At 44.0% G+C, this 70,584-nt stretch overlaps 4 protein-coding genes across 5 annotated transcripts; 2 read left to right on the forward strand and 2 right to left on the reverse strand.

The window, feature by feature from the left end:
• Window positions 1-509: 509 nt before the first annotated feature.
• CDC20B (cell division cycle 20B) lies at window positions 510-12,531 on the forward strand. Of its 2 annotated transcripts, none has more exons than XM_028748958.2 (4): window positions 510-785; window positions 1,661-1,732; window positions 6,007-6,078; window positions 12,159-12,531. In XM_028748958.2, exons 1-4 carry the CDS (start codon window positions 723-725, stop codon window positions 12,402-12,404), a joined length of 453 nt encoding a protein of 150 aa, XP_028604791.2. In that variant the 5' UTR covers window positions 510-722; the 3' UTR covers window positions 12,405-12,531. The 2 variants fall into 2 exon arrangements, with proteins under 2 accessions (XP_028604791.2, XP_028604792.2); XM_028748959.2 differs by having other exon boundaries at window positions 685-774.
• GPX8 (glutathione peroxidase 8 (putative)) lies at window positions 5,820-10,297 on the reverse strand. Its single transcript, XM_028749060.2, has 3 exons — window positions 10,041-10,297; window positions 8,703-8,964; window positions 5,820-7,724 (listed from the first exon to the last, which is right to left on the reverse strand). Exons 1-3 carry the CDS (start codon window positions 10,251-10,253, stop codon window positions 7,561-7,563), a joined length of 639 nt encoding a protein of 212 aa, XP_028604893.1. The 5' UTR covers window positions 10,254-10,297; the 3' UTR covers window positions 5,820-7,560.
• A 7,191-nt stretch (window positions 12,532-19,722) lies between the features above and the next one.
• LOC114606894 (granzyme A-like) lies at window positions 19,723-37,191 on the reverse strand. The gene is made up of 9 exons (XM_028749543.2): window positions 37,045-37,191; window positions 35,616-35,751; window positions 35,021-35,162; window positions 32,722-32,985; window positions 29,670-29,829; window positions 23,210-23,354; window positions 21,601-21,742; window positions 20,896-21,162; window positions 19,723-19,882 (listed from the first exon to the last, which is right to left on the reverse strand). Exons 1-9 carry the CDS (start codon window positions 37,103-37,105, stop codon window positions 19,724-19,726), a joined length of 1,476 nt encoding a protein of 491 aa, XP_028605376.2. The 5' UTR covers window positions 37,106-37,191; the 3' UTR covers window position 19,723.
• Window positions 37,192-48,975: 11,784 nt separating this feature from the next.
• Window positions 48,976-57,600, forward strand: ESM1 (endothelial cell specific molecule 1). The gene is made up of 3 exons (XM_028749152.2): window positions 48,976-49,561; window positions 54,451-54,606; window positions 55,986-57,600. The coding sequence occupies exons 1-3, from the start codon at window positions 49,261-49,263 to the stop codon at window positions 56,084-56,086; spliced, it is 558 nt and encodes a 185-aa protein (XP_028604985.2). The 5' UTR covers window positions 48,976-49,260; the 3' UTR covers window positions 56,087-57,600.
• Window positions 57,601-70,584: the final 12,984 nt, after the last annotated feature.

Genomic DNA, 70,584 nt, shown 5'->3' on the forward strand with positions numbered 1-70,584 from the left:
GCGGTGGGGGCTTGTTAGGATCGCGTCTCAAGTTACACCAGCCACCTCCCGGGGACTACAGCCTGGAAAGGATCTTCTCCCAGGAGATCGGTTGGGGAAGGGGGCGAGCCAGGCCCTTCCGCGCTTCTTTGCCCGCCGCCGCGCTCTTTGGCGCTGCTGTTACCTGCTCTACCCGCGCTGCCCCGCGGCAAACAATGGAGGAGTTTCCGCTTCGTGCAGCAGAAGCGGGGCTTTGCCCGGGATCGGAAGAAAAGACTGAAGGGAAAGTGGAGGAGGCGGGGGCCGCGCCGTTTGTGCGAACGTTGCGCGCCGCCGCGTTCCAACGAAGGGAACCTCCTTGCGTCAGAACACCGGTTCAGCCAATCAGGAGTCGGGGCAAGGGATTCCCGCTCTACTTGCCGCTTGTTCTGTCTCTTTAAATGGTTCCAACCGAGGAGAGACCTCAGTGGAGACTGGGAATAGGGTAACGCAGAAAGGGGGTTCTCTGCGGAGACAAGCAGCAGGTGGGCATAGACTGGAGGAGGGGGAGAATAAGGCAACCTCAGGAGAGCCTCTTGAGAAGCAGCAGGCAAGATCAGAATCTCCTCTAGTTGTTTGGAAACATTCATTCCTCTAGCCTGGGGGGGGGGGGGGAGAGGATTCCATCTAGTGGGGGCGGATCAGGAAAGAGAAGCGATTGTTCAGCTCCAGCAAGTAAGAAGCCAGCAAGCCCCTCTTCAGAGATGGAGTGGAAGTTAGAAAGATTCGCAGCCCGGAAGGTCAAGACGGATGAAAGTGTGTTGTGGGTAAATCTACGTCCTTCAGTCTCTCTCCGCCCCCCCATCACTTTTTTTGTTGCTATCTTTTCTTTACTTTTTTTTTTTACATTTATATCCTGCAAAATTTTAATTTCAACACTCAGTAGAGTGATCTGAGTGCTCAGTGCATTAAGCACTGGCCAGCTTTGCAATCCTACCCGTGTCTTCTCAGAAGTAAGTCTTATTTGAATTCAGTGGAGCTCCACCCCCACCCCCCCAATGAAGTTAGGATTTCAGCCTTAATTAAAACTTCAACTATTAAGGGTGCAATCTTATGCACATAAGACCTGGGAGAAATCTCTTGTTTAATATGGTGGGACTCATTTCCGAATACACCCACATTGGCTCATGATGTTAGGGAAAAACTATAGTGGGACTGACTTCTGAGCAATCACACATTAGATCACTGTGTTAGAAAACCTCTGGAGGCCAAGACTGGGGAAAATAAAGGTCGGTGCCTCTAATTATGATGATGATGATGATGATGATGATGATGGGTCTGTTAGGGTGTATCGGGCGTTCCTTAAAAATAAGGACCATCTAATTCTAATACAATAAATTGCAAGTTACAGAAGGCTACACAGCCACACAGTTCATTCTCTTTCCCAATCAAGACGTGCTTCCAGATTAGTTAGGATGGGTAGTTTTTTTTTTTTTTTTTACAAAACCCTATACAGAAATGCTGTCCTCTGCACCATGAGATGGAAGGGAGGGTGTATGTGAAAGGTCACTAGGCCTGGGCAAACACAGCATATGGTTTGTTACAAGTCACTAAGAATGTGAACTGACGTCTTCATGGTTCAGACCTGATACCTAAAGGTTGAACTGCGTTATTGTAACATCTCTGTACGTTTGCTTTCTAGGAGAAAATAATGAGAACTCTGGGGACAAACCTCCAACAGACCAGAAACCTAAGTTTGCAGATTCTGGCTAAGGTGAGTGTTTATAAAACTGCAGAACTGACTCTGCAAGCTTTTGATTGTCTGCAACACTTTTGTGTCCTCCGGAAGAGAGTATGGGAAGTGATAGGCATTGTGTAGTAGTTCTTTCCTCCAGTATAAGCTTACATGGATGTTCTAGGAGCCAAAACAGATGAATGTGTTAACAGTGTATAAATGTTGGTTGTGGCTATTTACTGTTGGGAATGTTTGCTGGTAGAAGCAGTGTTTTTTTCTGGGGGGACGCAGGGGTACGCACACCCCTAAACATTTTGTGAATCTTGGTACTTTTGTCCATTTACTGTATTTATTTTCCCCGATTTGAACTATAAAGTGGTGATTTTCTTGAGTCAAAATGAGAGAACCCCTACACATTCTTTTAGGGGGAAAAAGCACTGGTAGAAGCAATTCTGCGTTGTAAGTGAGAAGGAGCAGACGCTTAACGTGAACACAGGAATGTACCGCTTTGGCAGTGCAGTACTAGCTGGCTGTTTTGGATACCTGTTGTTTTACAGCTGCTGGTTGCACTCCATACTGTTGCATTCCCAAACACCGCAAATGTAATGGGAGTGCGCCCCCTTGCGAACACTACTGGGATGCCCAGCTTTAAAATAGGTGCTTTAAAATTCCAGATTTATTGCCTTGGCTCTGCAGTCAGAATCACTAAACCATTCTTTAACCACCTTGACAACAGGGTGGCTTTTTATTTTTATATTTTGGATGTCTTGCCCACTCTTTATCATAGGGTCCTAAGGCTGGTAGCAACGATATAAAGGTAGTAAAATCAGTTAAAAGGATTCAGAAGAAAATGGGGGGTTCTAATCCATCTATATACATACACAGACGTATATAGTTGAAAGGCTGGGGCAAAGAGGTGTGTCGCCTGCATATGAAGAAAGCTATACAACGAGGGTGCCCGTTGCACCTCTGCCCAGCTTCCCTGTTGTCGGAGTGACCCTGCTGTGAAGCTGTCTCTGTGTGTGTGTGGTGGAATGGCAGTGTATTGTTAGCTGGATGAATATCTGAAAGGCACCAGCTGACATTCAGCTGCCAGCCTACGGCACATATTGTGATCATCGGACAACTGCAGGGGTTTGTATAGTAAGATCTTCGAAAATGTTCTGGCATTATTTGAGCACGCTTGTTAGCTGCTTTGCAGAGTTCTGAACGTCACAACAATCTTCTTCAGGCGTGGTTGTTCAGAGTGACAGTAAAATAAAGGAATAAAGTGATTTTTATGGATGGGTCTGGTCACCTTGAAGTGCTTGGGAGGTTCTGGGAACTAGGATATATCTAATCTTAATGAACTTACCCAATATCAATGGCTGCATTAAAAGTAAATCAATTTCCATATAAGCAGGGCACTGGACACCTAATATTGATGCCCCCTACAATATTCCTTTCATTATCCCATTTTGTTTTACATCTGCACTGGGCAGCCATAAAAAGGATCTTGGAAGCAGCCATTGCCAACCTGGTGCCCTCTAAGCTGTTTCAAACTACAACTTCCATCAGCTCCAGCCTCTGTGCTGGCTAGGGGTGATGGGAGTTGCAGCCCGAAACAGCTGGAAGTCACCAGGTTTACAAAGTCTGGTCTAAAAGCGTGCACTGTTTCTGAACAGCTGTTTATTTTAACAAGAGATGTCGTTTCGTGTAGCATCTCTCACCCTGGCATATCCATTTGATTCCGTTTGACCTCTCTCTGTGTGTTTGTGTGTGATGGCTTGGCAGTGTACTATTAGTTAGCTGTTGTACCTATTCCAGCAACTAAATACACTTCCATATCATTGCATGACCATGCGTCATAGGCTAAATGCTTTCCATTTGTCTCTGATGGAAGAGTATCGTTAACAGCCACTGCTGCGGAAACCCACCAGTGCCTGCGGCGTTATGAAAACTTGCAATAAGATAGCCTGTTTCTGATCAAACTGTTGGCTTTTATGAATTTGTTCTCTGCTCTTTCCAACTCTGGCCAGTTGTTTAACTCATCTCTTCCAGACTAGCTTGTCTGCTGAAGTGAATATATTACCATATGGTGAAAGGGAAGAAAGGAGTAACAGTAGAAATAACAGCGATGGTTGGGGTGGGGAACTTCAAGCTTGGGGGCCAAATGTCGCTCTCCAGGTCTCTCAGCTCCTCTAAGGCAGTGCCCCCTCCCCAGGCCCCACCCTTTACTGGTCCTGCTCTGTGACGTCCTTGAGTGTTTTGGACCAGCTGGAATGTGTCCTTGAATTGCAATTATGCCTCTTGCTTGCATGGGTGAATTGTATGCAGAAACCTCTGGCTTTTGCATGGCTGGAATATAGCCTACTGTACAAAGATTAAGAGGGTCGCAGGTGGCGCTGTGGGTTAAACCACAGAGCCTAGGACCTGCCGATCAGAAGGTTGGCGGTTCGAATCCCCGCGACGGGGTGAGCTCCCGTTGCTCGGTCCCCGCTCCTGCCCACCTAGCAGTTCAAAAGCACGTCAAAGTGCAAGTAGATAAATAGGTACCACTCTGGCGGGAAGGTAAACGGCGTTTCCGTGCAGTGCTCTGGTTCGCCAGAAGTGGCTTAGTCATGCTGGCCACATGATCCGGAAGCTGTACGCCGGCTCCCTCGGCCAATAAAGCAAGATGAGTCGGTCACGACTGGACCTAATGGTCAGGGGTCCCTTTACCTTTACCTTTACAAAGATTAAGAGGCACACCGGCTGCTCCACCTACTGGCATGCATCCCCCAAAAGGCAATGTGGTCTTCAAATTGGGAAAAAAGTTTTCCATCTATGCGCTGTGGCTTTGGGAGTCCCAACGCAGGAGATGGGGATCTAGCCCCTGAGATCCTCTGGCACAAAGATAAGTCACATCTTTGGTAGATTAGGCAGACTTAAGACTGTCTCTCCTCAATGCCAAGGATGTTTATAAGGATCAAGGGATTTCAGAAAAGTGGCCTTCAGAAGCATCTGAATGGCGAGATGTCCGATTCTACAATGTAATATCCAAAGGGGAAACTTTTAGTCAGACTGTATGCTGAAGACTTCTGGAGGACCCATATCACTGGGGTGTTCAAGTGTCTATTACATAAGAAGTCACTGCCGTTCTGAAATTCTGCTTCTTCTGCACGTGCAAATTGTTCTCAGTCTGTAATGGGAGTATTTACAACCAGCAATGGTTACATTCATTCTTTGTTCCGCAATCTAGTCTGCATTACCCTTCACACATGTACAAAATATGCAAGAGAGATTCAGTGCACATTTGAGCCTCATGTTTAAACACCAAAGTTCACACAATCTTCTCCACACAGTCTTTCAATGTGTGAGCCAACCCCACTATACAACTCTGCACAGTGAGGTGTTGTGTAGTGTTCTTGTCTCCATCGTTATTAACTTTCAGGGGGAATCCCTGTTTACCCAGGTATCTGGTGGCTGAGGAACACTACTGTTCTTGGCAACCCCAAGATCATTGGATGGAGGAATATTTTTAAATGCTTTTAGAATGTTCTAAACTGTAGCTGCTTTTAGATTTTATTATTATTATTAATAATGCGTTAACTGTTTTAGAACATTTCTGCTTTGCTTTTAAATTGTGCCTCTGTTTGCCACTCTGGGCTCCTTCTGGGAGGAAGGTGGGATATCAATTCAATAAATAAATAAAAACATTCCCACTTGATATCTGCAAGCTCAAGCTACTTCAGAAGGAGTTCTGCTCACGTACCAATGTATGAATACCATACAAGGAGGACCTCCTCCCCTATTGCCAGTCAGGATTCTTCCTCAACTTGGGAAGAGCTTTAGACATGTACATCGGTACATCAACATAACCCCTTCTGATCTAGCTTGAACATGGGGACATCAGGGGAGTGTGGCAATTCCATAGCCACCTCCACACCTTCTTTCATCATGCTGAGGTTTGTGAGGGGGTTTGTCATATGTGTCCCCCTCTGAATAGACTATTTCAGCAAGCAGGGTACAGTGGTACCTCAGGTTAAGAACTTAATTCGTTCTGGAGGTCTGTTCTTAACCTGAGGTAACATTTTAGCTAATGGGGCCTCCCGTTGCCGCTGCGCGATTTCTGTTCTCATCCTGAGGTAAAGTTCTTAACCTGAGATACTATTTCTGGGTTAGTGGAGTCTGTAACCTGAAGCGTCTGTAACCTGAAGCATCTGTAACCTGAGGTACCACTGTATTAGGATGTGATATTGAGCAATTGCTAACTTCATCTGTTCTAACAACATGAGGTGAAATGTTTGAACTGCTGAGTTTACCAAAAGCCCAAATAATCCTTATCTATACAGGACATCACTGACACCAAGCAGCACAGGAGACAAACTTCACAGGCGGATGATCAATATTTCCCAATAACTGAGGTACGGATTCTTTTGTATGGGACTCCCAATATGAACTGTATTGGTAACCTACCATTCTCCATGCAAAATAAAGTAGAGAAACAATTATTACACATTTTAGGGTGTGTGTTTTTTGGTAGTATGAAGAGGAGAACTTACTAATGGTTAAACTTGCTATGCTCTTGCACTGGTATTTATGAATGGCCTGCCATGACCATGGGATGTGGAGGAGAGCGCATGCAGGGTATCTGTCAGCAAGGGACTGTGTTAAGGAAGCTTTTGACATCATGGCAACACTGGACCTGTAAAGGGTATCCATTCATTTGTATAGGATCTAGTAAAGGTTCCCTTTTGGAGTGACTACTGCAGTAGAATCTGAACCTGCTCTCGTCACTTGGGGCCCCCAAATATTGACCACCAAACTAGTTCCTGTCCATGTGGCCCCCAGAAGAATATAAGATGGAATTTTTGCAAAGCTAAACACTGACGGGTGCCCCACCCCTCTTTTCACCGGAAGCCCCCCCCCCTTCTTTTAGGATCACATTCCATAATTCTGTTTCTTGGTCGTACTACAGCAGTGATGGGGAACCTGGGTCAAATCTGGTCCTTCAGGCCTATCAGTCTGGTTCTCAGGAGTCTCCCCAGCTAGAAACCTCCCCCCCCCCCGCAAAAACTATTTGGGCAATCATTTCTGTAAACTCTGGAGTTCTTCCAAGCCTGCTGATACCTCCCTCTTGTATGTGGATAGTGGTGCTTTGGTTTCCCAAGTGTCCACACTCACAAGACTGAATTTGCTATTAGTATGTAGGAAAATTATAATTTCCCTCTTCCCCCCCTTAATGCTCCAGTTTACTCAATCGTGCAATAGAAAATTATTTTGCAAACCAGTGAATAGAAGAGAACACCCCAGCAGAGACTTGGCTTATTCTATCTCTTTTTTAAAAATAAAACTTCTTCATAAAAACTATTTACATTTTGTTATTCCCCCCGCTCCACCTCACCCCACCCTCAATGGAGCATGCATTTCCTGCCGTTGTTGATAAAATGCTATATTTTATCAGCTTTAAACAGAATGATTCAATGGCGGGACAATTTCTCACGCTGTACTTTCATTATTGGGTTAAATAGTGTTACTTCAGTTATTTGGCAAACGGTGTTTTCAGTAACCTGCTGGGAAAGAAAGAATACCTTATTTTGATTCATCTAGGACAGGGGTAGAGAACCTGTGGTCCTCCAGATGGGACTACAATTCCCATTATCCATGACCATGGGCCAGATCCAGTGCTCAGCTGGGTGAAGTGCACAGCATACCGATCCTTCTCTTTGCTCATGTGGTTTAAGAGCTGCTCCTTAAACAGAAGAGTTTTCTGTCGAAAGGCTACCAAAATTTTATCCAGTAAGAAAAACCACTGCTTGTCCAGCTTTTACCATTAATAAGCAGGAATGTACTAAGGGCCGAGGAGAGATGTTGCCCTGTGGAATCCAAAAGGCACACCAGCTTTGTCAGAGGTCTTCTCTTCTTTTCAAAATGATCTGCCTAACCAGAGCAGCTATATCTGGCTTGATGCTTTCTATGGGCTCTTCGGGTCCCCAGAACTTCACGACTTTCCCATCTGGGTTGATGAGATACTTCCAGAAATTCCACCGAGGCATAGCTTTGGAGGAATCTGCAAGAACAAGACAAGATTAGTTTGTATTGCAAGCAGAAAGGGGCACCATTCAGATTTTTTAAAAAAACAAAACAAAAGCAAAACCCCCTTATAAGAACAGAAGAATGTTAGAATCCTAGAACTGTAGGGTTGGGCTCCAAGGGTCATCTAGCACAACCCCTTGCAATGCAGGAATCACAGCTAAAGAATCCCTGACAGATGACAGAAGACCCAGCTGCTGGCTCAGGCCAGTGGTCCATCTTAGTCCAGCATCCTGTTCTCACAGCGGCCCACCACTGCCGTTTTCAGAAACTGGTATTCTGAAGCGTACTGCCTCCAAAAGATGCATCAAAGTGCCACTGAGATCGATAGGAATGATGTGCTTAGCTCCCACTGATTCTCTGGACCGCCAGATTCTTCCTCCTAATGAATTACAGTAATATGAAACTAGGCTCCTGGAGTTAATCATTATTGCTGATCAACACACAGTCCATAGCTGCCTTTCCACCCCCATCATTCTGCCCGGATGCTGAGGTCCAGCGCCGAGGGCCTTCTGGCGGTTCCCTCATTGCGAGAAGCAAAGCTACAGGGAACCAGGCAGAGGGCCTTCTCGGTAGTGGCGCCCGCCCTGTGGAACGCCCTCCCATCAGATGTCAAAGTTTTTAACGTGTGATATTTTACTGTATTTGTGGTTTTTATGGAAGCCGCCCAGAGTGGCTGGGGAGGCCCAGCCAGATGGGCGGGGTATAAATAATAAATTATTATTATTATTATTATTATTATTATTATTATTATTATTATTATTATTTCCACATCTCTGCTCATCTCTCCCCTTTGCTCAATTCAGTGGGGTTAGGATTTCATCTTAAGGCCTAGAATCTTGGTGGTGGTTTTAAAAAAACAAGATTCTTGGGAAGCTGGGTTCTGTGTCCAGTACCACATTTTGTATGTTTTCCTGTCCACTTTCCCCCTAGAGGTAACGCTGTACATGCTTACCTATTAGAAATTGAAATGCTGGCGATGCTTCACTTCCTAGAATCTTTATTTTCTTGAAAATGGGGAAAGTTACTCTGTAATTTGATTTTGCAAGATATTCAATCCGCCGGCTTGTGTCTGGCTCCATTTCTCCATACTGATTACAGGGGAAGGCTAGTACTGTGAAGTGGTATGGTCCAAACTCCCTGTGCAGTTCCTGCAGCATGATGTAATTTTTTTCTGTGTGCTGGCAGTAACTAGCCACGTTAACAACCAGAGACGCCTTCAGGGAGACAGAAAACAGGGCAGTGAGAAAGAGAGAGACTGCTTATGCCGAGGTTAACAAAATGGCTTCACATTCTGACCATCTCAGTTATTTAAATGTAGGAAAAGTATACATGTTCAGCTTAGCTTCAATTGCAGAAAAACAGCCATCCATTTATTCAGCATTGTTTTAGCTACTGGCTGCCACAAAGTAAACTTCTTCAATTGCAGGAAGGAAAATATTAGTACCAGTGATTACTGCTTAGGACTGTTCTCCCCCACTCTGGAGAAACTGCAGGGATTATGTAAACCATCAGCAAGACTTCAATTCACCGAAATGCATTGGCTAGATTATTCCTAATGTTTACAAAATCCAATTGTTAACAGTAACAGATGCATTTTTTTAAAGAAAGAAATGGGACTATTAAAAAGTCCAAGAATCAAACTCATCAATTGTTTGCATTTCACAATAGTTAGCCATTGGATTCTGCAGACGTTTGCAGCTTCTGTAATAAAACAAGAGAATCATTTTGATGACTTACAAAAGAACAGGCCTGTTAGAGCAGACCAAGAGGCCAGCTGGATCAGACCCTCTGTTGACAACAACCAGATGACTCTGGAAGGCTCACAAGCAGCACAGGAAGACACCAGCCCCCCCCCCCCCCCCCGTAGATGCTAGATCAGGAACGGGGAACCTGTAGTTCAACAGGTGTTGAACTACAGCTTCCATTTGCCCTGAACGTTGGCCGTGCGGGCTGGGGCTAATGGGAATTCAAGTCTAACAGATCCCGTTCTGTGTGCTAGATGTTCATTGCATCTGATATTAGGAGAAACCCTGCCGTTGCTGAAACTACTTTGTTGGAAGTTAGAACGTCTCCATTTACACCAGCAAATATTATGAACTGTTTCTTGTACTCAGGAGACTTGGATTCCCACTTGCAGTATTCTTCTAACTGCTAAAATAAATCTACATTCACAGTGTTGTTGTTTTTTACAACCAGCCTGCATCTCAAAGGACGTAAAATGTCATTATTATGCACGGAGAAGACAATCGCTCCATGCAAAAATTTCAGAAACAAAATACGTGTCACTTACTTTGCCTCTGTATTTCTCCAACGAAACGGTCCTGCCTTTCGGATCCATCACTTCAAAGGAATAAAAGTCTTTGGGCTTTAAGTACTTAAGTTGCAGCAGGCCAAGTATGGCTGTGAACAAAACCATAGAGAAGAAAATGATTAAAACCCTGGTTTTCAGCCTCGAGCTTTTCAAAGAACACGCTGTCAGAGGCAGAGGCAGAGGCGGCTCCATTTTGGAGGATTTTGGGGGAAGTCTCAGCAGGCCTGGAATGTGAAGGAGGAGCTGAAACACAAAACTCACAGCAGCTTGGAAAGGGAGGTGGAAGAGGGAGCCAGAAGGCAGGCTGTGCCCCCCCCCCCCCGCAGCCCAGACTTTGCCTAAAGTTCTAGGCTGCGGGGTCTAGAAACTGGTCTATTCTTTATATTTAGAAGAAATTTATTGACAGCAAGTCAGCATTTTAGATCCCTTTTTCCATTTAAATGCAATGCCTTCTGTTTTACAATTTGGCAACAAACCATATTTTCTTCTCGCTTTCCTTCTCCCCCACAAATGAACTAGTGGGCATAATCTGATTCTCAGACATCGCTTTGTTAATGTTAACGAGAATGTATGTAAAGGACCATGAACAGTTAGAAAGAGTAGGTTGGATCCAGGGTAAACAAACAAGCACAGAACAAGTTAAAGAACAGGTATATGATTGGCTGCACTATCTTCAAGTAAATGAAATGTTTAAAAAAGATTTGAAGGAAAAGGGATATGTAGAAAAAGAATCAAATTTTCAAAGGGATATAATAAATAATGAATATAAAACACTGTCAAAAATGTATAAGGTATTGTTGGAATGGCATACGAAAGATGAAGAGGTTAAAACGGTAATGATACAATGGGCAAAAGATTTTGGGTATAACATTCAATTTGAGGAATGGGAAAAATTGTGGAAAGAGAATATAAAATTCACTGCATGCACGTTATTGAAAGAAAATGTTATGAAAATGTTCTATAGATGGTATATTACACCAGTAAAGTTAGCAAAGATGTATAAGATGTGTAACAAATGTTGGAAATGCAAAGATAAAGAAGGGACATTTTTTCATATGTGGTGGGAATGCAAGAAAGTGAAAAGCTTTTGGGAAATGATATATAACGAAATGAAAAAGATGTTAAGATATACTTTTGTAAAAAGACCGGAGGCTTTTCTCTTAGGGATTGTAGGAAAGGATATAAGAAGAAAAGACTGTAAACTCTTTCAATATGCGGTAACGGCGGCCAGAATCTTGATTGCCCAGAAATGGAAACAAGAGGAAATACCGACGATAGAGGAATGGAGACTGAAATTGACAGACTATGCGGAATTGGATAAATTAACTGGGAAAATTAGATATACCAAAGACCAAAAGTTCATCGAAGACTGGGGAAAGTTTGTAGACTATCTGAAAAACATATGTGGTGTGAACACAACGCTAGCGGGATTTCAAGAGGCACTGTAAAAACGGAGAAGTATTGTCAGTAGTAAATAGTGGGAGAAGGGAAGTGTAATGGCAACACGAAAGGAGGATTGTGTAATTACAGTTATGAATATGGATGATTGTCAGAGACGCTGAGGGAAGTTCAAAAACAAATAAGAAGTAATTTGTTGTATTTTGGAAAACTGTATAAATATTTGAAAATTAATAAAAAATTTATGGGAAAAAAACACCAAACAAACAAGCACAGGCATGTCTACTCAGAAGTAAGTCCCATCAAGTTCAAAGAGGCTTATCCCCAGGTTAGTAGATACAGGATTGCAACCAATGTTAGTTGCACTTAATTCCCACTGGGACAAATAGGGCTTTTATCCTGTCAGGCTTTACACATTTATTTCACTGATACCTAAATGCCGCTAACTCACAGCACAATTTCTATACCAGGCTAGTAAATCCCTCTGAGTTAAATTGGTCTTATTTCCAGGTAAGTGCAGACTTACTCTGGAAGCAATCTATAAATAATAATAATAGCAACAACAATAAGTGTTGAAACAATATTTGACTGCACAAAACCTAATCCATTAATTTATAGTGTGTTTAATAAATATAAGCAACTTTATAAACTATTATGTATCACCATTGTTATCACTTTACTGCTTTTTGTTTTAAACAGACTCCAGGCAAGACTTCCTATTCACATTTTAAAAGTTCCCTTGTGAAGAAACTGGCATCTTCTCCAGTTGCTAGTAGCCCAATTTCCACAAGGTGGCAGCAGTCACGCAGCAGAAACCAAGTGGAGCAAAGTTTTGCAGAGAGTCCTGCTACCTCAGATGATGGGCCTGATCTGATGAAAATCATGATAGTTCCAAGTCAGTGTACAGAGATGGGTGATTCCCTCAAAGTAAAGGGGTTATTCTAGTCATTACTCCATAACTCCAGATTAATAAATGCAAAAAACTTGAACATGATATACAGGTGGTATTTTAACACCTAATAAACTAGCCAAGATGTAGAAGACTATATCAAGTAAATGCTGGAAAGGCAAACAGTCTGAAGGATCATTTTTTCATATGTGGTGGACTTGTAGAAAAGCAACAGGCTTTTGGGAAATGATACATAATGAATAGAAGAATATGTTTAAAATTATGATCCCCAAAAGTCTGGCACATTTCTTTTGGGAATAATACAGGGCGGAGGTCCCAAAAAGTTGTTTATGTATGCTACCACAGCAGGCAGAATTCCGTAAGTGTAGAAATGGAAAGAAGAAGAGGTTCCAACAAAAGAGGAATGGACTTTAAAACTATTGGACTGTATGGTGATGGCGAAACTGACGGCAAAAATAAGAGACCCAAAAAGGTGAAATGTTTGTGAAAGAGTGGAGATCCTTTTCAGACTCTGAGAAAATGCTATAGTCAAATGAAATTGCAGGCAGGACTGCAAATATAAGCAAAGGAATGAGAATGATAAAGGAATGTAATGTAGGATATATGTTATAGAAATAAGTATTACATTTAAGGCGGTAGATAAAGGATTTGAACAGAAATGTCATGGAAGTAAGGATGGGAAGTCAAAATGTTAAGGGAATGTTGCATTGAAACTAAATTGAATTTGCTAAATTGTAGGAAAATAAATAACAATTTATGGATCAAACAATGCACAAAAAAGGACAGATCTCTGCTTTCTGTCTCTGTAAGCTGAGTCTGGTAACATGGGGAAACTGTTCAACAATGTAACTACAGCTGACAGTGAACAAAACAGGTGATTAAAGCCTAACATTGTTTTGGTGTAACTGAACAAATAGAGCTCAACCAGCTTGGCACATCCTGATTAATATTATTACTAGTCTAACAACAACAACAACCTTCCACATGTCTCAAGGTGACATTTAAAGACCAGGTTCCTGAAAACCTGCGTCTTCACCTCCTGACAGTTTCCTGAAACTTGACACAAACATCCTTAAAACACAATTAGAAGTACCGTACTTCTCCAGTTAATCTGTGCCAGGAAGCAAGTCCTTTGCACTTATGTGCACTGTCATAGCTGGAACAAGCTAAACTGTCATTTGCCAAAGGTGGGCTGGGTGGGTTTCTGAAGAGTCTGTATTCAAGATGAACCACAAAGCCACTGAAAGCCAAGCGCCATGAGAAATGTGGGTGGAACTGTGATTTGCGTATGAGCTGGAAATCACCACAGAAAGGGGCTGGGGAGCCTTTCTCAGCCTCGGGGCTGCATCTTGCTGTGGGCAACCTGCCAGCAGTCACCTGGGACCAGATGCAAAAAAAGTGCTTGGAACAATAGATGTGGCTCTTACTGTAGGCTACATTCCAGCCATGTGGAAGTCAGAGGTCACTGCACACCCACCTGCGTTGTCTCTCCAACCAAGAAGGCCTTATCTGAGTTCATGGACACAGCCAGTGAGGCAAAAAGAGTTGAGGAGGACAAAGAGTGGGGCCAGTGAAAAGTGTGGCTGTTAAGTTGTGGGTGAACACATCAGATGACACAGCGATTCTTCAAACAGCTCTTGTTTATTCACAGGCCAGAACAGAACTGAACTGAAGGGTTCAGCCAGCCTGCTTATATAGAGCTCCACTACAACACAACAGTAACCACTTTCTGTAACTATCCAATCACTGAACATCACTTTCAATCCCTTATTTGCATATGTGGACCTGGGTGAAAACTATCTACAGTATCCCCCTGCTGGCCCAGGGTGAGAACTTCAGTACATAACAGACACGGCCCAGGGAGGGTCCTAAGAGCCCAGATGTAGAGGGTTGGAGGCAGGGCTGGCCTTAGACATTTTGGCACCTGAGGCAGACCCCAAAATGATGCCTCCTTCCTGCTGAGGAAGAAAGAATGAGGGAAGATCTATATCAGGAGTAAGAGAGGAAGAAATTGTCAGCATCGCCCTTGAGCCAGTGCCACCGACTGGACTCATCCACTTCAGCCCCAACTGTGCCAGGCGAGCTGGGGTAGCACTTCCAGAGACCACCTTCAGCACAGGAACAGGTCAAAGTGCTGTGGACTCACAACTCAGAGTTGTGAGCACCAGATTCACTCCGAAGACAGTCGTTGCACAGCAGAGTACAGCAGAGCATAAACCACTCGGAGAACAGCTCTGTAGAATAACTACTTTTATTCTATCTACAACTATCATACAAACTATATACAGAGCTAAATGGAGAAGCTGAACTGCAGTGAGTGTCTGCAGCTGCTCTTAGCAGCAACCTTATCTATACAGAGATAACACTCTCTCTCTCGAACACTCAGTCTCTCTCTTTGATGTGAGGCTGGAGCGGAATAAGTAGTGAGCAGAAACCGCCCCCCTCCTCTCTGGAGAATCAGCAGAGAACATCAGTAGATTCTTGGAATGGGAGGGGTGAAATCTCCTCAGAAATATCTACCTTGGGAACAGCTGCCCCTGTGGATTTTGGCGCCTGAGGCTGTTGACTCGCTTGATCTTATGGGTCGGCTGGCCCTGAATAAAAATCTACATTGGGATCACCTGCTGCTGTCACCTCAGCTCACCTCATGGGTGGCTGGCCCTGGTATTTGGCCCCCGGGACTCAGGTTCACCGCCCCTACTCTCATACACACCAAACTCCCTGAGCACTGTTCTTGCTGGGTCATCTTCTTCCGAAAGCGGTGCCTGTCCCTTCATAAGCTCCGAGGCACTGAGAGAGGATGCAACCACCCAGCCTTCTGCCCTTACTGACCCTCCTCTTGCCACCCTCTTCTGTCTGCTGTTGCCAGCAGTGCTGTAGCTTTGTCCCCATTGTAGTTGGAGACAGTAGGGCAGTTAAATAATTTTAGGCTCTGGTTTTATCCTGCCGTCTCCAGATGCCAAGATGTGGTCTGATAGGGCCCCGTAGTTAGATGGTAATGTTTATTATTGTGAGCCCTTGTGGTCCGTCTGCAGAGTGGGGCCTTAAAGTCCTGGCACCACTTCTGGGAGAGGAGATGGGATGAAGGGACTACTGAAACAACGGTGCGAGAGGCACAGGATTATACCCTCCCTTGCTGTTGCAGTGTTTTAAAGAGGTGAGTCGCCCAGTCTTTAGGGGATGACCCGACAAATACCCAGTCAGTTTTTTTAAAATGAATCAGCAAAGTTTGTCCTTTGTTACAAGTTATGGTGCTGGCTAAAAGACTAGACTCCATGGCTGAAAAGCTTTTGGTAGCCCTCAGCTATGCTTGCAATAGTTCAGTTACAGGATTATGGTGCTTGCATCTAGAGGACGACTGTTGGGCTGCAGTTCAACATATATTTTACTCGAAAGTAACTTCAACAGAAATCAAATGGGACTTAAAAACCAAGGGCTGTCCTTTTCTCCACCCTCTTCTCGGATTATAGTACAGAATCTACAAGCATTAAGCAAACCTGTACTGTTTTTCTCAAGGGAATATGGCATCTGCAACAAAATGTTGCAGTGTGGAGTGCTCCTGTTCAGGATTCTAGTCAGCCTGGAGACTCCATTTCCACATGGGGCTCGAACCCACAACTCTGAGATTAAGCGTCTCATGCTCTACTGACGGAGCTACCAAGGAGCTTTTGCTGGATCTGGGAGCAGACAGGAAGCCAGTAGTCTCTTCCTGCTGCCTGTATTAAGGGTTCCTGGAAGGCTGCGTCCAAGGGAGAATCAAACGGCTTCTGGTGAGCCTGCCTTTCAAGACAAAGCAGGCCTGTGGCTGAGAGATTCCTGAAAAAGCATACCAGTGAGGAATATGTGTTTAAGTTGAAAGTTAAGTTCTCATATAAAATTCCCTTCATGCCACTACATGAGTTTCACATTCGCCTCAAGAAGCGTATCATGTGAACTGGGCATTCACAGGGCAGTGGCAATTCCCAATATTAGGATGCCTGGGGAAAGTGTTGCCTTAATCATGGTATTTGCTGCTAATAAAGACTTTGATTTTTCCATTTGTGTTTATTTGAGTCCACATACTGTTAACTCACACAGTGACTCTCAATGTTAGTTTCGTTTTCTAGTTTGGTTTCTGGTGAGCTCAAATGCAGTGGGAACTTGTTATCTACAGATCTATGTGAAATGAAAACAGTGATCTGTTGTTTCCCCCCAATTTGGTTGAGTTTCTTCACGAGCCATGCAGGGAGGGGTGAGGCGGTGGCAAAGTCAGTGTGGTGCAAACGTGACAGTGAAGTTAATCTGTTGTTTCCTGCAGGGGTGTTTTCACTACACCATTTTGCCTCTTCCCCTCTCAGTCCCACTAAGCAGCAGCAACTAGGCCAGAAGGATGTTCGATAAATGGCACAGTCCCACCACACCATCTGCTACTGGATCTAAATATGCCATGCAGGAAATCAGATTTGGCCGCACAATTGACATCACGGGGCTACTTCAGAGTGAGGGCAGTGTCCTTGCTCTGAATTGGCTTTATGATGGTGCCACATAATCAATCAGCTATGGCTGCATGAGGACATCACAACGCCCCTTGAAGCAAAAAGCGCTAACTTTGCTCAGTATAAAAGGTAAAGGGACCCCTGACCATTAGGTGCAGTCGTGGCCGACTCTGGGGTTGCGGCGCTCATCTCGCTTTACTGGCCAAGGGAGCTGGCGTACAGCTTCCGGGTCATGTGGCCAGCATGACTAAGCCGCTTCTGGCGAACCAGAGCAGCGCACGGAAACGCCGTGTACCTTCCCGCCGGAGCGGTACCTATTTATCTACTTGTACTTTGACGTGCTTTTGAACTGCTAGTTTGTCAGGAGCAGGGACCAAGCAACGGGAGCTCACCCCGTCGCGGGGATTCGAACCGCTGACCTTCTGATCGGCAAGTCCTAGGCTCTGTGGTTTAAGCCACAGCGCCACCCCGTCCCTTGCTCAGTATAGGTGAACACCGAAATCAGAGGCAGATTTTGGTCTTTCAAATTTCAGTGGCGCCCTATGCGAGGCCAAAATTTGCCCCCTGCATCTCACCTTCCATCCTGCTCAATTCACTACGTTATAATTGCGGTGCCCTTCTTACATTATCTTTAGCTCTCTTTGTGTGTAAATGTGGCAGAGAGGTATCCTATCTATCCCCAAGCTCTAATTTCTTGCCAAGGAGACCTCTGTATCTCCTGCCTATTAGCTCCTATTGAGGAAATGCCAGCACCTGAACTATTCACTTCTTTTGTCAAGCCCAACACTCTGGCTAGAAATTGACTTTCAGCAAGGATGGGGAACCTGCAACCTTCCAGATGTTGCTGTACTGCAACTCCCATAATCCCTGGCCATTGGCCAAGCTGGCTGAGTCTGATGAGAGTTGGAGTCCACCATATCTGGCCACAAGTCCCTCCCCCTGCCTTAGGGCTAAATCATAGTGGATGTTTGTGTCACAAATCATTATAGCAATCCCATATCAATACAGTGGTACCTCAGGTTAAGTACTTAATTCGTTCCGGAGGTCCGTACTTAACCTGAAACTGTTCTTAACCCGAAGCACCACTTTAGCTAATGGGGCCTCCTGTTGCTGCCGCGCCACCAGAGCCTGATTTCTGTTCTCATCCTGAAGCAAAGTTTTTAACCTGAAGCACTATTTCTGGGTTAGCAGAGTCTGCAACCTGAAGCGTATGTAACCTGAAGCGTATGTAACCTGAGGTACCACTGTATATGGTGGTCAACAGATGTATTGTACTTTTGGCAAAATAGACCGTTACACATGGCGGATTAGAAAATGTCAGTCTTTTATCTTCATCCAACATGGCATCCCATAATATTTCACATATTTATCTTCTGTTAAATGTTTGCCACAAAGGATTTTCCAGGGTTCTACAAAATGTGGGGCACTTCATGAGTACAGTAGCTCCCCACTTCAGATGTTTGCCCTCCAATCATGGAGGCCAAAGATGATGGCAATGGGAGGCAGTGTTTGTGCCTCGTCCGTTTTCCCATCCCATTGCATGTTGACTTAACAGCAAAGAAGTTCTGAAGAGCCAGTCCCTTAGTTGACACTCACTGAAGGTCAAAGCAGAGCTCAGTTTTGGAAAACAATAGTCTAAAACATTTTGACAAGCTTCTTTCTAGAGTTACTAGGGATATAAATATGGATCACCTAGAGGCATATCATTCTAATACAGTAGTACCTCGGGTTAAGTATGTAACTCATTCCGGAGGTCCGTACTTAACCTGAAACCGTTCTTAACCTGAAGCACCACTTTAGCTAATGGAGCCTCCTGCTGCTGCTGTGCCGCTGGAGCACAATTTCTGTTCTCATCCTGAAGCAAAGTTCTTAACCTGAAGCAATATTTCTGGGTTAGCAGAGTCTGTAACCTGAAGCGTATGTAACCTGAAGTGTATGTAACCCGAGGTACCACTGTCCAAGAAGTCACTTAAACTGTGACCCTCTGAAGTGCTAGGGTGGTAACAACATACCCAGGACCCCCTTCTTTCTTACAGAGAAGAAACTTACCACAGTAAGTACCAACGTTTGCTTATCTGATTTTCCCCTTATGAATTTCATATGTTTAGGTAGTCAGGTTAGGAGTGCAGTGGGTGAAGGAGGATAAGCAAACCCTCCTTTTGATTCTGCAAACAATGAGCTTGAACATGTGGATGACATCAAAGGCACAACTCCCATTCATTCAAATCAGGCAGCAAGTTTGCTTCCCATGACTGCGGCTGAATGCTTTTTGTTGTTGTTGTTGCAATCAGGATTATGATTTAGGCTGCTAATTTGACTCCAAGTTCAAGGTAATAGGTTGTATGTGGATGGTGAAATTCTCTGGGCCAGAGGCAAGAAAAACCCCTAATTATACCGACAGTATACTGAATATTGGAGCTAGATTTTAGAAGCGGGAGTTTAGATCACAGATCAGCATTTAGATCCCAAAGCTGGTCTTGGGTGCTGAGGTATCTGCTTCCCATCTGTTAAATGGGTGTTATAATTCAGCTACAAAGATGAATAATGTTATGTACTGAAGTTCTCACCCTGGGCCAGCAGGGGGATACTGTAGATAGTTATGCAAATGAAGGATCGAAAGTGACGTTCAGTGATTGGATAGTTTTAGAAAGTTGCAACAGTTACGTTGTTCTGGAGCTCTATATAAGCAGACTGACTGAGCTCCTCAGTTCAGTTCTGTTCTGGCCTTTGAATAAACAAGAGCTGTTTGAAGAATCACTGTGTCGTCTGGTATGTTCGCCCACAACCTAACAAATAAGATGAGCATAAAGTGAATCACAAGCAAACAAAGAAAAGCTTCATCAATATGTATCAAAAATGAGTATCATAAAATCATGTGATTAGCTAGTGCCATTGTTCATGACTGTGTCTATCCAGGAGAGGTGGTTGGGCGTGAGTCGAGCATAGATGCCAGGGTATCGGTGACTTTCACATTTCCTAACAAATGAGAGGATTCCAGTTTGTTCCCCATGGCATATTAAAGGACTACCAGAGTCACCCTGAGGAAAAGAAAGGAAAGAAGAGATTAGATGTTACCATTAAGCAGAAGCTGATCTATGGTCATAATATTCCAACAACAAATTCAGTTCTTCAATTATTCATTTTAACAAAATATTTTAATTAAAACAGTGACTGCAATGCAGCACAATACAGTCTATGGCAGGCTGAGGCAGATGGCACAGCCTATGAGCCCCAGAGTGTTTACCTGCTACTGACACCAGACTAATAATAATTATTATTATTGTTGATGATGATGATGCTGATGATGCTAATACAATAATAACATCAAGCAGCACTAATCCAGATTGGTCCTCAGTCCCTAAGTTAACACGCTACATTTTAATAATGACTTCAACCGAGGAAGGATTTTGCCTAGCAAATCGGGATAAAATAAATAAAACTACACAGCTATAGCTTGATTCCCCAAGTCATACTGGATAAAACACTAAGCATTGTTAAGATTATGAACTCAAATCTTCACCAAAAGCTGCATGCCTTCTTCAGTGTATTCAAAACTTTAAGCAGCTAAAGTTTTACTTCATAAACAGGCAGAGGCTCAATTCTTAATAAGTGAGGGCCATTTCATTTCATTTTACTTAAACTGATTTACAGACTGATTGATTACAGAAGTTTCTAAGTGGTGATTAATTGGTTTTAATTACATGTTGAGGCCGTTTCATTTTGTCTTAAGCGACTTCTGGTATCTTACTATAGTAGAGTATGTATGTATGTATGTATGTATGTATGTATGTATTTATTTATTTATTTATTTATAAAATAAGTGTTAAAGGTGAACATTCCTTCTAACTACGAATCAGGTGGCTGTACTTCATTCAATGCCTCAGGTTTCTTATTGTTTCTTATTGAATATTTGGTAAAAAAAATAATTTAACTGATTCCTCGGTTGATCAGTTGAAAGGCAAAAATTTCTTCATTTTTTTTTGGGGGGGGGCAAGCAGCTGTATGAGTGCATGAGTGCAGAATTAGTTGAAAGAAACAAAGACTCTCTTACCATACACCTGTCGCCGCCACCTTGCTTTTCACCAGCACACAGCATATTCATTGTCAGAGGAGGGTGAGAATTATAGTGGTGCTTGTCATTGCAGACCTTTCTGCTAATGATGGTGACGTTGGCTCCATGCAGTGTATCAAATCCGCTTCTTCTATTAATTGTTCCCCACCCAATTACGACACACTGAGTTCCACCCTTGATGTCATCATATGTGTGGGTAAGTGGAATGGTTTTTACAGGTGGCGGGTGGCCTTTTCCTGACTGAAACTGAAGGAATCATAAAAAGGATCTATAGTTGGGATCTATAGACAAGAAGCAGCCACAGATTTTCATGCAACCTACCTTAGGCTTCCTTCTAGCATAATATTAATTAATTAATAATAATAATATTTCCTTTATGAATTGCTCTCCACGAGGCATCCTGAAACAATTTTATATATAATTATATATATAATTATATATATATAAAGCTGTGTTAATGGAAGACAATCTTACTCGGCTACGAGTGATCACCAAAGAAGAAGATATAGATATATATCAGCTACATATAAAGAAGTTAAAATAACTGTAAAATGCTTTTGAGGTTTTATTACAATCAAGCTGCTTGTAAATTTCGTTAAATGAACACGTACAACAATTGCATATATAAACACACACACACATGCAGTTTAAAACGGCGATAGCACTTACATAAAATCAACTTACCTGCAAAAGCATAATGTCATTTTCATATGTCTTTGGATTAAATCCTGGGTAAGAAAATGTTTTGGTAATGTTAGCCTTGTGTTTTCCGTGCTCCATTTTAGTTCGTGAATAAGCTCCAAAAATCATGTATGTTTCTTCATCCCTGAAAAGATGAGCCACTGATAAATTCACCACACTGATATTTGATTTCCACCATTCTGAGTGTTTGCATTTGCACACTCTTCTTTATCCATATATGTATATATTTTGCTTGAGCTCTGACTGCGGGTGAGCAGTCATTTGAAGCTCATCACATATTCAGTATTAACTCTGCAGCAGCTGCCATTTTATCACCTTGCTCATTCTAATTTGTGACCACTCTTTTGTAGTCAGAAAGGGGTTTCAGCGCTAATTAAAAGATTGATGAAAAAAACTAATGTTATAAAATGGCGGCTGGCAGAAAGCTTCTGGCAAGTGTTTGCTGAGCTGTGAACGGTTGACTTGTTTGACAGGTCACTGCCCATGTCAAAATCCCACTGTTTTTAAAAAGACAGAAGAGTATCATGAAGGACTTCTACACCTGTGGAGACCATGCTACTCTTCCATTCTTCTGGAAAAATTTGGATTTGTGGAAAATACATTTATTTGCTTAATTTGTATCTTGTCCTTCCTCCCAAAGGAGCCTAGGGCAGAAAACAAGAAGCGATAAAACAATGAAAACATCTTTAAAACAATTCCAATACAGATGCAGACATGTTGACAATGACTGGAGAACAGCGTCGTCTGGTTGCCTGTGAAAAATGAGTGAATAAAAATGGAAATTCCATACTAAAGGTGGAAACCAACGTATCATGAAGGAAATTGTTCCATTTCTGCTTGCCCAATGGAATTATCTCTCTTCTCCCCACCAACTCACACTGCTCTGGGGAGTTTTCCAACTGTCCAGAGTGTACCAGCCAAGCATCTCTGGAGAGAATGGAACCAGAATGGAACTGATCCCAACCAAGTAGAACTTTGTAGGTGACAGTCAACACCTAAATTGTACTCAGAAGCCAACTGGATGCTAGTGAAGATCTTTTTAATACTGCAAAGATATGTTCTAAGCCAGGGGTCAGCAAACTTTTGCAGCAGGGGGCCGGTCCACTGTCCCTCAGGCCTTGTGGGGGGCCGGACTATATTTTTTTGGGGGGAAATTGAACGAATTCCTATGCCCCACAAATAACCCAGAGGTGCATTTTAAATAAAAGGACACATTCTACTCACGTAAAAACACCAGGGAGGCCCCACAAATAACCCAGAGATGCATTTTAAATAAGTGGACGCATTCTACTCATGTAAAAACATGCTGATTCTCGGACCGTCCGCAGGCCGGATATAGGTGATTGGGCCGGATCTGGCCCCCGGGCCTTAGATTGCCTACCCATGTTCTAAGCAGCTAGTATCTGGCTGTTATCCACATTTCAAGCCCACAGTTGGATATCCTTGTTCTCTTACGCTTCTTGAACTTACAAGCAGCTGCTGTAAGCAGTGGATGTTATGAAGCAAATATTGCTACCTGACTTGAAAAGGTCCTTGAGAATTGATGCCAGGAAGAGGTTTCTACAAAGCATCAGTATTTCTCCAAACTTACGGAAAACAATGGGCTGCTGTTAACACCCAGTTCTCTTTGATCAAAGTTCCTCCACAGGACACACTATTTCCTTTGATGAGTGCAACCATATATGATCCTAAAGGGTGACCTTCTTCTATCCATTCAACTATATCTTGAGGTTGACCTGTAGGACATAAGTCATTTAATCAGGTTGGATTTGTAAACAGCTTTGAGGTTTTTTCCTCTTACAATCAAGTGGTATATATGTTTTATGAAATACCGTATTTTTCGCTCCATAAGACGCACCCGACCATAAGACGCACCTAGTTTTAGAGAAGGAGAACAAGAAAAAAAATATTCTCTCCCTCTCTGCTCAGCGCCTCTCCAGCAAAGCGTGAGGAGAAACAGAAGGGGCTCCGTTTCTCCTGTTGCTTCGCTGAAGGGGCGCTGAGCAGAGAGGAAAAGCTGTGCAGTGCCTCTCCAGCGAAGCGAAGCCAGGAGAGCAAGAGGGATCGGTCCGCACCCATCCCTCTTGCTCTCCTGGCCTCAGCGAAAGCTGTGCAGCCTGCATTCGCTCCATAAGACACACACACATTTCCCCTTACTTTTTAGGAGGGGAAAAGTGTGTCTTATAGAGCGAAAAACACGGTAGGTAGGTAAGTAAGTAAGTAAGTAAGTAAGTAAGTAAGTAAGTAAGTAAATGCAATGTGCTGCAGGCCAGTTCATGAGTTATGGGTGTGTGGACAGGAACAGAGAAATTCTGTAAATATTTCATATTTTTAAATTCCCCCATTCCACCTCTTGGCAATTAGGTGCTACTGCTGGTCTCATCCTACCCCTAGGGAGGAAATAATGGGGACTGTCCTCTGGTGTCTCCTGGACTCTGTACCCGCCTGGTATGATTTCAAAGCAGGCCTTCCCCCCCCTTTGATGCGCTTTGATACCCCCTTCAACCATTAGATAAGGTTAATTTGATTCCTTGCCTAGTTCTCAATGTAGATCTTCACTTACCTCTTCTTCCCTGGCCAGCAGGGGGTGACATTTTCTGGTCTGCCTCAGATGTGAATTTTTTGGGGGGATGGTCCTGGTTTTTTTGTTATACAAACTGCTCTGATATTATTTATGAAGAGCAGCATATACATATTTATATCAATATAATAAAATAAAAAAACACATTCCCCACACCACAAAATAACTCTCACCCTCCAGTTCCCAGGAGTCTGTGAGGAGGGAAATGTGCTTTAAATTTGTATGATATGCCTGCAGCCTGAGTGAAACTGAAATTGACAGATGGGTCCATCTTTAGACATACTTAACATATTCTGTTTCTTTGGCACGGTGGCTAGTTTAGTTCAGAATTCCCCATAGCTCTAAGAATGTTTTAATATACCCCGGTCCGGCCCACAGCCTCTCTCCTCTGTCCTGCCGACCACCAAGGCTACCAAGGCTAGCATTAGGCTAGCAGGGAAAAACTTGCACCAAATTACTTTTTGGCCATGTGGTCGTTCTATATACACCATGCTCTACATATACAGGAGGAGAAGAAGTGGGGTGTGCAGGAGACATATACAGATATAGCAACACTGACTTACCTCTCTGAATTTTGAGGAGGAAAATGGTCACGGAAAAGCACAAAACAAAGACACGCCCCATTGTTTGTGGCCCCCCACAATGAGATGTCTAATATGTATCGAGCATAGGAAGGAAGTGAGATTTCATTTCGTCGTCTCAAGGGCATCCTTTTATAAGCTCGGAAATTTGAAACACCCACAATAAAGCCTCTGGGCTTTCTAGAGAGGTGCTGTTTATAGGCATCGGAGAGAGTCTGGGGATCTCAGTATGTATATCAACAGTTATTCAGCTAAGAGGTACAAAAAGAGAGAGAGAGAAAAAAGAATCATTGCTATAGCTGTTGCAGTTTTCAGGAAAAAGTACTTTAAAGGTGGCTGAAAACTGCAATACTGGCCAGACTGAAGAAAACACCTACCATTAGCTGGCATGATTATGACATCACCATTCTGTTCCTCCAGTGATTGTTGTACAATGAGATAATAGCGCATCATTCTCTGACAAGCATGCTCTGACAGATAACTACCCAAAATCAATCTGTCTCAGTGACCTCAAGCTGTAAAATGGGACAGGTGTATTCCAGAATATTGTAGGAAATAGTATAAATGCTTACACCTCCTTGGGAGGTGGTCTGAAACAGTTTTGGGATAATAAATTGTGTGTCTGTGGATAGCCTTAGTTGGGTATCAAGAGCAGATACCGTATTTTTTGCTCTATGAGACTCACTTTTTCCCTCCTAAAAAGTAAGGGGAAATGTGTGTGCGTCTTATGGAGCAAATGCAGGCTGCGCAGCTATCCCAGAAGCCAGAACAGCAAGAGGGATTGCTGCTTTCACTGTGCAGCGATCCCTCTTGCTGTTCTGGCTTCTGAGATTCAGAATATTTTTTTTCTTGTTTTCCTCCTCCAAAAACTAGGTGCGTCTTGTGGTCTGGTGCGTCTTATAGAGCAAAAAATACGGTAATTATGCAAGGAAGACTGGGGAGCACTGCCAAACACTTTCCCTGCCCACCAGCGCAGAGGGGAGCCCAGCCAGCTGAAGCAACACTTGGTGGGTGCAAACCAGGTGCCCCCACACCGGTGATTCCAGAATGGCATGGCCCGGTGCGCTCTCTGCGAGCACTGTTTCCCCTGACACCAGAAGAGGAGCACCAGGCATCATTGTGCTGTGGGTGCTGCCTTGGGGGTGCCTGTTTTGCACCCCCTCAAGAATCTGCACCCAGGGCAATGGCCCCTCTGGCACCCCAACTGTATGCCCCTGAATGGACTCGCTACCACCTCTTCCCACAGTTCAGAGATAACCTGCTTTTGTTCCATGTTATAGGGCTTTTTAATGCTCTGTGATGTGGTCTCAGCCATGGCCAGAGCATAGCGTAGCATAGAGAAGTTGGTTATCCTCAGAGTCCCCTGTGGTTTTAATTTAAAGCAGGTGTAAAAAAACACACCCTTCAATGTTGAATTCATAAATTACAAAGAAACAAGAAGTTCCGGATTCAGTTTCTGTTATGTGCATGAAAGTTGCTGTCACTGCTATATAAAAACCTTTTAAATCAGTGGTTCTCAACCTGTGGGTCCCCAGATGTTGTTGGACTACAACTCCCATCATCCCTGAGCTCTGGCCTTGCTAGCTAGAGGTGATGGGCGTTGTAGTCCAACAACATCTGGGGACCCACAGGTTGAGAAAGCCTGTTTTAAATGGTCATTAAAATGCAGATTGTCAGGAATGTGGCCCCCCAGAGCACACTGGGAGAGCCAGCCTCTGAAATTGAGGTGCGTGAGGAAGAGGTTGACTCTGTAGATGAGAGCTGTCTGTTTGATTTTAGAGAGAACAGCCCAGGGCCCCTCCTCTCCAGGGAAGAAGTGGTTAGTTCCCAAGGGGGGGGGAGAGTTGGAAGTTGGCGAAGGCATTGCCAGGCAACCAGCAGATAAGAAGGCGTCGGAGGCTGAGTCTTCTGGGGAAGAGGTAGCTCAGCCCTGCAGTCCTAAAACAAGGAGATTAGAGAAGCTCCAAGAGCAATGGAAGGGAAGGAGACGGGATTTTGGCATTCTTCCTGTTGGGGGAGGAACGATGAGTCAGACTGAGCAACTAAGATTAATGAAAGCAGGCAGAACCCCATGCTCTGGATGTGTCTTTCCTTTAAATAAACTTGTATAAAACTGACGGAGAGCCTTCGTTTCTTATCAGGCTGCTCGCCTGCCAGAGATCATTATACAGATTGTGTCTCATATGTGGCAGGATCGGCCAGAACATAAGGCCAGACATCAGTTGGATGGAGCAATGAACTGAGAGTGTAACTTCTGCTCTCTCAATGAGACAATTAGACCTCCACTAGAACTCTAGGGTGGCAAGCTATGCCTTGCCAAAAAAAAAGTAAAAGGTAAAGGTACCCCTGCCCGTACGGGCCAGTCTTGCCAGACTCTAGGGTTGTGCGCTCATCTCACTCTATAGGCCGGGAGCCAGCGCAGTCCGCAGACACTTCCGGGTCAAGCGGCCAGCGTGACAAGCTGCATCTGGCGAGCCAGCGCAGCACACGGAACGCCGTTTATCTTCCCGCTGGTAAGCGGTCCCTATTTATCTACTTGCACCCAAGGGTGCTTTCGAACTGCTAGGTTGGCAGGCGCTGGGACCGAACGACGGGAGCGCACCCCGCCGCGGGGATTCGAACCGCCGACCATATGATTGGCAAGTCCTAGGCGCTGAGGTTTTACCCACAGCGCCACCCGTGTCCCTAAAAAAAAAAAAAGGATCACCCCCCAAAAGTGGGAAAAAAAGGATCACCCCCAAAAGACAACAACATATGGCAACAGTTTGCCCACATGCTGATTTTTATGTATGGAATAGACGAAACTTTAGAAATTATTACTATAATTTAAATGGGGCTCACTGTGGGCATAGAACTTCCAGGCCTCACCCGCTCTGCAATCTTATGGCACTTTCAACCAGACATGGAGACCACAGTCCTCCAAACGGAGGGTGGCCCTCTGTGAAGTATGACAACTGGCCCACAACCCTGCTAGATCTCTGTGGCCTGGTTCACACACGCAGCTCAACAAGGGTGCACCCTGAGGTGGTAGGCAAAGTGGACCGTGTCATTTCAAAATGCTGTTTCTGAATGCTCTTCCTCTGCAAGTAAACCCACAAGCCCATTATGAAAGATTCTAGTCAAATCTGCTCCCTCGTGTGCTGCTTCTCTGCTTGCAGAGTACTGATCGTGTCAGAGACACCAGCTTTCAAGGGCAATGGGGGGGCCAAGGTCATGTGTGTGACGTCAGAATGCTGGGAGGAGCTGGGGGCTGAGCCAAACACAGCAGCCGCATGGCTTCAATGGCTGGCAGCTCTTCCTCCGACTCCTCTTGGGGCCGCCTGAAATGCTTCATTGCAGTCTAGTACCTCAGAACTCCGCCGCTGCATCCCCACCTCATTCTGCTGCATGTGAATTTCATATCCTTCGAAATGGCATGCTGGCACCCATCTGTCTCGAGAGAATGGAGTCTGCCTCCGGGAGTGAAATCGAACTGCTGTGTTAGCAGCACCTAAGTGACCAGGTTTCAAGTCTAGGCAGTGTGTATGGAGGTCCTGGGCTGCCCAAATTTCAAGGGGCCCTCTTGGCCTTGCTGATATGGTCCAAAGGAAACCAGAGCAATACAAATGGGACCAGCTTGGCTGCAGGAGTTGCCAGAATGAGGCATATAAGGTGCTATCCAACCGTCTTAGGGATGCCGGATTTGTGTAGGGCTTACTCCTTAGCCCACTGGTTTTCAACCAGTGTACCAGTGCCCTCAGGGTACCCTGAGGTGCCCTGAATGATGGTCAGGGGTGCAGCGGGCAACACTGGCCTCTGTCCCTCTTTCCTTCCCTCCCTCCTCTGATGCTCTCTTGCATCTCTGCCTCCCAAAGGATTGCACAGCTGTTTGTTGCAGCAGCCCTGTCTACAAGCTCCCTGGGCGAATGATGCCTCTGGGGCTGGCCAAGGGGCGCTGGTTGCCAGGAGCTGAGGTGGCCTCGGAGTAAGCAAGCAAGCAAGCAAGCAGGTGAGGGAGCCCAGCCACAGTCCGTCAGCCCTTGCTGTTGGGAATGGACAGACAAGTCCCACACCCTGTGGGGCAGTGGGAGGAGGCACCTCCCTTTGGGGCGGGGGGGGCAGCTCAGATACCAGGGGGCGGCAGCAGCGGCTGCCCAGAGGACTCCTAAGGAGAGGGGAGAGGAGAGGAGGCTAAGAGAACACTCCACAAGGGAGGGTGTTCCAAAAAAGGGTGAGAGGCTGCCAGCTCTGCAGGCAAGGGGTGACATAACTGGGCTCCTGAGCCCCACAGGAGTGCCGCAGAAAGAATGTAGCTGGTCAAGGGAGCCATAGACTCAGAAAGGTTTAAAACCTCTGCCTTAGTATTTTCTTCTCCTGAAAATATCCTGCACAGCAGTGCAGGTTTCGGATCAGAGTTTTCCTTCTCCCAGATGGGCTACCTGCCCAGGTTGACAAGCCCCATCTGCCCCTCACTTCCCTCTAGACCTCTAGACCACAATAGGTCTCGTTCCTTCAATCTGCCAGAGCCTGTGTTTGCATGCAGGGAAAGTCACTAGCTCAACGAGGGTTTGAGATCCATCGGCTACCCTCACCTGGTTTAGCCAGCCAGTTGAAGCCGTTCCTGGGGTCTGTCCACTCTCGCATGCTGAGAGCTTCTAGGAGGTGCAGGTGAGTGTTGAGTGCACCAAAGGTGGACAAACTATCCTAGAGCAGCACAACATGTCCCCCACCAGAGATACTACCCCTCCCATAACATCCCATACAGCCCGTGGGTGTATGAATGACATGAACGACATGCTCATGAAGTAAAGCAGCTAGCAAGGGTTTTTTGTTGTTGTTTACATTTGATTTTATTAAAGCCAGATCAACGGGTATTTGGAGAGAGAATCACAAAATCAAACCAACCATCTATAGGTTGCCTCCAATCGTCTTTTGTATCCAGGAGATATGCTTCTTTGTGAGAAGAGTATAGACGCCAGGTTGACGTTTATCACCACATGCTGATTTTCCACCAAAGGATACAGTGGCTTTTTGTTCCCCGTTACATATCAAAGGACCACCCGAGTCACCCTGGTGGGAAAAAGAAGAGAGAGCCTTGACAAGACTATTCCCTGATTCATATCTTTCTTTGCTCACATTCTCAAAATGATAGTAATATCCGCCCACCCTTCCCCACAGGTGGGCAGGGTTTGCGGCACCAAGTGAGTCTCACCTGGGCGGGTGCCACCCACCTGCTTGAGCTGGCCTTTGACCCGCCCTCGGCCAGGGAGGACAATGGACGGCCGGCCGGGGGTGGGCCTAAGGCCAAAAGAAAAGAGGCTGACCCCTGAGCTCAAGCCTCTTTTGCTGTTCTTCCATCTGGGATCACCCACCCACCCTCCCTCAATTAATATTTCTTGCCTTTTAATTTCAGCTTAGATTAGCGTTCTTCAATTTAACGATTTCTTCTTTACAGGCTAATATTTTGCGTTCCAGGTCAGCGGGCGCTGCTGCGGTCGTAAGATGGTTGCTGTATTCAGAACTGGGAAGGAATTTTCCCTGCATTGGCAGGTTTCGCCTTCCCCGTAGCAATTTCGTCACAACTTTGGCGGTTTTAGGCCTTGGCAAGGTAGCATTTAGTCTAACATCAAGTTGGGGGGGGGATGCATTCATGCTCCCTCCCCATGCGGCGGTGTGTGCAGGGCCTGTTAAAGGGCAAACCGGGAATCCCTGGCCCTAGAGTGGCGGCATGTAGGTCAAACTCCCCAGACGAGGTCAGTGGAAGGGCATGCTGTGTAAGTTTGCGCTTTGCAGTCCCCTCTCACTGGGCCTCAACTGCCTGCATATCCTCAGCCAGGCGGGCTGAGAGGGTTACCTGCCAAGGCCTGTGCCAAGTTTCCCACTTCTGAAGTTCAATAAAGTTGTGGCCAATTTGAACCCATACTCTGGTCTCTTGTGTTATCATTTGGGGAAAGGGGTAGGCACCACAGACAGGGTTTAGCGCGTGTGCCCGCAAAAGGAGAGTTTTGACAAATTAAACACCTGCATTTCATGATTTCCCTACAGGACAGTCCTTCAACTGTTCTCCCACTATACAGTGGTACCTCGGGTTAAGTACTTAATTCGTTCCGGAGGTCTGTTCTTAACCTGAAACTGTTCTTAACCTGAAGTACCACTTTAGCTAATGGGGCCTCCTGCTGCTGCCGTGCCGCCGGAGCACAATTTCTGTTCTTATCCTGAAGCAAAGTTCTTAACCTGAAGCACTATTTCTGGGTTAGCAGAGTCTGTAACCTGCTTGCTCTGCTCACCAAGTCCCCTACCTTCCTCCATATTAACTCCCTTTCCACCCCAGTTTGCTTTTCACCTCCTCAACCCCATTTTTGAAACCACTTCTCTCTTTTATTCCACAGTCTGGCTTTGCAACCCTATTTTCACCTTTGCCCCAAGTCCACACTTCCTCCCTGCTCTTTTTCTGCAACCCTCCTTCACATAAATCACTCCCTAACCCTGGTAACCTCCTGTATCTTCCTCCTCCTACACCTTACCAACTACTAAGCAGACTTGTGTGTTTATTTGTGTGTGATGGTAGCTAATCAGGGGCCCATCATAGCTGTAACAAAATCAAGGTCTGATTAGGCACTGGCTTTTCTTTAGTTTGGGACGCGGGTGGCGCTGTGGGTAAAAGCCTCAGCGCCTAGGGCTTGCCGATCGAAAGGTCAGCGGTTCGAATCCCCGCGGCAGGGTGCGCTCCCGTCGTTCGGTCCCAGCGCCTGCCAACCTAGCAGTTCGAAAGCACCCCCGGGTGCAAGTAGATAAATAGGGACCGCTTACTAGTGGGAAGGTAAACGGCGTTCCGTGTGCTGCGCTGGCTCGCCAGATGCAGCTTGTCACGCTGGCCACGTGACCCGGAAGTGTCTGCGGACAGCGCTGGCCCCTGGCCTCTTGAGTGAGATGGGCGCACAACCCTAGAGTCTGTCAAGACTGGCCCGTACGGGCAGGGGTACCTTTACCTTTACCTTTTTTCTTTAGTTTATGCTGAAACTCTGCAGAAACATTTTTCTCAGACCTTGCCCAGGCCTGTTGTTTTTAAGGGCAGGAAAGGCACTACAAAATAATTGCTGCTTTTCTCTAAACTGCTGTTTCTGCTCTAATCTTCATTGGGCTGTTTAAATAATAATAATAATAATAATAATAATAATAATAATAATAATAATAATTTATTTATTTATTTATTTATACCCTGCTCATCTCACTGAGTCTCCCCAGCCACTCTGGGCGGCTCCCAATCAAATGTTAAGAACAATACAGCATTAAATATTAAAAACTTCCCTAAACAGGGCGGCCTTCAGATGTCTTTTAAAGATAGGATAGCTGCTTATTTCCTTCACATCTGCAGGGAGTGTGTTCCACAGGGTGGGCGCCACTACCGAGAAGGCCCTCTGCCTGGTTCCCTGTAACCTCACTTCTTGCAACGAGGGAACCGCCAGAAGGCCCTCGGCCTGAATGTCCGGGCTGAATGTCCGGGCTGAATGATGGGGGTGGAGACGCTCCTTCTTGTATACAGGACCAAGGCCGTTTAAGGCTTTAAAGGTCAGGACCAGCACTTTGAATTGTGCTTGGAAATGTACTGGGAGCCAATGCAGATCTCTCAGGACCGGCGGCCACTCCCAGTCACCAGTCTAGCTGCCACATTCTGGATTAATTGCAGTTTCCGGGTCACCTTCAAAGGTAGCCCCATGTAGAGTGCTTGCAGTAGTCCAAGCGGGAGATAACCAGAGCATGCACCACTCTGGCGAGACAGTCATTTAATTCCCAGTTGGGGGAATTTCACCAAGGAAACACTGTATTTAAAAGTCTTGAGTAAACAGAGCTACTGTAAACAGACCTAATTATTCCTCCTTATATGTATCATGCTACTGAACAAGGTGTCAGTCACAAGAGAGTTCATATTTGCGGACAGAAATGGTAAATAAACAAGCTTACCACACACGCATCCTTTCCTCCCTTCTTGTCTCCAGCGCACACCATAGTCATTGTCACAATAGGACGATTATAGCCATCATTGCATATTTTTCTGTCAATGACGGTGACGTCAACTTCACGCAGGGTATCAGATGGCTTCTTCTGTCTGTTTTGAGTAATTCCCCATCCAGCTACTTGACACTTGGTTCCTGCCTTGAGATCATCGCCCTTTTTGGTAAGCTTAATGGTTCTCACATCTTTGTTAATCTTTGCTGTTCCATTAAGCTTAAAAGAGATGGAAGAGAGAGTGGGGTGTGGGTGTGTGTAGGGAAAACCAACACTTATTATTAGCAGGCAGTGTGGTGTAGTGGTTAGTGTGTCAGATTAAGACAAGGGAGAGCCAGGTTTGAAGCTCCATTCAGCCATGAAACTCTTTGCTGGGTCAGTCAGCCTAACCTACCTCACTAACAAAACTGCTAAAAATGTGCTGATCTTCAATTTGAAACATTCCACACAACCGTATTTTGTAAGCAACAGTGGGTTAAATAAGTTAATGAATTTATAAATACACTTTTTTTTAAAAAGAAGTTTTCACAATGTTCTGCGCAGTAACAAAGAACACCAACCAGACTTCACTTTTGAAATAACCAAGCAGCCCATGATAAACTCAGGATGCTATCAGCAATTCAGTGCATCATATAGGTAGGTCTGAAGGGACACAGGTGGCGCTGTGGGTTAAACCACAGAGCCTAGGACTTGCCGATCAGAAGGCCGGCGGTTCAAATCCCCGCAACGGGGTGAGCTCCCGTTGCTCGGGAAGGTAAACGCCGTTTCCGTGCGCTGCTCTGGTTCGCCAGAAGTGGCTTAGTCATGCTGGCCACATGACCCGGAAGCTGTACGCCGGCTCCTTCGGCCAATAAAGCGAGATGAGCACCGCAACCCCAGAGTCGGTCACGACTGGACCTAAAGGTCAGGGGTCCCTTTACCTTTACCTTTATCGGTAGCTCAGTTTACATCAGGTAATGTAAGGGAAAGTGGGGGGAAATCTTCAGGGTCCTCCTAAAAATACTGATTCCACTAACTCTCTAGTCAGCAGCTAATTTTATGGGGCCCTCCTCAAAATCACTTTGAGGAAGAAAATGGACCAACCCCAATTCCAATGAACTGCTTGCTAATCTGGGTGTGGACAACTTGGTCCTCCAGATGTTGCTGAACTACAACTTCCATCATTCCTTGCCTTTGGACAGGCTTTCTAGGGCTGATGAGAGTTATAGTTCAGCAATATCTGGAGGTTCAGAGGTTTCCCACTATAATAATAAGTCACTATACCAGGTGCACTCCATGGTCTCTTGTGACAGACAGATGCCAACACCACCACCTTGTATATCCCTCACTCTCTTGTGCAATTGGAGAATGGATTAATGTTCTTCACTGGGGGGAGATATGGCCCCTCCTGGCCTCCTATTACTGAATCCTACCATAACCCCCTCTGGATGCTGCCAGATCTTCCCTTACAGCCACCCCCTGCTAATTGGATCAGAGGAAATTAGTCATGCTCTACTCCCATTAAAATCAGTGTGGCAGGTTAGCCAGAAAACCTCCCTGGATTCTGCCTCCTGGGCATCTAAATAGATCTCAGCAGGCTTAACAGCTCACCCAACCCTCTCCCCATCTCTCTGAACATCCAGGCTTATGGTTGGGAGGGGGAGCATTTCCTATCACCCAGACAATGCCGCTGTTATGCTCAATCTTTATGACTCCTTTTCTCTACCTTACGTCAATAACTTTACTCCGCCAGTGTTTACCCCATTGCCAAGGCAGCCGGCATATCACTATCATAGAATTTCATAGAAATGGAAGGATGTCTAGTCCAACCCCGGCTCAGTTCAGAGATCATGCTTGGCCAAGTGTGCGCCTTTTGCAGCAGCTGTGAGGAGTCCACCTATCATGATGCCATCAGTGGGTGTCACTGTCAGCAAACTCCCAACACTCCTCAGGGAAAAGAAGAAGAAGAGTAGAAGAAGAGTTTGGATTTGATATCCTGCTTTATCACTACCCGAAGGAGTCTCAAAGCGGCTAACATTCTCCTTTTCCCTTCCTCCCCCACAACAAACACTCTGTGAGGTGAGTGGGGCTGAGAGACTTCAGAGAAGTGTGACTAGCCCAAGGTCACCCAGCAGCTGCATGTGGAGGAGTGGAGACGTGAACCCGGTTCCCCAGATTACGAGACTACCGCTCTTAACCACTACACCACACTGGACACAACATGGTTGCTTCCCTTAGCACCTATATTAGAAGTATGTGCCATTTGGAGATATACCTGCAGAAGCATAAGGTCATGTTCTTTTGTCGTCTCATCATAGCATGGATGAGCAATTTGATTAACAACCCTAAATATCTGCTGGGTATCCTCATGTTTAGCAAATGAATGAGCTCCAAGAACAACTGTGGGAGTTTTCTCCCTAAGAAGATAAAGAATATGGATAAGTTAAAGGATGTCCAAAGTTCACTAGCATATGTCAGTTTCACATATGTTCATTTACAAATCCATTCCCTTTCTGCATCAATCTGCATTTTTATTAAAAACCACACAAAATTTTACCTTTTTGAACTTACTTTGCACAAAATAAACAATTTAATGCATTTTACCCCAATCTGCTCCCCAATGTATTATGAAATATGCATTTTTATACACATTTTAACCTTCAATATTCATTTTTATATGAATTTTCCTAGGTTTTTTTGAGCCAAGAACTGTATTGCAAGATTTAGAGATATGTGCAACACTCAAAGGATAGCTGTGCTCTGATATTAAGCTGGTAATTGCAAATCTGCTAGCATCCCTACATGGGCAGTATTAAGTTTGTGAACCACCACCACCAAAAACAGAAACAGAAACATTTCTTGAAACTTACAGACAATGGGCTGCTGTTAACACCCAGTTGGGTTTGATCAACGTTCCTCCACAGATCTGGCGTCCTTTGATTAAGGCCATGTAAGGTCTTGAGTGTGGTTTTGATTCTTTCCCTCCAATTATATCTGCACATCGATCTGAGAAAGGGGTGGTGGTGTTAGTCATGCTAATAATCACAATGGGTGGCATACACTGCCGTAGTAATAATAATAATAGAAGAATAAATAATAGAGGAAAATGAGTAATGAAGGAAAAGAATGTAATTCACTCCAGGAAGCCTGTGTAACTGATGGCCCATCAAACTGAAAACTGCTCCCTGGCCATGTTATTCTGGTGGCCCAACCAGGTGATTGACAACCTGCCTCCTGTTTCTGCAATTCCAGGCAGTATTAAAACAGGCTTAGCGTGCCTTTGGTGAGCTGCCGTAAGTGGCTGGTGGGCTTGATAGATCACTCCTTGTGCTGACCTCCTGCATGAAGGATGAAGACAGGTGCATACAGAGAGGCAGAGATTACTGGGTGCTCGCTTTGTGCTCAGCAGAAGCTGAGGGTGGTGCCAATTGTTAGATCAGGGGTGGCAAGTCTCAGGCCCAGGGGGTCAAACTCAGCCCTCCAAATCTGGCCCTTTGGACTCTCCCCAAGCAGCACCCCCTACTCACTATACAGCGCCTTTATGAGCAGAGTGTGATCAGAGGCAGTAATACGAGCTGACCGGGATAGATCAGTTGGTAGAGTACGAGGCTCTTAATCTCCGGGTTGTGGGTTCAAGCCCCACCTGGCGGGGAAAGATTCCTGCATTGCAGGGGGGTTGGACTAGATGACCCCTGCGGTCCCTTCTAACTCTACAATTCTACAGTTCTATGATTCTAAATACTAGCTGCTGGGGATGGGGAAGGTGCTGTGCTTCTGTTCACCCTTCTGATTAGAGACACAATACAGTGGGAGCTGAAGCCATTTACATAGCCATCACACATGAGGCATTTGACAGAGCAGCATTGCTCTCAGAGGGAAGGATAGCATTTCCCCAGCAGTAAATGCTGCCAGATGAGGTCTGCGATATAGCTCAGCCAAAAAGGTACAGTATCAGGCTCATCTTTCAACTTCAACTGGACCGAACTGGTGTGCAGGTTCCCTTACTTTGTAAATACTGAAAGGAGCACACATATTGTAAATCAATTGCCAGTTGCTTTAAATGATTTTAATATTGCATTTTTAAATTGTTGCAACCCACCCTGGGACCTGATGATGAAGGGTGTGTAAGAAATCCAATTAATACTACTACAAGTAATATATTTTAAGCTAATGATTGAACAAAAACAAGATTTCTTTGCTTAACCAATTGATTGCATTACATTGCAATCTCTCTCTCTCTCTCTCTCTCTCTCTCTCTCTCTCTCTCTCTCTCTCTCTCTCATATAATGGGACACTTACCTCTTGGAATCCCGAAGAGAAAAATGGCACTGAAGAACCACAAGTCAAAGAAAACACCCATCGTTGCTGCTTTGTGTTCCCCCACATCAAAGTATCTGGTATATATACACAGTGAGGTTTTCTTCTTCTTTCTCTTTATGGATGTTCATTTTGAAACTGAAACACCCACAATGTGACCTCAGAAACGTGTTGGTCATTTCCAGGCAATAAAAGTTTGTGTCATTTAATGAACCAACATGACCAATGAATTGGGGAGGGAATGAGAGACAGGCTTACCCTGTGTTCTCAGGAGTGCTTTACTGATATTTCCTATCATACCTGAGGTTGCTGTGTAAAACTGGGTGACGACTATTGAACCTAGTGGAATGTTTTGGGTAGGCAATTGCTTCCTGCTGAGTCAAAAAAAGGCTTGAGAGATAACGGACTTCCACAGACTTCTTCTGTGGAAAGGAGCTTATAACCTGTAATATTACTGTGATAAATGAGTAGACCATAATGTTAGTTCCACATTTGTGAGAAATTGATCTTTTATTGTGGAAGCATCTGACCTCTGGAACTCCCTGCCTATTGATATGAGGAAGGCAACCTTAGTATTTTTAACACCGGCTAGAAAACTTTTTCGTTTTTCGTTTATTTTGTTTTAGGCAAACCTATCCAGACACATAGTTTTATTACATATATTTGCTTTTAAGATCTGTTGACAGGGTGAGCTCTGGTTGCTCGGTCCTTGCTCCTGCCAACCAGCAGTTCGAAAGCATGTCAAGTGCAAGTAGATAAATAGGTACCGCTCCGGTGGGAAGGTAAACAGCATTTCCGTGTGCTGCTCTGGTTCGCCAGAAGCAGCTTAGTCATGCTGGCCACATGACGCAGAAGCTGTCTGCGGACAAACGCCGGCTCCCTCAGCCTATAGAGCGAGATGAGTGCCACAACCCCAGAGTCATCCGTGACTGGACCTAATGGTCAGGGGTCCCTTTACCTTTACTATCCAGACACGTAGTTTTATTACATATATTTGCTTTTAAGATCTGTCAATTTTATCTATATTTTGGTAGTGTATCTACTGTTTTTAAAGCCTTATTGCTATTCATTTTAAACATCTGATACCATTTTATATTGCAGGTAAAGATCTGGACTACTGGACCAATGAGGCTCCCCCCCCCATAAATGGCTTGCTTCTTTCTCAGTGTCCTTAGTGGGGGTGGTGGTCAGGTAAACCTCCGCCCACATCTAAAGGATGCATGAGGCAACATGGGCTAATCAGGCAGGACCTGCCACTCATATCTCTGCCAGTGAAAAAAAGACAGTCACGGAACCAAGAAATTACACAAAACAAAAGAATTGCCATGAAAATCCCTGAAACAAGAAGTAATCGACTATAGAATTAAATTAAATAACAAAAATAAAAAAAATTAAGGAAAAATTAACCTGGAATTAACAAAGACTTAAGGATATGCCGGCTACAAAACTTGTTTTACTGAACTAATCAGTTTCCTCAGAAGGAAATAAAGAAATTATAAACCTTAAATGATTTTAAGTGATATCAAACAAACTCAAGAGCAGGGCTGAAACGCTTCCCTGAGTTTACAAAAAAGGTATGAAAACCTCAATGATAAGTTTTAAACATAGCCCTATTTAAGACAACCAAGCGGTAGTAATAAGAAATTGAGGACTCTAGTATTGTTTTCACAAAATGGTTTTAAGAAAAACTTACGAAGGAATACGAGATAAGCTGTTTAGGTTTCAAACAAACTCAAAAACAGGGCAGAAACTCAAAAACAGGGCTGAAGCGCTCCTGACTGCTGATGTTAAAGACTCATATCTCTGCCGGCTGCACATTTGGCAGGCTTGAGAAGGGACTCTTTGCAGATCTCAGCACAAGTGCATAAACTCCCTCCACACAAAGATTTGTGTGCCATTTGATTCATCCACATGAGAAGAAATGCCTTTGAAACACTATAGGCACCATGTGCCAATGTGCCAAAGAGGCGGCAGCAACTGAGATGGTGGAGAATGATGTTCCTCAGAGCCTTCTGTGAAGTTTACTTTTTCCCCACAGAAGTCCTAATATTTTTTATGTCCACCAGAGGGCTCTCAAACTCACATATACTGTATATTACCTTTAGTAATTTGTCTCTGGATGAATGATTTGTTTCACCCTGCTAAAAAGCCTTGGTTTGCATAGGAACTGAACATAAAATACAATATGGGGGCGGGGGGTAGTCAGGAGGGCTTCTCTATATGATTGCAATGTATAATAGGGTTGCCATATTTTTAAAGGGGGAGGTTGTTGAGGGGTTTGTGGGGGTTTTTTGCCAAGTTGTTCAGCTTTTTGAGGTATTTTAAAGAGAATTAGCCAAAATATAGACTTCCGACATGGACTGTGGTATGTCCAGATTTTCCCCAGACATTTCAGCGATTTTCACCCAGACACTGTTTCTATGTCTATCCATATTGTCCATAGTATTTGTTACATTACAAGTGAGATTAAAATCCTGCGAATGTTTTCATCTGCTTACAGTGGTCTCCTAAATAAATTATAAACTTTTCCCATTCTTTCTTGAATTTCTTGTCTTCTTGGTCTCTGAGTTTTCCAGTCAGTTTTGCCATTTCAGCGTAGTCTAACCGCTTAGTTTGCCATTCCGCTCTGGTAGGGACTCTTTCTTCTTTCCATCTCTGGGCTAGTAGCATCCCTAAGAAGCACCATTTCATCACCACTGTATGAAATTAAATTGGGCTGGTTGTTGGCAATTTATTGATAAACAGTTGTTTATTAATGTTGATATGTGGTATGACGTGGGTGGCGCTGTGGGTTAAACCACAGTGCCTAGGACTTGCCGATCAGAAGGTCAGTGGTTCGAATCCCCATGATGGGATGAGCTCCCGTTGCTAGGTCCCTGCTCCTGCCAACCTTGCAGTTCGAAAGCATGTCAAAGTGCAAGTAGATAAATAGGTACTGCTCCGGCGGGAAGGTAAACGGCGTTTCCGTGCACTGCTCTGGTTCACCAGAAGCAGCTTAGTCATGCTGGCCACATGACCCGGAAGCTGTACACCAGCTCCCTCAGCCAATAAAGCGAGATGAGCACCAGAGTCAGTCACAACTGGACCTAACGGTCAGGGGTCCCTTTATCTTTACCTATGTGCATTAACCAGGATAGTTTGCATGATTTAGCTGCCTTCTTGTTTCATTCCAGATTATTTTGTAATGCTGAGTACTATCTGTATGATATGTCCTCGCATAATGATAAATATGAATGTGACAAAGGAAATTTATCCATTGCCTTGGCTGAAAATGCTGCAGAGCGCTACTTAAATCCCATTAATTCCAGTGGGATTTCAGCAGCCTAATTGTGGTCAGGACTAAAGTCCTTTTAAATAAGCTTCTAATGACTTTACCATTTACAAGGGAAATATGGGAATCAGCAGAGAGACAAGCTGGCATTAAATGTACACACGATATCCTGCACTTTATGAACAGGATGGTAATGAAATTCTCTCTCATTCTCTTTGTCATTCTGCATGAAGCCCATTTCATTCCATGCAGGATTTGTTTCCCTTTCTTTGTTGTTGTTGACAGCAATTCACATCTGGCTCTCAACAGACAATGTAGACATGGCCATAAATGTTGTTTCCTGGAAGAGTGGTGTTTTGAGAATGGAACCTGTCCACTGCTGATGGGATAAATCTTTGGTTTATCTTCCAAGCAAAGGTCATTTATCCATGTAAAAGTGCCGTCAAAGCGTGCTTCCTCTTTAGTGATGTGATCTGAGGGTAGTAAGAGATGTTTACAGAGCAGAGCTGCAAGAACAAATGTTGCTGGGTTTTTAGATTATTTTATTCAGATTTACCCACGGGATTTTAAGAGGCAGTTGCAAAGGTATTTTAACAGGCCAGAAAACAGAGAGAAATTAAACAATAGCATACATGCTATGTTTCTTTTTTTAAAAAAATTAATTTTTATTTTAAAAAATTATTGGTTTTCCGTACTGTATTTCTATTTAAATTATATGAATGATTTGCAAATTTGCCTCTGTATGTATAAATTGACACATGCAAATTTTATGCAAGTCTGGGTTCTCTTTTGCCCCCCTTTTAATGTATCAATTGCATTCTGCTTACCACCTTTTACCACCCAATGAGTTCAAGGTGGTGTGCATGTTCTCCCCTCCCACAACAACCCTGAGAGGTAGATTAAGCAGAGAGACTGGCCCAAGGTCACCCAGTGAGCTTCAGGGCTTAGTGGGGATTGGAGTGCTGGTGTGCTGGATCGTAGTCCAACATTCTGGCCCTCCTACTGCTATGTGTCTTCCAGTCATTTATTTGCTTTCTAACAGGCAGAGCCCAGTCTCCAGGCCTTCTCTGATGCTCACCACAAAGAAGCTGCAAAATTGATCCCATGCCCTCACCCCAGGCTCTGACTATGGGCCAGAAGGCAGTTGCAAACCTCAGAATACACCAAGTTGGTTGTGGAAGGTACAGCGTGCGAAACAATTCCTGCCACTCCCCAGAGGAGGAAGAGAGTGGTGGCGATAGGTGACTCCCTTCTGAGGGGGACAGAGGCAGCAATGTGCGGTGGTAACAGGATGTCCCGGGAGGTGTGCTGTCTCCCAGGTGAAGAGAGTCATGATGTGACAGAGAAATTGCCAAGCTGACCACAACCTCCTCCTTCTGACTCATGTGGGTACAAATGATACCGTCAGACACAGCCTTCGATGTATAGCAGTGGCCTATGACAAATTCCAGCTGTATTCAGTGGCACTTAGTTCCAGGAATTGGACTGTTATAGCATAAAGACTGTTATAGCATAAATCTTCTATTTCTGCGGTCAGAAGCAACATGTCTCTTAATGTCAGTTCCTGGAAACTGCAGGTGGGGAAGGTTCTGTTGCATTCGGCTTGTGGACTTCTCATTGGTCAGCTGCTGTGAGTGCAGAATACTGGACTTTATGACCCTTTGGCCTGATCCAGCTAGGCTCTTCTTATGCAATTCGATGCACGTCAACCTGGGAACAAATCCCATTGAGCACAGTGGGACTTAAATATGAACAAACATTTATAGGACTGCCGGAGACCGACAGCATAAGAAAAAAGCTTGGGCTCTTCAAAAATTGCAACCGTTTTACCAAGCAGTGAAGCATCTTCAAATACATCTTTTCTTTTCTTTCTAATGTCTCATTGTAAGTTACAGAGGTCAAGAAAACATAGCAGTGCAATCCTTTATGTTATGAGCTTGGTTTAGAAACTCCATAGAGCTTGGGTAGATGAACTCTGGGGTTGCACAACTTATTTCCTGCCCCTGCCCTTTGAGCCTTAAAATGTCCTCCTTTGGGGATGTTGGCTTAGGTCTGTGTGAGCAGGAATTCTGTGCCCAGATTTTTAGCCAGTTTAATGCAGTACAACTAAAGACAATTTAATACTTGTAGGGAAAGTGAGTTTTGCTTTCTCAGGTTGTCTAAAAACCATGACAATGGTGACTCATTTCGAATCAAACAGAGGCTAGTTTGCCCATCACTATTCCAAATGTGTATCTGGATGGATGATGATACTTGGAGGAAGAATGTGTGGGAAGGTTATATAACATGAAGCCATTATTATTCCACACTTTCCAGTGCATTTTCAAATCATTTTCCTTACCACAAAAACTCTTATGCTGCTTCTTTTTTTGGGAAGTGGGTTTGTTGCGCAAGACCACCAAATCCACTTTCCCTGTGCAACTTGAATTTGACAGTGTATAATTGAATCCTGCCCGCAAAACAGCAACACTCTGGAAGCAGGCTCAAAAGTAACTTTAAAAATACAATTGTATTCTGATTCAAGCCTTTTAACCTTGCTGGGATTCTTGACTTCAGAAATATCTACATCCCCTCCCACACCCGACGAAAAAAACAAACCTTCAAATGGTACTGCTGTGGTCAAGAAAGCATCTAAATGCCCAAATCTTTCTTTTCCTCTTGCATCTATTTTTACCGGATAATCTTGAGCAACAGTGTCACATGAAACAAAGCACAATTAATAACTCTTTGAAAAGTCACAACAAGAGAAATAATACCAAAGGAGGGAATTGGGTGTTGTTGTTTTTTAGTCTTCTGTTCCTGGAATCTTCTTCTGGAATTCACAGAGTAGCTTTCCTTACTCTTGTTTCTTATACGTAGTATATTGTGCTTACAGCTTTGCACAAAAGAAGTGACAGGAAGGCTCAGCGAGGTCTGGAATGTGAAGAATGGTTTCTTCAAATGCACCTAAGTTTAGAAATCAGCTAATATAGTTTTTAGATGTCCAAATGGCTATTATATGTTATAACACTCAGTGAAAATATTAAATATGTACTGTATAAAGGTAAAGGTAAAGGTACCCCTGCCCGTACAGGCCAGTCTTGACAGACTCTAGGGTTGTGCGCCCATCTCACTCAAGAGGCCGGGGGCCAGTGCTGTCCGGAGACACTTCTGGGTCACGTGGCCAGCATGACAAAGCTGCATCTGGCGAGCCAGCGCAGCACACGGAAACGCCGTTTACCTTCCCGCCAGTAAGCGGTCCCTATTTATCTACTTGCACCCAGGGGTGCTTTCGAACTGCTAGGTTGGCAGGCGCTGGGACCGAGCAACGGGAGCGCACCCCACCGCGGGGATTCGAACCGCCGACCTTTCGATTGGCAAGTCCTAGGCGCTGAGGCTTTTACCCACAGCGCCACCCGCGTCCCCTATGTACTGTATAATAAACAATAAATAAATAAATAAATGATGTATGCATCAAAAATAATAATTTATCTTTTCAGGTTTGATGAAATGAGTAGAACCTACTCAGTTTCTCCGAGTGGGGGAGAGAAAAACCTCAGGCTCAGGGACTGGATGTGCCCCCCATCTTTCTATTCATCCCTCAGAACTTTCCCCACAGAATTCCCATGCTGTTTTCTCCCAGGCTCCCAGCATCACCAGTCATGCCCGATACTCTCCTTGATTGCTTTTGCAGTGCTGGAATGTGTGGTACCTGTGATAACACCTTTTGCTTGCCTGGATGGAGAGAGGGGTGTTAGCAGGTGACCCAGGGCTTTCATGAACGAAGGAGAGCTTCCGTGGATCCTGTCCTTGGTTGCAAATGTTGCACCATTTTCTGACATCCTTTGATATTTGCACGTCTACGAATTTTGCAATGTAGTTTGCCAGCAAAAGTAATGTGTACAAAATTGCACACATTAGGATAAAGTTTACGTAAAAATGCATATTAGAGAAAATAACATAAAATGCATTATATTGTGGGAAATGGTGTACATAAATTTATATACTAGGAGAAATTCACACTAAAACGCTGATGACTTTTCATGGTGACTTGTAAAAATAATGATAATTGTAAACTGATGTGGAAATGTGGAGAATTGAAGTTAAGACTGGAGAATTGAGAAACTGAGAGAAACTGAGATTCAGCCATCCCTACCTTCAACTAAAGGTATTTTAACTTGTGTCTCCATTATTTCACCCAGCGTAATTAACTGTACATATTACATTCTTTTACCCTGCTTTCTTTAACATAATTTGTGTTGAATAATAATATTTCTTTTGCTGCTTGTAATATGGGCAGCTTTTCATTCTACATACCACTGGATCTGTTCCAGAAGAGTTTGTGACTGAATTTGGTGGGCTGTTTGTTTGTTTTTTTAAAAAAGTTTCTCCTTTTTTTGGGCCACATCTGTGTTCACACTTCTATTTTTATCACCTTGTTAGGATATTTTCCTCGAGGAAGCTCAAAAGTGCCAGCAATCTCTTTCATCCCATCAGATATTGTTTGGTATTTTACACAATGAGTACTTCCTAAATATATTTGCAGAAGACGCCAGGAGCAGCGCAGTCGTCCATAACAGAAAGAGATTCTTGCATGGAAATATGTGTGTGCATTTTACACACACACACACACACACACACACACACACACACACAGCATCAAACAGCATGTCGTGCAAGCATGTCATTCAACTAATCTCTGAAATATTATATGCATTACTGTGATTAACAAAACAGTATTTTTTATTCATGTTGCAAAACATTTTGGCTTCCACCTGAATCAGCTGCTCAAATAAAAATGAAATGACATTGTTTCCAAGCAGGCAGTTACAGAGCTTTGAGGATGGAATGATCAAAAAATCTTCATTTGCTGAACCTAAGTGATGCTGGTGTTCTCCTCCAAATTGAGCCCATGCGCAGGGGCGAAGGAAGGCGTTGTGACACCTGGGGCGGGCATTGCTACGTAGGGCACAAGTGTGGCGTCACTACGTATGACGCATGTGCCGTACGTAGTGACGCCACACATGCGCTGCATAGCGGTTGCCGGCGGCGGCACTCCAGTGCCGTACGGACAGTACCGGGATCCTCTGTTTGTGGCTGTTGTGGCGTCGGAGGGATCCTGGCACCGTCTGTACGGCGCTGGAGTGCCACCGCCAGCAAACCGCTATACAGCACATGTGCGGTGTCGCTACTTACAGCGCATGTGTGCGCCGCCACACATGCGCTGTACATAGCTGTTGCAGCTGTGAACGGAGGATTCTTCACATGTGGCTGCAGTGGCGCGGTGGCTGCTTGCGCCGCCACGAGCCCCGGCGGGGTGACTTCTTGTCACCCCTGCAGACATGGCATCTGGGGCGCACCGCCCCCCCCGTTGTGATGCCACTGCCCATGTGGTGTTAGTGGTAGCGCATCTGCTGTTGCACATAGGAGCTCTCAGGTTCTATCCCTGGCAAATTCCAACATGACTGACATACATGCATACATCATTTCATTTGTTTTCCACCTTTCCACAGTTCAAACCGTGCTCAAGACGGCTTATAAGGTGAACCACATACATAAAGGCAGCATAACAGAAATAGTCACAAGCAATAAATAAAACATTAAACAATACACAACCAAACCGAACGATTTCCAGATAAATCACAAGATCTAAAATAAAGATGCAAAAAAAGCACAGCAGCAGCCCCAACACAACACAACACAAACAATGCTCCAGCCCGAGAGTCAATTCAGTAGCCTCAGCTTTTGTAGCTGGAGTCAGTCAGGGCCCCGCCCTCCCAGGCCTGGTGGAAAAAAGCCTGTAAGGTCTTCCAGGACTCACAGCTGAGAGGGTCTCTAGCCCTTTCAGCAGCCTCAGCTTCTGTAGCTGGAGTCAGTCAGGGCCCTGACCTCCTGGGGCAGGTGGGAAAAGGCCTGCAAGTCAGGGAGCAGGTCTTCTGGGACTCAACAGTCAAGAGGGACTGAGAGAGGCCCCTACCTGAAATCCTGGAAAGCCAATACCAGTCAGTGCAGGCAATATTAAGCTATGCCGACCAATTTTCTGATTCATTGTAAGGTAGCTGCCTCTCTTCTTATGGCTTAGGATAGTCCAGCATCATGGTGAACCAAATTTCACCAAGTGGAATGGTTGTATAAATGCCCTCTTGATGTGACATCACTTTATACCTCTTGCGTCTTACCTACAGTGCTTTGGTAGCTTCCGCTCTGAAGCGGCTTATAAATTTGTAAAGTTAATTTTTAAAAAATCAGTTGTCTTGACTCCAAACCACATATGTTTCGCACAAGGCAAAGCTGAAATCGACGGCCTAGGAAGTGCAGAAGTGCACATTCTGGGCTCACCATAAAGGCTAGGAATAAAACCTGCTTTGTGTATATTCACTCAGTTTGGCATACTTTGCTTCGTGACAATAGTTCAATATTTTCAGAAGTTGTTGGCAAGGAGAAGGCCAAAAGAACAGAAGGAGAGGAAGGGTGTGGGCGCTGGGTGGGCCAGTTGGGTTGCCAGAGAAAAGGAGCAAAGGGAGGGAGGTGGGAGAGGTTCTGTGAGTCATCATCACCAACATTCCAACATTCCAAACTGGTTCCAAACCTCTTTGTATTTCCTTGGAAGCCACATTTGGGTAATAGCTTCTATTTTAAAAGAAAATAAATCACACCATGGATGCCACATTCTGGATGAGTTAGATGTTCTTGAATTTGCATAGCAAATCTGCAATCACTTGAAATACCCATGCCCAAAGAACCTCTGGTATGTTTGTGACTCTTAATGCTCCACATCCCCATAGCCCTCTGTCATTCTTGTATTCAAGATTTCCCCTGCAATGCAGGAATCTCAACTAAAGCATCCATGATGGCTACCCAACCTCTGCTTAAAAACCTCCAAGGAAGGAGAGTCCACAAGCTCTCAACGGAGACCATTCAGCTGCCGGAAACCTCTTACTGTTAGAAAGTTTTTCCTGATGTTTAGTCGGAATCTCCTTTCTTGTAACTTCAAACCATCGGTTCGAGTCCTATCCTCCAGAGCAGGGAAAAAACAAGCTTGTTCCCTGTTCCATGTGACAGCCCTTGAGATATTTGAAGATGGCTATCATATCTCCTCTCAGTCTCCTCTTTTCCAGAGGAAAAGCATACCCAGCTCCTTCAACCATACCTCATAAGGCTTGGTTTCCAGCCACTTGACCAGCTTGGTTGCCTTCCTCTGCACATGTTCCAGCTTGTCAACGCCCTTCTTAAATTGTGGTGCCCAAAACTGGACACAGTACACTGGGTGTGTTTTGACCAGTATTCCGGGTGTGGTTCTTATGTTCTGGAACATCCAAGGAGACTCTCAGGGTGGCTCATGATGACTCAAGAGAAGCAGCTGTTCCAAGGGTCTTGTGCTTCCTTGTGTGAATTCCCCACCATTGTACAAAATGAAACTTTTGCGTCTCTCCTGGTGGAGTGTCCATCGCCGAGGATGGGGAGATTGTCTCTGGGGCAGGCAGGAGCGTGGCAGTGAGAAGTGAACAGCACTTACATGTCATGCTCCTTCCCCACTGTTGTCATGTTCAAAATTGCTTTAAGTGGCACTTAATAATAGAAACGTGAAAAGATTTAAATTCCTAATTAAAAGTAAGAAAGGCCCATCGCCTTCCAAGATTTATTTCTCTTCAGCATGATTCTCATGAGTAGAGTATCTCTGTCCTACCTCCTGAGCTTGAGCAGCTGTTCTATTGGCTCTTCCTTGCAATGGCTCTGAAAGCCTGAATGCCATTTGAACAGAAAGAAATGTGAACATTTAGCCTTCTCCAATGGACGACCTGAAATTTCTCCACCAGTCAATGGAGTTCAGGAGCAGGAGGTTGTGTTGTTTCAGCCTCACCTGGCACGCACCTGACACTGCCTGCATGCAGATCAGATGCTCTAATGCTCAGCTGCAGCCCTTCCCTGTGGCCTTAAGGTAACTTGGAGCCTGGGCAGAGAATCATGCCCATAAATTGGTCCTCTGCTCTTGGGAACAGCAAATCAGCCAAAAGATACTGAACTGTCAGATATCTGAAGGTGAAAACACAAGACCTTGAAACCTATCTTACTATGTTGTCTTTGGCATGTCTCTTTGAACTCAGTGCCTCAGTTAACAGCCTAACCTAAATGTTGATGGGATTATTCTTTTTGCTCCAAATAAGAGTTTCCTTTAGCAGGTGTGCTACCATATTTTTTCTTTAAAGCGCCCTTCTCCAACCTGGGCTCCTCCAGATGTTGTTGGATCACAACTCTCATGAACATTGGCCATGCTGGCCGGGACTGATGGGACCCACTGTCCAAAACATCAGGAAGGCACTAGGTCAGGGAAGGTTACTTTAAAGTAACAAGACATCGCTTTATATTACCAAGGTTGGTAGCAGGGGTTTAGAAAATGAATTGACCATGGCAGCTATGTAGTTAGCTATACGATCTCTCTTTCTGACTTCGGGAGCTGCTTTTGTGAGTCAAAAGGGTGATTTGCAAGGGGATCGAGCCAATGTTGTCCTGAAGGAAAGGTATGTAACCTACTACTGCTCTTCCTCCCCACCCCACCCCCGTGCACTTTTCTGGCAGACATCCTTGAGCATTTGAGACGGATATGAGAGTTTTCAGCCCTCACTGGAAAACAACCCAACTAAACATAACAGATTACATCAGCTCAGGCTTTTCAATTCCTGGATGGCAGCAGCGTGCTAATCCAACCTTCATCCTGGATTTCGCAAAGTAAAACAAGGGAGGCTGGCAAGAAGACAGCTTGAGGAAATTGACGACGGCAGGCCTGGTGAGCAGTAGGCTGTATAAAGGCTCAAAAAACTGCAAGCTGATCTCCCAGCTACTACTTCTGGTCCTTCACTGCTACGTCCCAGCAGCAGCAGAAGACCTCAGAGCTACATTTCTCAACCTGCTCTTCTGCAGTGGAAACCGTGCACCTAGCACCAAAAGACATGAATCGTTTTTTGGTCTTCACTCTCTTTTTGGTACCCACGAATGCTGGACCTACCTGGAGCACCAAGTATGCTGTGGACTGCCCCGAGTCCTGCAACAGCAGTGAATGCAAAAGCCTGGTGCACTGTAAGAAGCAGGTGTTGGATGACTGCGGCTGCTGCAGAGTCTGTGCTGCAGCCTTGGGAGAGACGTGCTACCGGACCGTCGCAGGGATGGACGGCGTGAAATGCGGCCCCGGATTGAAGTGCCAGTTTTTTTCCGAAGAGGATGATTTTGGTGACGAGTTCGGTATCTGCAAAGGTAAAGGACAGTCGCTGGATAAAACTGCCAGTCATGACAATTAGGATGATACTACTCTCCATGTGTAGTGGCTGGTGATTTCATCCAGAAATACACAATTAGTACTCTTTATTTTAAAAGCAACAGCAACACCCATCCACATTTGAATTATCCTGGCGTAGCAAAAGCCTCTCTGAGATGGAGACAGACACAAATGGTTATTTATTGCTAAATCAATATTATGCCTAGTGCTTTCATTTCACAGTTTGGTAAGGTAGGTCGTAATTTCTATGTTTTGCAAACGGAATCTGAGGCAGGGTTGCTTGAGGCTGCCAGTGAAATCGAAGGCTGAGGTAGGTCTTAAACCTAACCGACTCTTATGCTGGCCCCGTACCTTCCAGAAACTACCCAGGTCTTATCCATTTGGAAAAGGACACTTTTATCAGGAACAACATTTAGTTATTGACTGGGAGAGATGCACAGAGGGAAAAACTCTCAGGAGGGTGGTCCTAGGTGAAGATGTCCGACCAGGAGCATAGACAACCAAGAGAACGTAATCTGCACTACACAACAGGAGTTGTGGTACAAAAGATTTGTGGGGTGAGACCCCACACCCAGCAGTGAAGATACAGGGTGATATTCAACATTAGTCATACTCAGACCCATTGAAATTAATGGGCACAACTAATTTAGGTCTATTAATGCCAATGAGTCTACTCAGAATCACATTGAATTGGATGCAATCTGTTTTCGTGAACCAGAAAAAGCTATCCCAGGTGTGCAGAGCTTCCATAGCACCAAGATGGGTGCTGTGAGCCTTCAGATCCCTGCAGGTGCCTCCCCCCCCCTCCCCAGCACCTAACAGGTGTTTTGTACTGTCAGAGTTACAACCCTTCTTGGCACCAACTTTGTTAGAAGCAATGTACGTACTTTGTCAGATAAAGGTAATACAATTTTTGACTGTGTGCATGAACTTTTTTTTTTTTTAAAGAAATGCTGAGTGCTGTCTCATATTAAAATGTTAAACCTTTTTCTCTAATGAACTAGTTTGATACTAGCTTGACATATATGGGCAGAGTCTTTCCCCCCTTTTCTTTCTCTTTTCTTGTTTTTATATTCCATCCTTTTCTCCAAGGAGCTCAAAATAGCATACATGGTTCTGCCCCTCTTCTTTTAATCCCCACAACAGCCCTTTGAGGTAGGGTAGGCTGAGAGGCAGTGACTGGCCCAAGTGAGCTTCATGATGAAATATGGCTCTGAACCCTGGTCTCTCAGGGCCTAGTCTGACACTCTAACCACTATAACATACAAGGAGCTCATTTAAAAATTGACTCCCATCTGCAGTCTGATGTTGTATACACCAGTCCAATCTACCACTTTTACTCTGCTTAATATGTAACCTAATATATAGATTGTTAGGTGCCTGGAAATGTACAGAAGCATAGTGTTCTGATCAAGGGAAGTCATGGTACAGCTCTGTTCTGACTTGGTGAGATCACACCTGTGCCATGGTTTATGAAGGATAGTGACAAGCTGGAACATGTGCAGAGGAGGGCAACCAAGACGATCAAGGGTCTGGAAACCAAGCCCTATGAGATATGGTTGAAGGAACTTGGTATATTTAGCATGGTAAAGGGAAGATGTGATAGCCATCTTCAAATAACTAAAAGCCTGTCACATGGAGGATGGAGCAAGCTACGACCCAAACCAATGGCTTCAAGTTATAAGGAAGGAGACTCCAACTAAACATCTGGAAGAACTTTCCGACAGAAAGAGCTGTTCAAAAGTGGAACAGACTCCCATGGTGGATTCTCCTTCTTTTGAGGCTTTTAGGCAGAGATTGGGTTGCCATTGACAGCTGAGATTCTTGAAGTGTCAGGGGTTTGGACTAGATGACTCTATAGGACATTTCCAATTCTATGATTCTATGAAAATGTACATGTCCTTATGGTTTCTGCCTAGGGCGTAATAGCTTTTGGAAGCTGGGTTTTGGATTCCTCAAAGCTGGCTACCAAAATTATTATTTCTAGGATTCTGGTGGCCTAAGTGATTTGAAATGCAGGTGAGCATGCTTGCACATGAGCCAATATAGACAGTGCAGGAAGGCAGGTCATTCCTAGGTAAGTATACATAGGATTGCAAGGATTGCATCCTTAAAGTCTGGACATATTCCCTGGGAGTTAATCTCATTTGATGTTCTCAGCACTCTCTTTGCACTAAAACTGCATCCATTGTCCATTTAAAGCCCATGGCTCTCCCTTAAAGACTTCTGGGAACTGTAGTTTGTTAAGGATGCTGTGAACTGTAGCTCTATGAGGGTGGAACTATATTCCCAGGAATGGTTCTTCGGGGAACCATTTGCTTTAAATGTGCATAGGTATGCTTTAAATGTACACTGCACATTGTAAGTCAGTGGAAACATGATCACTGATAGTGAACTTATGTTATAACTGGCACTATCAGTACGCCAGACCAGGGGTGCCAAATTGAATAAAATATTGTGGGGGCCCAGGTAAGCCCCACCCTGCAAAACTGATCACATGACACAGTGCACAAACACCATTTGAATGGGAATGCCCATCAACTTTGCGGGGGCCCAGCCCCCTCAAATATTTTGTTGTGGGGGACCGAAAGCCTCATGGTCTCTAGGAGTGGTCTCTATGCACCAGAGGCTTGGGAGAATCCAAAGTTTGTAGAACTGCAACAACAACAACAACATTGGACTACTGACTGAGAGGTGGTGGTGGTGGGGGGAATGGAATGGCGTGTCTAGTAATCTGAATAGGATCACTGGGCATGACAACGTTATGTTGCAGGTCCCATGCATTTACTTAGGTGCTTAGGCTTGCAGGCTTACGTTTTGATCCAACGGGGAACGAGAACCTTCCTGTAAAATAAGCTTCAAACCGGCTAATCACCTGTTTGAAAGGGGCTGGGAGTCAGAGGAGGTGCTGCAGTCAGTTTCCCACACTCTTTCCCAAGCAGCCTGATTACAGCTTATTAAAGAGCTACGCAAGAGCAGGCCTGGAATGGGTTGTGTGGGATCCTGGAAAGGTTCATATGCAAGAATTCCTCACCCATCTACGAAAGCATGTCCCTGTAGGTGATGAGTCCTAGCTGGAAGGAGGCACTTGAGTGCTTTCTTAGGCAGGGCTTAAATGACTTTTGAGGTTGCTTCCAGAGTCCAGACAGCCTGTTCACTGTTCATTTCTCCTAATTTGTTTGCAGGGAGATTAGACAATCATTGGAGATTTACTGAGCATTCATTCTGATGGGAGGTTATGGGGCATTGCATCAAGCACATGTTTTCTCATGCACTTCCATGCATTCCTGCCCTCATCACTTTTTTATATAACAAATAGTTTGGGGTTTTTTTGGGGGGGAGGGGATAGGGGGCAGCTATGTTGCGAAAGACCTCCCAACCAACTTGAATTGCACCACTGAATTTGTCAGTATGTGAATGAATCCCACTCAAAAATAGCAACAGCTTGGAAGCCCCCTGAGTCTCCCTTGCACAATATATTTGGTGGTGCGGTCACTGCAAGTGAAGAGTAATTAGAAGAGATTCATAGGAGTACAATTCTTATGTGTGTTTTAGCCAATGGAGACTTTATGTTTGCATTTCAAATGGATGTAAATGAAAACCTGCTTCACGGCCTGCTTTAATTTCAGGAGCGTGGGATTGCTTTCTGCTGCTCCATCAAAGCAGCATCCAATGTCTTGCAATCGGACTGACCTTTTAGTTGTCTTCCTGGCACATTATCAAGCTTTAAATATGTAGCGGTTAGTGTCAGACTTTGGCTGGGGTGTGGGGATATGGCTTCAGATCCCCACTCAGCTACAAAGCTCACTGGGTAACTTGGGGCCGTCACTATTTGTGGTAAGAAGGAAAGGCCACATTGTAATATTTGCTTTTTCATTTCCTGTTCCATTCACACCAAAACAGCCTCTGTCAGTAAACCACGGCATCCAGCTTCGCTTGTTTAGTCCACTGCTTAAATGCTTTGGTCCAGCATAGCAAATGGGAGAGGGCAGTGCGGTTTAAATGGTTTACCATCTAAAACTCCCAAAAATCTTCAGTAGATAAAAACGCTAAGGCAGATCATATAGAGGACTGTAGGCAATGTTCTGTATTATAATACAGAGAGAGAGAAAAGCATACTGCTACAGGAGTCCTGATCTGGTGGGTGATGAGGGAAAGCCCTAGAAAGGGCTGCTGGACAAAGGTATTTTACCGCTTGAGGTACAGCAGCAAAGAGCAACACCCGTCCCAAAAAGCCAAAATGCAAGGGACCCAAACCTGGCAAATATTTTGGCAATTTAGGCAGAAAATCCCACAAGCACCTTTCCTTTGCCTTGGCAGCAACAATTCAATCACAACAAAGCTCGCTAACCTAATAAATCTAATAAATAATTTAACAATTTGATATTTCATGACACGGCAGAGATAACTGTTTAATTCCAACCAGTTTATCTCTAGCTAGCAGCCTTTGTTCCTCCTGATTATATATTTTTAGAAGATTGAAATCTGTGTTTAGCCTTCAGGAAAGGCAAAGGAAACAATTTAACTGAACATATCTTTCGCAAATAATAAAGTAATATTATTAACATGCTTGCAACTGTGGAAAATATATGAAGAGATATAAACACACACATGTTGGCATTGTTGCTTTTTTGCTTCTCGTATTGCTTTCATATTGCTTTTCAAATTGTTTTATTATGAAGATCTTTGAATCATTAAGGGTGGGGTGGGGGAGAAGTGAGGTTCAAGGTATATAATCAGAGTCTTCCATAATTAGGAATCCATAGAATCATAGAATTGTAGAACTGGAAAGGCCCCAAAGGGTTATCTAGTCCAACCACCTGTGATTCATAATAGATTCACTGCTGTTTCTTTTTCTGTCTTGCAGAGTGTCCGTATGGGACCTATGGACTGGAGTGCCGAAGAACCTGCAACTGCCAGTCTGGCATATGCGACAGAGTAACTGGGAAATGTCTGAAATTTTCATTTTTCCAACTGGCTGCATCAAAGCCCCCCAGCAGACTAAAGCTAATTCCACATGCAGGTATGTGTTAATTTCTCAAAGCAGGAATGGGGAAACTGGTCCCTTCAGACGTAGTTGGACTCCACCTCTTGTCTGTTCCAGGCAGCATAGAAAACAGCCAGTAATGATGAGAGTTGTAGCCCAACCATGTCTGGAGGTTCCCATCCAAGCAATAGAGCATCCTCCTGTGCAAGTGTGTTGAATGAACAGGAGCTGTGCATGAGCACCACGCAGGGGAGCTTTCTGATAGGAGCATCTGAGCATAGCAAGCTGCCTTATACCGAGTCAGATCAATGGCCATCTACGCTGACCGGCAATAGTTCTCCAGGGTTTCAGACAGAAGACTCCTGCTGGAGAAACCAGGGGGTGAACCTGGGGGCTTTCTGCATCTGTTGGCCGGCAAGACTCCTTGCTGCCTTTGTCCCAAGAGATTAACATAGTTGTGCTTTGGAGATCCATAACACCCAGTCATCAAACTACACAACCACATGCACCTTTCCAGGACTGCATGAGCAAGTAACTTATTTTGCATGCACAGCCTTGTTGAAGGGCATGGGTAGGCAGCTTAAGGCCCAGGGTCCGGATGCGGCCCAATCACCTTCTCACGGTCCGGGAATCAGTGTGTTTTTATATGAGTAGAATGTGTCCTTTTATTTAAAATGCATCTCTGGGTTATTTGTGGGGCCTGCCTGGTGTTTTTACAAGAGTAGAATGTGTCCTTTTATTTAAAATGCATCTCTGGGTTATTTGTGGGGCATAGGAATTCGTTCATTTTTTTTTTAATAGTCCAGCCCCCCACAAGTCTGAGGGACAGTGGACCGGCCCCCTGCTGAAAAAGTTTGCTGACCCCTGTTGAAGGGCATAGAATCATAGAGTCATTGAATTGTAGAGTTGGAAGGGACCCCCGAGGCAGATTGGTTAGATCAGTGTGTCCCAAACTTTGGTCTCCAGCTGTTTTTGGACTACAGCTCCCATAATCCCTGACCACTGGTCTTCCTAGCTAGGGATGATGGGAGTTGTAGTCCAAAAACAGCTGGAGACCCAAGTTTGGGTTAGATCTATGTATGGTAGTGGGAGATATTACACATGAGTCTCCCATGGCAGAATAATGTCCAGATGCATTGTTAAGCTGAAGACCAGAAGAGGATGGAGGGACAAGGTCTCAATGATTGTAGCCATGTTATTTAAATATCTTCTAGATCTGGTGTGCAGAACCTGTGGTCCTCCCCATATTGCTGAACTACAACTCCCACCATCCATTGCCATTGACCATGCTTGCTGGGGCAGATGGAGTTGTAGTTCAGAAACATGTGGAGGGCCAACGGTTCCTTGTTCTGGATGAAGACACAAAGGAATGGGGGGAAATTATTTAATAATCTTTCTCTATTTTAAACTTTCAGAGAATGATATGGGATCCGGTGATGACAATTCTGTAAAAGAGGATTTTGTCAAAGAAAAAGCCATTAACTCTCCAATAACGAAATGGCTAAACCCTCGCTGATATTAGCCTATATGGGCAGGACTTTCAAAACTGATGTGCTTTCTTCACATTTATAATGAATGTTCAGCAATCTGCTCCAGCAAAGGAAATAGTAATGTGTAATAAACAAATAACCGAATCCAGTCTATAACTTCAGGAAAAGAATATAAGACTGTGTACAGTGTACATGTTTTAAAGAACACATCTTAATTGTCATTAGAATACTAAAGTACATTATGAACTGTTGAATATAAACTTTTTTGAAAGGACACATGAATCTAGGAGTCATCTCAAATCTGCAAGCTCTACACAAAATATTCATCCATTTAAAACATAGGAATTGTATGGTGACAGAAGTCCACCAAAGTTAGGAAATGTAAATTTTATAGCTGATATCCTGGTAGACTGATGAATGTAATAAAAGGGACTAAAATCAGTATTAATTTTGAATATGAAGACTACAGTCTTACGCATATTGACATGGAATTCAGTGAGACTTATTTTTGTGTAAGCATGCCTAGGATCAGGCTGTACTGCCACAATCCAAGACACAGCTAAACTTGCAGGCAGTTGAATCCTGTGTATGTTTACTTGGAGTTACACGCTACTATGTTCAATGGGCCTTACTCTCTGGTAAGTGGGAATTGCTGCCTTTACCCAATTGAAGATGTATCCATGCCCTTAAGCACCCTTCGTTCCGTGTTAAATGGAGGCTTAAAACCACATATTTCAGCGATATAAATCCCATCAAATTCAATGGGATTAAGGCCGCTTGTCTGCAGGATTGCACCCTCATAGATCTGTTAGGTTCCTTTTACACAGGAAAGACCACCAGCTAACTTTCCACAGCTCATAATACACATCTCAAGTGTGACAAACCCAGGCAGATTTACAGCAGTTTTAAACAGTGATCCAACTGCTAAGTAGATTATATGAGCTACTGATTATGTAAAAACACTAGAGCAAATATTGTAAATAATGCATCTGTGGAAACAGAATGAAGGAAGCTGGAATTAAAATGAACTTTCTGTAGGAGACGTGGAGTTTTTATAAGAGGAAACTCTTACAGGTCATCAAAGTGTAAAAAATAAGTTAGGGGCAGCTCCTTAGGCCTCTTATTGTATTTATTGGTGCTGAACCAATTTTTCTTTGCTGCAGTAGACCAACATTTAGACTGGCTTCAATTTGTAAGGCTGAGTTGTCTGTCTGAAGACGGGAGTTCACAATGGAAGCGCCAACACAATCAGCAGTACAGAAAAGTGCAAACAATTCCTGTGTAAGTCAATGGATCATTTCGAAGCAAGTCAGATTTGAGGCTCCTCCGGGAATTTTTTTAGTCAAATAAATGTGGTTTGGCAGGCATAATGAGAGAGTTTATTTAAATAGTGCTGTGGATACTTTCATGAATTTAGTTCTTTTATTGTTGCTCTTTGTCAGATATTTGTGACTATGATGGATCTTTGAATGTGCATGTAATAAGCTCAATGTTTATAAGTGTATATGTGTATTATTGCCCAATAAATCAGATAGAAACATATTGCTTCCACATTCTGTTCATGATAGTTAGGGATGATGTGAGTTGTAGTCTGACAACATCTGGAAGGCCACAGGTTAGCCATCCCTGCAATACCTGATGTCACAGTATGCTGTGATCCTTTAAACAACAACAACTAGAAGTGTCAGAGATTGAAACTGGGACCTTCTGCATGTAATCTAATTTTGAGTTACATTCCTTTTTCCATTTTTAAGACAGAGCAAAGCAAGCTCAGTCGGTAAAGCATGAGACTTGGTCTCAGGGTTACGGATTCAAGCCACACATTGGGCAAAAGATTCCGGTGTTGCAGTGGGTGTGGTCCCTTAAACGTAAAGGGACCCCTGACTGTTAGGTCCAGTAGTGGCCGACTCTGGGGTTGCGGCGCTCATCTCGCTTTATTGGCCGAGGGAGCTGGCGTACAGCTTCCGGGTCATGTGGCCAGCATGACTAAGCCGCCTCTGGCGAACCAGAGTAGTGCACGAAAACGCCGTTTACCTTCCCGCCGGAGCAGTCCCTGTTTATCTACTTGCACTTCATGCTTCCGAACTGCTAGGTTGGCAGGAGCAGGGACCGAGCAACAGGAGCTCACCCCATCCTGGGGATTTGAACTGCTGACCTTCTGATCGACAAGTCCTAGGCTCTGTGGTTTAACCCACAGCGCCACCCGTGTCCCTTACAACTCTACAATTCTATGGTTCTATACACTGGAAATTTGATTTATTTCACTTGAGGTCTCCATTTCTAATTATTGGGGGGCCCTTTCACCTCAAACAGCTTCCTCTTTAGTGAGACAATCCTGGCTTCTATAGAGGTCATTGGATAAAGGAGTGTTCTTGAAGGCTGGTCAGTGTTATGCAACGGTGGCTGGAGGTATAATCCAAAATGCATTCTATAAAAGGTTCTGACACAATCAGTGACTAAGGATCACATACCCACAACTGAGAGCTGAATGAGGCTGGAATGCATTCTGAATCTTGTCATACTGACTAAAGGATAAAAAGACTCCATAAATTGACCAGTTTGCTGCCTTCCTTCTCTAGTTTACAGTATTTGCAAGCATGGTTCTATAGGTGAAATCCTATGCCATAGGAAAGTCTGTCAATTTCAGTTTATCGTTTTTCCTGTTTTAAGATCAGTTGCCCATATTTTAAGGTTTTTTTTTTTAAGCTCTCATAAAAAAACCATCAGAATCTTAATGTGAATTTCTCCTGATATAAATATTTTTGTATGCAATTTTGCCTAACATGCACATTTTTGCAAAGCATATTTCCCCCAATATTTATATTTTCCTTAATAGTATTTATTCTTGCATACTATTTCGCTGATATATGCATTTATATGCACACTTTCTCCTAGTATGTAAAGTTTTGCACACATTGCTTAACTGGACAACTGTGTCGTGTTTGCACACTGTTTTGGACAAGGCTAATTAAGCAGCTTCATTTTAAAGGGGGACTGAATCAAATTTCTCCCATCTCTAAGCGGACTTGGACAATGGGACTTCCCCTTCTCATGCCTGCAGTCCCACTGCTCTGGAGTGTCCCACCGGCTCTTCAGAGATTGATCTTCCTTTTTATAACTCAGTGACATACACACTGCTGTTAATAAGTTTAAAAATAAATAAAGCTATTCTAATGACAATTTAAGGTTAGAAAATTGTAGCTAGTGTAGTTCAGGCTGAAACACAAATAGCTCAAAATTCACGGGCAGAGTATGAAAAACTGACTTCCTTATCACTGTCATCAGAGGATCAGCATGAACAGAACTTTTATAGGGTGCTAAGGAGCATGGATTAATCCATCTCCGGGGTGCCAAAGCATATATTTTGAATGAAAATACCATTATTAACACCTGCACACAGCATCAGATGTCTTTAAATGGTCTGTTTTTGATCACCACAATGTTTTGAAAGCATTTCCTGACACCTGGGAATTTGGTAAATATTTCCTGTTTTTATTGTGTCTAGAGAAAACAGGAATTTTCCAAGTTGAAACTGGTTCATTGACAGGCTCTTAGAAGGCTTACAGTTGGGTATTTATGGATGTGTTTTGCTTGTCATAAGAGGTCAAAACGAAACTATCTGATTTGGGGGTTCCTCTGAATAAATGATCTCTTGGAACAAAATCGCAATTGAATGAAATGATTGTGCTAACTCTATATTAATTTTTATAGGTTTTGACATTATTCAAAATACTGATAAGCAGAGATCTGCAACCATGCAAACTTACTTTTAATGTGCAATGCTTTGTCGGTAGTCCCTTAATGATTCACACAGGAAAACCACACGTGCAGACTTACATACATCCCATTTATCTTTTCATTCTTTATGACTGCCATCCTAAACGCCAGAAGTTAGTTTTGTATCAACATGCACTGATAATGCAGAGTACTGAATGAATGAATGAAATCTTTATTGCTAAAAGCTATAAGCCGTCACAATTGGTCACAATGCGTAAAATACAAATAATTTATTTAAAACTGAATAGCAACAACAGCAAAGCAAACATACAGAAATGAAAAATATCACACCTGCATAAGTTAAAGCACTCCGCATCTCACACACACCCTTATGATACTTGTCTTGGTGCCTAGCTCTCAACTTACTTGCAGCCAAGGTAAATTGTGTAACCTGTGTGCAGTTATAAATACAGTACGTTATTGCCAGCCAGCAAAATAGAGATTTGCTCAAGTGAAGGTCAGTTGGAGAGAGAGAGAGCAAAGCATGTAATCGAGGAATTTTTGTCTAGGGGGTGTATATAAAGGGCATCGTCGCAAAAACAGTTGAATGTCCTCCACGTCTCCTGACTCAAAGATGCATAGTCTTTGGTACACAGGAGTGTTATTAAATCTTCCCACTGGAGTAATATTATTTATTCATTAATCCTTCTTATACTCCACTCTTTCTCCTGCTATTGCTAAGGATGGCAAACAACAATTTTAAAACACGATGAAAATATTCTAAAAATTAACCACAAATCAATACAACACAGAACAATCACATACACAGAACAAGAACATTGACATAGGCTGCAATCTTCTGAGCATTTAAGTGAAAGTTACCTTTAGGAAGTACAGTGCGTCTTAACTTTTGAGTAGCCACAGATAGAAGATGTTGTGCATTTAACAGTTGGGAGTGGAGTCCCTGAGACAGTTGAATGGTGCCTTGTTCGCCTCCTTCCGGCAACTCCTGCAGTCCAGCTGGTGCCAAACATGGCCAATAGCACCAGGACAGCAAACCGAGCAGCCACACAGCTCACCTGCTCAAAGTCTTCCCCTCCCACTATGCTGACATGAATTGCATTTTCACTTAAATTGTAGTCACTATATCTAATTCTTCCTCTATAAATAAACATCAGCATCTGCAACTTTTATGCAAATGTCTTTTGTCCCCCCACCCCTTATTTTTTACAATGTATAAGTGACCCTTTCTATTGACGGTAACACTATCACAGTAAGTGGATTGGGAAAAATAAACTTTAATTTCCTCTCTTATTTCCAAAACGATGTACTTTCTGTGCTCTTCAAGCTCATAGTAAATGCACCTTTTAAAATGGACACATGGACTGAAACTCGTATTAAAGGATTCTGACCTTTTGCATGCAAAAGGCCTATTTTGGAAGAGCAAAGCAAGCAAGCAAGCAAGCAAGCAAGCAAGCAAACAAACAAACAAACAAACAAACAAACAAACAAACTGAAAAGCTATTGAAATCCAGAAACAATATTAGCATGTTCCTGAAGACTGAAGTACAATGGGAAAAGAGGAATGCAACAGGGTCCCTACAGCTCTGACACGTTTTCCTCCTTGTTATTTTTAGTTTTCTATTCCTGATTTTTTATTTTGGATTTCACTTGGCTTCCCTTCCTGCATCCCCTCACTCATTTATAGCTCTTCCTTATAGAGTGCATTTCATACATTCTTTCCTTTCCTCTAAAGGAAACACAGGGACTCTTTGCCAGCTTAAGGAGGACATGTTTGTCTTGGCAAAGTGAGATTCTTGCTTTATTCTGTTTAGGAAAACTGTTTATGCTTTTCAGCTTTCTAATATTCTGGGCTTCGTAGAGATAAGGAGGCCTAGAGAACATTGATAAGCCAGGCTTGAAATTCTACATTGTTCTGATATTATCCTTTTGGCAGGGGGGAAAGAGATGAATTTTGGATGCTGGGTGCCACTTAGGATGGTCATGTGTCCTACGTCATACTGTGCAACTGTCCCATTGTAAGTGGGACATCCCAGATTTACAAAAGCCACTCCGGCTTCTCATTCCATTCCCAAATGTCCTTTTTTGGCTCCCATGCACCGCCCACTGCTCTTCCTCCTTCTGGAAGCGGTGCCAGCATCCGGACGTGTGGTGCTGACTTCCGGAAGTACATCGGCTGGAAAGCTGAGCCACTGTGGCCCTCGAGGTGGCAATAGCAGGAGCGAGGGCAGGCAGGCGAAGGTGCATAAGGGATTGTCAAGGGGAGGAAGCTGGGGGGGGGCAGGGCCTGAGAAAGAGGGGGCATCCATCAAGGTCGTGTCCCGATCTCCCTCATTGGGATGTTGGAGGGTGTGCTCCTTTATAGAGAACTACCCTCTATTTGCTACGTGGGTGGCACTGTGGGTTAAACCACAGAGCCTAGGACTTGCAGATCAGAAGGTCGGCGGTTCGAATCCCCACTACAGGGTGAGCTCCCGTTGCTTGGTCCCTGCTCCTGCCAACTTAGCAGTTCGAAAGCACGTCAAAGTGCAAGTAGATAAATAGGTACTGCTCCAGCGGGAAGGTAATTGGTGTTTCTGTGTGCTACTCTGGTTTGCCAGTAGTGGCTTAGTCATGCTGGCCACATGACGCTGGCTCCCTCAGCCAATAAAGCGAGATGAGTGCCGCAACCCGAGTTGGCCACGACTGGACCTAATGCTCAGAGGTCCCTTTACATTCACTTTACCCTCTATTTAGAAGTAATCATTTTACAGAATTCCAGTTTACAGAAAATGAACCACCAGAACAGAGAACCTTCAGCAAGTTACCCATCCACAGTTGGGTACCTACAGACTGAGCAGGCACAAAAACCACCAGGTCACAGTTGCCCCCACTTTGCCAAGTTGTGCTGTCTTTCTATTCAAACTGCAGTGATTTGCAACTATACATATCAACTATCATGTGCAAATTTTATGCAAATCTCTGTCCTCTTTTTTCTTTCTTTTTTCCTACAATTTAAGTGGTTGGCCTATCTATTCCTAATTTCCACCATGCAACAAAATTTTCCACCCTATCTATTCCTAACTCCACCCTCCAACAAAACATTTGGCATTTCCAAGTGGGGATAGTGTTTCACAGTGCTACTGTCAAAGTTATACTGAAAAGAAACTCCTATTCTATACAGGAATCTGCCTCATTCTACTTTGCTTCTTAGGCTGGCCTACGTATTCCACTTAGCTCACATCTGTTGCAATCCTTTGGCCGTTTTACAGAGAGAACATTTTCTTCTTCATCATTGTTAAGACTATCAATGGCAATTAGCCGCTGCTGGAGGTGGTTTGCCACTAAATGCCAGTTGTAGGGAATTGCAGGAGGGGAGAGGGCTATTAAGTTCAGGTCCTGCTTGGCTGATGTGAGAGCAGGTTGCTGGACTGAATTGGCTTGATCCAGCAGGGCTCTTCTTATGTTCCTTGCAAGACACTTCCTGTTCCTGTCTTCTTCTTTGGTGATCACTCATAGCCGAGTAAGATTGTCTTCCATAAACACAGTTTTAACAGTGAGTCCGTAAGTGACTATGGAGGTTTCTGGGTGTGAGTTGATCATGGTGAGGGTTTGCCAAGCATGCCTTCCTCTTAGCGTGTTTCTCCTTTTCGTCCTGAGTTCAAGCATATTCAAAACCCATGCAGAGGGACTCTAGCTCCTTAATGTGTTCTGGAAGTAGGTTACTCTCTGGTCACTATTTATTTATTCACACCCTCCAACATTCTCCTCCCATGAAAGTAGGGACGTCCTATTCCACCACCACCACCACCACCACCACCACCATTTTATTATTTATACCCCAACCATCTGACTGGGTTGCCCCAGCCACTCTGGACGGCTTCCGACATATATGAAAACATAATAAAACATTAAACATTTTAAATTTTCCCTCTACAGAGCTGCCTTCAGATGCCAGTGTGGTGTAGTGGTTAAGAGCGGTAGACTCCTAATCTGGGGAACCGGGTTCGCGTCTCCGCTCTTCCACATGCAGCTGCTGGGTGACCTTGGGCCAGTCACACTTCTTTGAAGTCTCCCAGCCCCACTCACCTCACAGAGTGTTTGTTGTGGGGGAGGAAGGGAAAGGAGAATGTTGGCCGCTTTGAGACTCCTTAAAGGGAGTGAAAGGCGGGATATCAAATCCAAACTCTTCTTCTTCTTCTTCTTCTTCTTCTTCTTCTTCTTCTTCTTCTTCTTCTTCTTCTTCTAAATGGTATAGTTACTTATCTCCTTGGCTCGGGAGGTTGCATAACTCTGTACCCTCCAACATTTCTCTGATGAAAATAGGGATGTCCTAAGGAAAAGCGGGACATTCCCGTATCAAATCAGAAACCAGGACGGCTTCTATAAATCCAGGACTGTCCCTGGAAAATAGGGACACTTGGAGGGTCTGTTTATTAACTTTCCCCCCTCAGTTTACCACTAAAGTGCTGATAGTGCTCAAACACACTGTTTCATCATTACATCAACCCTGTTAGGTTCAGAGAGTGAGTGGCCCAATGATCACTTAGTGAATTTCTTGGCTGCATAGGACTCAAACCCAGTTCTCCCCACTGCTAGTCTGGAACTCCTACTATACTAACTACAGTGGTACCTCGGGTTACATACACTTCAGGTTACAGACTCCGTTAACCCAGAAATAGTACCTCGGGTTAAGAACTTTGCTTCAGGATGAGAACAGAAATCGTGCTCCGGTGGCGCGGCGGCAGCAGGAGGCCCTTTAGCTAAACTGGTGCTTCAGGTTAAGAACAGTTTCAGGTTAAGAACGGACCTCCGGAACAAATTAAGTACTTAACCTGAGGTACCACTGTATACTATACTGCATAATGAGCACAAATAATCATAAATGCACAATAAAAGGATATCTGGAGGGGCCCTATTGACTGATGACTCGAACCCCTGTTGTGACTAAAATACATGATTTGTCAACAATGTTGTGCTGGGTGAAGTCTATTCTGTTCCCCACCCCACCCCCCTCAAAGTGTGTTCTCCTCAGGAAAAGCGCAACTTCATCCACAATTGGTGTAAACAATGTGACCTTCAGATAGAATGGAGCCAAAGGTCCTATGAATAGCCTTCCTTGTGAGGAAGACGGCAGAAGTACTGTTCGTTAAGACATGAAAATGACCTGAGGCTGCAAGCCTGATAAACATTTCTGCTGTTAAAAGAGTTGCTTACTTTTTTCACTTAATACATTCAGGAAGCGTCACAGAATAAAATAAAGCAGAATGAATCTGCGGCTAGGGCAAATATTATTGTGCCAAGCACATGCTGCAGAATACACCTACAATAAGACACCATTCTGGCGTATTCATATGCACAACCTTATTCTGGAGCACTCTCACCTAGGAACATAAAAGTTGCCATATATGAAGTCATACCACTTGTCCATCTTACTCAGTTCTGTCAGCACTGACTGGCAGCAGACCTCCAGGATTTTAGATGGGGGTCTCTGCCAGTCCTACTTGCATGCAAAGCATATACTCTATGGCTGAGCTCCAGGCTATGGGATTTTGAGCACTGCAATCAAAACAATAATAAAAACATGCACATTTATTTTTAAACCCTGACATAATATAGTGCGGAATTCAGTGGCCAGAATTAAAACTATTTTGTTAAGACACCCAACTATGGGCTCCATTCCTGTGATTAATGGAATGTGCTAGTTTATTTTTCCCTTGAGAATCCAAAAGGCTTAAAAAAGGATCAGAACTGAACAAAAGCATATCAATAACAGGAAGCTGTTGGTGAGAAATACCCCGATCTTCCTGTAAATTCACGTCACCACGCTCCTCAGGGACAAAGGTGCATGAACAGCATGGTAAATAATTATGATTTAATATGGGCTTTGCAATGTTGTTTACTGCACAACAACAAAAAAGAATTGTTTCTCAGGGTGCAAAGAAAAGGCAAATAATAGAAACCCATATCAATCTAATCAGGAAACGGTGATGTTATGTCTGGGTCAGCTGCTGAAAACAGATTGTAACCCATCAGGGTATCAACTAGATAGCTATACATGGATCCAAGTAAAAATATCAGTGCTAGAAAGTCTTAATGTTAAAAGGGAAGTAAGTTGGTGGTCAGGGGGTGGGGTGGGGAGGTTGAGGGTCGCCTTCCTTCTGAGTGCCGAGATTGCACACAAGCACAAATAGTACGGACAAGATTGCAGCACTCCCACGAAAGGCATTTACCATATAGGTTTGGCATTTGGAGGACTAGTTTTTCAATAACCATCTTGAACTTTTGCCCAGTGCAGTGGAGGAATGTTGTGGTTTGATTGCTGGAGAAACGGTGGGAGGCAAAGAGTAAATGGTTATGTAGCTTCTGGGTCAAGGGGTCTGGACTGAGCGGGAGGTTCTGCATAAATGCAAAGCTTTGAGGAGACGTCTTCACCACAGTTCCTTGTCAGTATTCCTGTTCAGGGTCCCAGACAGCCGTTTTACTCTCCTGACATTTCTTCTTCAATTGTCAAACTACATTTTGTGGGCTACTGAACATATTCGGTCCTCAATGCATTTTTTTGGGGGAGGGGGGAAGAAACTTTATTGTTTTCAAGCGTCTTTTTGTACAAAACCTCAGAGTTAAATGAGCAACAGACACCACCCTCTTCTGGCTACAGTCTTCTTCCAGAGTTTGCCATTGGAAGGAAAGATGGTTTGATTGGCAACTGGGAACACTGGACCTGTGAGAACCTAGCCTCAAATCCTTCCCCGGGGATGATTTTAGGGACAAACAAGAAGTGGCAGATTGGCTGGCTTAAACCCAAATCTTTCCCACATGTCTACAACTGTGGTGCATGTGTGCCTAGTTTTTACAGTGAAAAGGGCAAATGGGTGAGGGTGTTAAACTCTCCCCTTCCTGCAGCACACTACATAGGATTGCGTGAATATTTTAGCTTGTTTTTGCTGTTTAATTTACAGATGCAGGGCATGTAAAAACAATAAATGGAAAAATAGCACAGAACTGGAAAGGACTTGAGCATCTCCACATCACACGATGGCTACTGAATGTATAGACAACTGCCTTATCTGAAAAACTAACAAAAAACATGCTTGCTCTGAATAGTGCAAGTGATGTGGATGATTTTGTAGAAATATGGTACCCTTTTGTAAGCTTTTCAAATGAACATTCCCACCAAGTAAAGGTAAAGAGACCCCTGACCATTAGGTCCAGTCGTGGCCGACTCTGGGGTTGCGACGCTCATCTCGCTTTATTGGCTGAGGGAGCCGGTGTACAGCTTCCGGGTCATGTGGCCAGCATGACTAAGCCGCTTCTGGCGAACCAGAGCAGCGCACAGAAATGCCATTTACCTTCCCGCCGGAGCGGTACCTCCGCAAGTAGCGGTATCTACTTGCACTTTGATGTGCTTTCGAACTGCTAGGTTGGCAGGAGCTGGGACAGAGCAACGGGAGCTCACCCTGTCGCGGGGATTCGAACCGCCGACCTTCTGATCGGCAAGTCCTAGGCTCTGTGGTTTAACCCACAGCGCCACCCACGTCCCACCAAACTCGCAAACAAACTTATGGCAAAATCTGATAAACCAATCTTCTGCTCCTGGGTTGGTGGGGAAGTGTGGAAAAATCTATTTTTTGTTTATATTTTGTTGTAAAATCAATAGCAATTTCTTTTAGAAAAGAAAGAAAGCTGCATTTTACCAGCTAAACAAAAATATGCTGCTGAGATCTGCTAAGATGTAAGGTGCGTGGTCCACTTTGTAGCGCATACATGAGTTTCTCTCATTTCTTCAGCAGTGAGTGATGAAACCTTAATACATGGTTAAATTGTTGAATTACTTAAATTTAATAATTAAATGCACTTTCAAACATTGTGCTGTGTCACTTTGTTCTCACAAACTCTGCATCCCAAAAAGAAGAAAGAAAAGCATTAAAAAAATAAAATCTGTGGGGTCTTGCATCATTACTTTATCCAGCTTCTTTCCCAAAATATTTTGGAGATAATCACGCAAGCAGTTATGTAAAGGCCACTTAGAACAATGCAGTCTTTGTGAAGAAGTCTGGGAAAAAAATAACTTGTGCAGAAAATAATCCTAGCCTGGTCTGTCAGATTGTAAAGCTTAAGTCTGTTCAGGTCAGCATCAGTTTTAGGATGAGAGGTTTTTATCCACAGGTTTTGAAGAAGAAAAAATCCACAATGGATTTCCCACCCAGTGTCACTACTGCAGAAATGAGTTAACCTTCTGTGAAAGAATGCTAAGTATTAGCATCTGAAAAACAAATTTTCACTAAAGAGGTTTTGACTGAAGATTTACGATATACATGAAGGAGCATCTCCACCCCCACCATTCGGCCTGGACATTGAGATCCAGCTCCAAGGGCCTTCTGGTGGTACCCTCACTACGAGAAGTGAAGTTACAGTGAACCAGGCAGAGGGCCTTGTCAGTGGTGGTGCCCGCCCTGTGGAATACCCTCCCATCAGATGTCAAGAAAATGAAGAACATTCTGAACACATCTGAAGGCAGCCCTTCATTTTAACATTACTACTATCCTGCAAAGGTATCTGTGCAATTGCTCTTCAAAAATTCCTGTGTCCCCTCTTGAATTTCTTATCACCCCGTTTGCAATGGATGCATTCTGAGAATTGGACATGAAGGGACACCTGGATTTGCTATAGCTAGGGATGGGGAGAAATTTGGTTCAGTTCATATTTTACCCAGTTGTCACTTCCCAAAACGATATATGAACTGAAATGCAGCTAACTTTTGAAATTCACATTTCTCTTAATGTAGTTCTCCAACAAAAAATATGTACCAAAATGCATATATTAGTGGGCAGCGTGCATAGAAATGCATACATCGATGAAAATAACAGTAAAATACATTGTATGAAAATGCACTGTATAAAGTTGAAAAACTTGAAATAGAAACTTGATTCAGCAAATGTAGAGCTGTTCAAAAGACAGAGGAAATGTCTATACTTCCTGTCAGGCTTATTAGCGGTGGTCTTGCGGTGGGCTAGAAAGACCACTAGTCAACTAGAAAGCAGCTTCTGACATCAACTGACACGCTGAAGAAACACGTAGTTAGGGTTGTGGTACGATGTTCTGAAATAGCTAGCAGGCTTGCTAAAAGTCACAGCTGTCCAATGAATCTGCAAAACAAGTTTCGATGTTCAAAGATTTCTGTAGCTTCCTCGAGATTTGGCAGCATGCACACTCAGGTTTGTTTATACAGTATGTCATGAAGACTTCAAAATCCATAATACATGGCAACTGTGATTAATCATACTCCAATAATTCCAGGGTGACATTCATGAAGTTCACTGGGTAAGCTTAGGCTAGACACCATCTCAGCCAACATACCTCACAGGATTGTTGTGAGCATTAAAAAAGGGGAGAACAATGCATGTTACAGTGGTACCTCGCAAGACGAATGCCTCACAAGACAAAAAACTCGCTAGACGAAAGGGTTTTTTGTTTTTTGAGCTGCTTCGCAAGACGATTTTCCCTATGGGCTTGCTTCGCAAGATGGAAACGTCTTGCAAGTTTGTTTCCTTTTTCTTAACACCGTTAATACAGTTGCGACTTGACTTCGAGGAGCAACACATAGAACGCGGTGTGGTAGCCTTTTTTGAGGTTTTTAAAGACTTTGGTGATTTTTGAAGCTTTTCCAAAACTTTCCCGACACCGTGCTTCGAAAGACGAAAAAAATCGCAAGACGACAAAACTCACGGAACGAATTAATTTTGTCTTGCAAGGCACCACTGTACTTTCAGCTCCATGGAAGGAAGGTGGGTTGTGAGTGTAATTTTATTGATTAGAACAGTGGTCTGACAGGATCATCAGCTTTCTTTACTGGAAACACATGCTTCCGCCTCTAAGGAAAGCATTGAAACCAATTCAATTCACATGCCATCCACTCTGCCTCACTAGGAACTAAATTTTCTTTCAGGACCAATTTTCTGCCAAATGCAATTTATTCCTTCCAACTGAAAGCTCTTTTAATAGGATGAAGCAGAAATGCCTATTATAATGAAATAAAGGCTAAATGCCTGTTATAATGAAATGAAAACCCACGCAAATTAGATTCAGGAAACTGCAGCTATTAGCTTTAATATTTCCCCTCCGAGACAACACAAAGCAAAAATATTGGCGCAGTCCATAAGAAACACACAGAGCACATAGCAGCTGTAGGGTTGTTTTTTTTAAAAAAAAAATAACACCGGCATTTCTATATGACTGCATAACAATTATAACACCAGAGAATGCATATATTTGTCATGCTGAGCCAATATTTGTACAGTACTATTTCACTGCACAGTACTATTTCACTATTTGTACAGTACTATTTCACTGCACAGTACTATTCCACAGTACTATTTCACTGCAACAGAAAATGCTTATTTAAAGTACTTGCTTGAATGATATGAGCAGTTTGTTTCAGACACAGAATCTCCAACATGCTAGTATCCACTGACCTCCTATGCCCATGAGGGCTTTCCCATTCATTCTGGCGAAGGAAGATTATCCATGTTTCACTGAGTACATATACAGTATGCTCCCTCCATTACAATGAATGGGAAGACAAATGTGCTAAAAATCAAGGGATGGTATTCAACAAAGTTTCACTTGGAGCAGATACACTGACATTAATGGTGATGGATAAGTAAGGCCATTAAATTTAATGGAGCTTATATGAGTAAATCGTAGTTGACTGCTGCTCCATATATTGTTGCACCCCACACAAATCTCTGAGTGGTGTGAGATTCCAGGGGTTACCCAGGGTTTGTGTTTCCATTTGGGACTGAGG

The sequence above is a fragment of the Podarcis muralis genome, chromosome 11 (assembly GCF_964188315.1).
Source record: "Podarcis muralis chromosome 11, rPodMur119.hap1.1, whole genome shotgun sequence".
NCBI classification, from domain to species: domain Eukaryota; kingdom Metazoa; phylum Chordata; class Lepidosauria; order Squamata; family Lacertidae; genus Podarcis; species Podarcis muralis.

Coding starts and splice junctions, on each gene's coding strand:
- CDC20B (XM_028748958.2), top strand. CDS start 723: ATGGAGTGGAAGTTAGAAAGATTCGCAGCCCGGAAGGTCAAGACGGAT. Junction 1,733..6,006: donor GTTTGCAGATTCTGGCTAAG/GTGAGTGTTTAT, acceptor TTATCTATACAG/GACATCACTGACACCAAGCA. Junction 6,079..12,158: donor AATATTTCCCAATAACTGAG/GTACGGATTCTT, acceptor TGTTTTAAACAG/ACTCCAGGCAAGACTTCCTA.
- GPX8 (XM_028749060.2), bottom strand. CDS start 10,253: ATGGAGCCGCCTCTGCCTCTGCCTCTGACAGCGTGTTCTTTGAAAAGC. Junction 8,965..10,040: donor TGGAGAAATACAGAGGCAAA/GTAAGTGACACG, acceptor GTCTCCCTGAAG/GCGTCTCTGGTTGTTAACGT. Junction 7,725..8,702: donor AGCATTTCAATTTCTAATAG/GTAAGCATGTAC, acceptor TTGTTCTTGCAG/ATTCCTCCAAAGCTATGCCT.
- LOC114606894 (XM_028749543.2), bottom strand. CDS start 37,105: ATGGGTGTTTTCTTTGACTTGTGGTTCTTCAGTGCCATTTTTCTCTTC. Junction 29,830..32,721: donor GAGGAAAGGATGCGTGTGTG/GTAAGCTTGTTT, acceptor TTTTCCCACCAG/GGTGACTCGGGTGGTCCTTT. Junction 21,743..23,209: donor ACAGCAGCCCATTGTTTTCC/GTAAGTTTGGAG, acceptor TCATCTTTTCAG/GGATGAAGAAACATACATGA.
- ESM1 (XM_028749152.2), top strand. CDS start 49,261: ATGAATCGTTTTTTGGTCTTCACTCTCTTTTTGGTACCCACGAATGCT. Junction 49,562..54,450: donor CGAGTTCGGTATCTGCAAAG/GTAAAGGACAGT, acceptor TCTGTCTTGCAG/AGTGTCCGTATGGGACCTAT. Junction 54,607..55,985: donor AAAGCTAATTCCACATGCAG/GTATGTGTTAAT, acceptor TTAAACTTTCAG/AGAATGATATGGGATCCGGT.